Consider the following 72,089-nt stretch of genomic DNA (forward strand, 5'->3'; position numbering starts at 1 on the left):
TCGAACTAAATGAAAGTTTTTCTGATAAGCATAGCCAGAAGTCTGTAACCAGAATAGGACAAAACCAGGTCAGCAGGAGCGCCACACATAAAGCCACCTCCCAACACCTAAATTGCCAGTAACCTGAAGTGCTTTGTCTCACAAACTTCCCAGTTTCCAACTGAGAAAAAAAAAAAGCTGGAACTTTACAGGGGTGGGGTTTTAACTGGACATTCTGACTTCCCTACTGTTATCTAAAAACGTGACCTCATCAGAGAGCTCAAGGTCCAGGGAGAGAACTGGGTGGGATTCTATTTCTGGCTCAGCCTCTGTTTCACCATCCATGGTTTACTTTAACTTTTAACCTCGGTTTCTTTATTAGTAAAATGGGATAAAACCCATCTGTGTACCTTCAATTATTATAAAAATAAAGAAGGTAATGATACTTTTTAAAGTACACATAAAAGTGGCACCAGAATGTAAGGTAACACCAAATATCCTCTGTTGACATATGGAAATTGTCATACATAAGCACGGATGCAATTAAACCTCATATGCTAATATTTTCTTGAATAGTGATCTCCAGCACAGGCTTTTTAGCCATCAGTGCTCCATAAAACACAATACAATATATTGGGCTAGAAAAAAAAATTGTATTCTTCACTTTTTCAACTTGGCAACAACAACAAAAAGAAATTTATTCATCCTTCATTTCAAATACACAATTAGATATAATTTGTCAGCATCATCATCCTCAGCATCGATCACTGGAACAACGAATTGAAATAGCAAAAATTGCCATTGCCAATATCCCTGTCTTTTTTAAATGGATTGCTTACAAGTAAGAACTTCAAGACAAGACACTCTGGGTTTTCTTTGAAAAGACTTAACATTTGGTCAGAGATAGAAAAGTTGAACAGCAAAATATCCTTCAAGATTTTAACTTGGAAAAAAAATAAGGTGTATAAACTCATGGTGGACTGCATTTTTATAATATTGGAGAAATAGAAAAGGCTTTTCCACAAGGGTATTGTAGAGGGACTTTAGATAATCAGCCTAATAAATGGGTCAAGTGTTTCTTCTTGTTTTTCTTTCCTTAGAGATGCTTCGAAATCTCTCACTTTGAAATCCAAATTCTCTTTAAATTTAACCTTCTACACTCACATCTACTTGTTTTTTCTGAGAGATTTTAGAGATGAAGTCTTTTTGCAGAACACTAACTCTAAGGCGACTTCCAGTTCTGAAATGTATAATCATTGACTCTAGACTTGCTTTTAAAAATTCTGATCTGTTGAATTTTGAAATTTTAACCAATTTCACTAACCTTTCAAGTTTTTCTCATCTTTCTAACTTAATGTGAAATACAGGACATTTTGCCATGCCACTCCAACTACTCATATCATAGATGGAGGAAGAATTCTGTAAGGTGCTATGATTATTGTCACAGGGACCACATATTGATCACTTGCTATATGCCAGGCCTGATTGGAGGGCTTTTGCTTATGTCAAGCCAGTGAAGCCTCTTGGCATCCCTTGGAAGGAAATTTTGCAATTCTGGTTGTACCAAAGGAGCATCTGAGGATTATAAACATTAAAGAATCTGTCCGAGGTCGTATGCCTAACAGTAAATGACAAAGTTGCAGTGGAATTCGGGGCAGGCTGTCTGTCTCCAAAATAGTATGATATTCCTTTGGGTAGGAAGTGATCCAACTCCAGCTTCGTCCTTGTCACCTTATTTACTAAGTAGCCACTAAGGCCAGCAGATTTGGTCAGGGTGCAAGCATGAAGCTCAAGATCATTAACAGTTGTGCTGGATGGTTTAAAAGTTTGTGAAAACAAAACAAGTCCCTTGGTGGTATTATAGGTTTCTTCTTTCCTCTCTCCTTTCCCACTTCCCTTCCTTTAAACCTTTGGTACATCAATAAACATCTGTTCACATAAAAAAAAGGTCGAGTTTCTGTAACTGTTTAGCTGAAAACACCTGCAAATGCTCACAGGGACTTTAGTGACTACCAGAGTCTAGAGAAGCAGCTGAAAATAAGAAAAAACAAGTTCCGCGAGAACAGAGATGCCCTCGGATTTTATTCACCAAGGCACCCCACGCTCCTAGAAGAGAGCACAACGCAACCGACGCTCGGATTGGATCAAGCGCAAAGGTAACCCCGCTGGTTCGGCGTTGGGCGGTTCCTGGGTCTTCACCCTCCCTTTGGAAATGGAGGTAGGGCCGGCTCCCGACCTGTCCCAGAGACCCTCCCACTCCCCCCCACCTTCCCGCGGCTGGGACCTGCTGCTAGCCTTTGGCCACGCGCGCTTATCGGGTAGACCGGCAGCCCCGCAGAGAGGAAGGGCGCCAGGACAGCCAGCCTGCCGCGCGGGGAGGACGCGAGAGCACCCAGGTGACGTTCCGCGGGCCGCCGCGCGGGGGGCCGGGCTCGGGCGTGGGCGCGCCCCAGGACCTGCGGGCTGCGCGGCGGAGACGGTCGGGCGCCCGCTCCACCCGTCGCTCCTCCCCGGGGCGGGCTCGCCGGTACTGTCCGATTGTTGGGGGACCCCCCTCCATCCCGAGAAGGTACAAAGTTTGGCTCTGTGGAGGAGCCTAGGCGACGGGGCGGGTGGGTGGCCGGCTGGTTTCACACTCGGCAAGGAAAGCGGAAACACAGGTGGGAAAAGAGAGAGGGCGTGGCTTTCCGGGAAGCAGCGCCCCCGCGAGACTGCTGCAGCGCGCCGGGCTCTTGCATCCCAGCTCTCCATGGGGACTAAAGAGGCTGAAATAAAGTGGCGAGGGCGAGGCACTAATCACAGGCTTGTTTCCTAACAGCTCAGGAAATCTTTTCTGAGCTAGAAAAGACAAATTCCGTTCCTCCTCCAGGTAGATCCCCGTGTTCCCCGTACGCGCCTCCGGTCGGCCTTCTGTGAAGCCCGCCTTTCCCACTTAGGCAACTTATTAATATTATTCCTCTGTCCCATGACTCCTGCACGGTCAGGTCATCTGATCTCCTCAGTGGCCCTAGGGAAGTTAGAGAACTGGCTGTCAGAGATCTGCAGAGTGGGCAGGAGGTAGCTTAGGCCCTTTGCAACTCGGCCCAGGCTTCTGAGAGCATTTGAAACATTCTAAAAGTTTTTTTCTTTAGCAATGAACAGGAAATGTGCTTGTGTTTTTTAATGAGGCTTTGCCCCAAAGCCTAATATCTTTGTTTGAGGTAGAATCTTCTTATTAAAATGTCCCTGAAGCTACCACTGAAGAATCAGGCAAGAACATAAAATCGTCGGGATTTGAGGAATGCGCAGATGTTTCACAGAATTTAGCCCAGCGCAAATGTGGAGGCAGTCTGTTTTCAATAAATGTTTTCTAACTTTTTAATATTGCATTTTTCTACTTAAATTATAACCTGTTTGTTACTATGACTTAGTGAGTAGAGATGGTGGGGTGCTGACTGGCTGGAAATGACTGGATTGTGTTGGTAACCCATTATTTGGCTTTCATTTGGATCATGACATCTGTTTAATGTAACAATTGAATTGGCCTTTTGCAGAGCAAACATTTAAGGTCTTATGGCTATGACAAGATAATACAAGGGCAGTGGTGTTCGACTATTAGCCTAACTCTTAGCCTATTTTAGACTGCACAAAGCATTCCAATTCCAAGAAAAGAGATTTTCGAGCCTGGGGAATAAAGTATGATCAATGCACAGGCCAGCGAATGTTTCTGAAATATTAATGTCGATAGTTAAACAGAGATTGAATAGGGAAGGAAAAACCACCAGGCACTTTAAAGAGGAGCCAGGAACAATTCTACAGGTCTAACATGCTGTGAAAGAAGCAATTTCATTTTTAGTGTTAGCCTGGCTCTTTTCAAAAACTAGAAATAGATTTTGAGGGGAGGTCTGTTGTGTATACTACTAAGTCCAGTGTCTATTTTGAGAGGCGAGCCTGTTAATTTAACCCAAGTCATGAGCTACATGCGTAAGAGGCAGCAATTGTCCTAACTCCCCAGCATAGCACTTTAGTCCTGGAGTTGGCGGGGTGGGGAGTGGGGGAGCTCCCCCTTCACAAGCAAGACCTTTGGAAGTCCATTAGACCTATGGCCCAGGGCAGTGTCTATTTAGTCAGAGGTCCCAGGTGCTCTGCGAGGGACAGTCACAGCTCCCACTCTGCAAGAGATGGAAAATGCTTCTATTCCCTGAAGATGCCAAGATGCCTCTGCCTTCCACAATGACACCCCCTCACCCAACATAACTCCTCCTTCAACCCAGCTGGAAGAAACCTGAGCTATCACTTATTCAGTCTCCAGTTTACTCACCTCCAATCCCTTGTGCATTTATTTTTAACTTTCTGATTCTCAGAAGTGAAATGAAATAAATACAGGTGGGGAAAATCAAGCAAAGCTGGAAATGAGAAGAAAAACCTTCATGCCTCAGGGCTGAAGAAAAGAGAAACACTTTTGTCAAGAGCCTGCTCTGTTTTAGGCAATGTCCAGGTGCTTCATTTCATAAAATCCTCACAATAACTATGCAGAGAGTATTATTCCCACCTTAACTATAGGGAAACAGGCTCAGACAGATTGGTGACTACCTACAAGTCACACTGCTAAAAAATGACAGAGCTAAGATTAGGCCCAAATTTGTCAAATTCTTCTAGGAAGGCAAGTGTGCTTTGCTGGTGAGGGCTGTCAGGGAAAGCCCAAGCAGCTCTGACCTCCCGCTCCATCTGTCTCTCAGCTTACCTAAGAAGGATGAGCTGAGGCTATCTGCCAGAAGCTGTGCCTGGAGAGCATGTATTCACCACTAGGGCCTCCTACGGAGGTCCTGGGCCTCACAGGCTGCTCTGCTCCCCTCTTTTCCCACTCTTTATCTCCAAGCCCCCACCCTCTTACCTCTCTGACCCCAAACTGTCTGTCAAATGCTACAATTCCAGAACCATTGGCATATGCCCTTTCTCTCCCCAGGGTTACCACTCTTTCACCACATGCCTGGGTTTCTTCTTTCTGTCCCACCTCAACATTATTGCGAATGTCATAAAGACCCCTCCAAATAAAGCAGGAGATGCATATCTAAGGACATACTAGATGTGGCTCTGAGGCCTGAAGAACCCAGGGCCTGGAGCTTATAAATACCTGGATACCCTGATCAGGGTGGAAAGGAGGAGATGTGGATACTGAGGCTTTGGGCAGGGTCCAGGATTGGGGCTCCTTTATCTTGGGGAAGGGCAGGAAGAAAAGGAAAAACAAGAGCGAGACAGAGAGAAGACGAGACAGAATTACGTAAATGGCTTTTATCCAGGGGAAACTTTATGATTATAGAAAAGTTCTTAAAAATTAGATTGATTGTGTAAAATTAATGCTGATGAAATGACAGTCTTTTGTAAATTCCTTATGACTTACAGCTAATTGCCATGCAGCTCAGTAACAATTGTGTATTTCATTAAATATACACACATAGGCATACTTTTTTAATAACAGGTGAGCATGATGTCAAGGAAGTCAAGAGAAGAGAATATTTCAAGGAGAAATTTGCAAGGATATTAGGTGTTGCCAGGAAACCAACTAAAATAAGGACAAAGAAGAATTACTTGGATTTAGCCAATAAGATTGAGTAGCCTTGAAAACAATGGTTTCATTAGAGTGGTGAAGCAAAATCTTGAGTGTGATGATTTCAAATTTTTTCTTGGGCCATAATTAGGATCAGGCTTGCTTCAGAAAGTTAGAGCAGTGGGTAGGTCCATTTAATAAAATAGTATGTATACGGCATAGTAAAAGGAAAGATGAGTGACGTGCATATTCTGCTAGCTCAGATGACTTTTTGAGACCTAATTCTACTTGTGACATCCTCTATAGACAAACATCTAAGTATGAGGACTCAAGAGTGAAAGTGGTTCTTTTCCAAGAGATGTTACTAACCTTACGGCAGGGGCTGGGCATGGTGGATCACAGCTATAATCCCAGCTCTTGGGAAGGCCAAGGGTGGAGGATCACTTGAGCCCAAGCGTCTGAGACCAACCTGAGCAACATGTTAAAACCCTGTCTCTACAAAATTACAACAACAACAAAAAAAAATTAGCTAAGCATGGTGGTGCACTCCTGTAGTCCCAACTACTCAGGACTCTGAGGTGAGAGGATCACTTGAGCATGGGAAGTTGAGGCTGCAGTGAGCCATGATTTCAACACTGCACTCCAGTCAGGGCAGCAGAGCAAGACCCTGTCTCAAAAAATATTAATAATAAAAACAAAACAAAAAACCAAAAACATCATGGCTGACATCAGCCACATATATCTTAAGAAAGATCACTCTTACCCGGACAGTGCTTTGTATTGAATCCAAAAGGGAAAAAGGAAGCATCCAGTGTCACTTTCCATTTGTCTCAGCATCTAATAAGTAGGCTTCTTTCCCTAACATCTAATGTTTGAGTGCTCAATTTGATCAGCCGGCATCAGAGGTTTAGGAAGAAATAGAAAAAGCTGCTTTCCCACCAAGAATTCATCCATCCAACACATATGGAGCCAATAATAGCACCCCAATTAAAATTGGGTGTGGTTTTTTCTGGAGGGTAGGTTTCACTCAGTTGCCCAGGCTGGAGTGCAGTGGTGCAATCTCAGCTCACTGGAACCTCCGCCTCCTGGGCTCAAGCAATCCTCCTGTCTCAGCCTCCTGAGTAGCTGGGACTACGGATGTGTACCACCACACCTGGCTAATTTATTTGGAGACAGGGTTTTGCCATGTTGCCCTGGCTAGTCTCAAACTCCTGACCTCAAGTGATCTGCCCTACTCAGCCTCCCAAAGGGTTGAGATTACAGGCATGAACCACCACTCCCAGCCATAATTAAAAATGTTTTACACATCGATGTTAAATTTCTGAACAGCCATCCTGAGTGGAGTTGGGGAAGGTGGGTTGATGTGAGTCATTAACTGAGGCTTAATTTAGGAGGCAGCTTTGAAATGGACCACGAAAGACTGAGAAGGAATTTTGCTGAAGTGGGAGATAAGACTTCCTTAACGGCTCTAAGAAATACTGAAGGAAGCAATGAAGCTGTGAGGAGGAAAATCCAGAAGTTCCATCTGAATAGAAGAGACAGGTAGGAAGCAGGGGGTTTAGAGAGATGTGAAATCAGAATCTAGAATATGGAATTAGATGCAAGATATATGGGAAGTTGTCAGGAGGGATAAAGGGTTGGAGAGAAAAACCATCAACTCAGTCCACAAGCATTGTGTTGAGCTTACACCATGTGTTTACAGTAGCCTGCAGTTTTGGGGAAGTGCATGTAAACACACAACTTATAATTATGAGTCATGTATAAAGCCTGAGAGTATACAGAAAGGGGAGACTCACAGAGCTGGAATTAATCACGGACTGTTTCTTAAGTGTGAGACATTTCTGAAAAGAAGAGCTTTACACATCAACAAGGAGGGAAAGAGACTTTTATGCAGAGAGAACATGAGTGAAAGCACAGATGTGAAATTAATAGTAACAGCAGTGATAACCAACACTCATTTCCTAGTTGCCATGTGCCAGGCGCTTTACATCTCATTTCCTCACAACAGCCATATGCAGTGGGTTTTATTATTCCCACTAGACAGATAGGAAACTGAAGTTACAAAAGAGGTTAATGAATTTGACCCCATTCTCAATCCTTATAGGGTAGAACCTGGATTCAGCCCCAACATCTCCATGTTTAACCATACATACTACTGGCCAGATCCCCACAGAGAAAGAGGATTTTCCCAGAGGGCAGACTCCAGTTTTCAAGAAAACAGCTCCAGTCACAAGCCACTGCCCAGTAGTGAAAAATGTTTTTTCTTATGGCCACCCTCTTCTTTCCTCTTGAAACTCCTACCCCCACAGGGAAGCGTTAAGCAGAAAAGTACTGGTCAGTTTTATCTCATCTCTAATAAAGACATCTTTGTTTTTTGCCTTCAATCTAGAATGTTACATGATAGACATAGGATTGCTAAGTTAATGTTTGGACCACAGCATAGGAAAATCTGTACTTTTAAGTAAAAATAGTAACAACAATAATAGTTAATTAATAAGCTAAAAGGATTGAGAGCTAGAAAAACCTCTAGATGCTTATTTTTACTGTGGTAGATTTCTGATTGTCAAAGTAAAATGCCTTTTATTTTATAAGCATTTGACCTATTTGAAAGACATGAAGATTATCTAAGGATTTTTCCTTTGTTAAATTTGCAACCCTGCTTTGACATCCACTCAAATATGTAATAACTTTTTATCATAAAACCTGCAGCAGAAATGAATGCTAATATTTTCATGCAGTCCTTCTGGGACTGCACTGTCTGAATGGATATATCTTTTCTTTGATGTTTTTGGAGCTAGTGTCATGTAATCAGCACCTGTCAGTGGAGCACTGAATATTGGCAGAATAAAAAATTATTCCACATTTTCATTGCTATTAAATACCTCACTCCCAGTTTTAAGTCATCCATGATTTGATTCAGCAGTGAAAATCCCAATATAGAGGATATTTTATGTTGATGGTAGTATCTCGTCCTTGGAAAGGTTATATCTAGAAATTTTTTTTTTCTCTGTCTCCGTCACTCTCCTCTCTTTCACTCTCTAGAGCACGTGCGCGCACGCGCGCACACACACACGCACACACACACACACACATGCTTTCACATAAAGTTTTTCAAGTCCATCCCACTGACTGTTTGGAAAGCTCTTCCCTGCTTCTCAGAGGGCCAATGGATGAACTATAATAGAATTATCTCAACCTCCGATAGCTTCCCTCAGGCTCTCAGAACTGGATTCAACCAAGACATTAGCAGAAACAACTTCAGTCTCAGCCTACTCTGACCTGGCAACCAGATGCTCCCAGGTAAGATAATTTTTCCTTAAAGTGAGCTTAGTCCAGATTCAGTGGAGCACATTGCCTTCTTTTAAAACAGCTCACTCATCCCCATAGGTGAGACTGTGGTGCTGGGAAAATTTACACGTGCACCTGAGAACTAGCATTTTATAAGGGCCCATAGCAGGTCGCGTAAAGTGTGCTAGCGTGCTTTTAGAATGTTTACTTTCTCATTAATTTATAGATAAACTACAAAGCAGAACAATCATCATATAAGTTAAAATGATCAAATTAAACAAAGATCTTTAACAAATATGTGTCACCAAGTTCTTATGAGACTACTTTAATGCTAGCAAATCTCAACAACAAACTCTCTTCACCAAATAAAAGCTTGTAGATCTGTTGTATAAAGTGCCAAGCCATTTAAAAATTTTTGTTCTTCCCAATTTAACTGTCTCTACAAAGGAGCATACATTTTTCAAAAATTTTTTTCTTTAACCCTCTTAAAGATCCCTCCTCATGGAACTCTTAAAAGGGATATAAGGTAAATCAGAATTATATTAATTAAAGGGTATTAAATTAGCAACAACATAAATGATCACTGTATAAATTCCTGTCAAGGATATTCTCTATAGTCAGCCTTCCCAGGGAGCTTTGCCCAAGACAAATATGAGGCACAAATGCAAATCACATATGTAATCTTAAATTTTTTAGTAGCCACATTTAAAAGTAAAAAGAAACAGGTGAAATAAATTTTAATAATACATTTCATTTAACCTATTCTATTAACAATGTTATTTCCATATGTAATCAATATAAACTAATTATTAAGGATTTATTTTACATTTTTTATACTTGGTCTTCAAAATCAAGTATGTATTTTACACTTAGTGCAAATCTCAATTCAGACAAATCAACATGCAAGTACTTAATAGCCACATGTGGCTAGTGGCTACTGTGGTTGTAGGGTTGTAGGAAAGTTCAATGGAACATGCATACTGTGCTGCTATCTTAGGTGACAGGAAAAAAAAAAGATGAATAAAGCATGACTCCTGCCCTCAGTGAGAGTGAAGTACAGGGATTCTTTTAGGATGGGACAGATTATTTCCTTGGGTGAACAGTGCTGCTTCTATGGACCTTTCTGCCAATTAGAGACTCTCTGTGTTCCCAAGTCACCTGACTCCTATATGTCAGAAAATGGGCATAATGTGCTGATTTTATTAAAACGAGACACTCTACTAGTAGCAACTGGAAAACTGTTTTAATAAATACACCAACCTATGATGTCTGTGAAGTAAATGATATTCCCCCATGCAACCCACCTACCTCCGCCCACCTCCCACCACTTGGATGTGGCACCTTTGAGCAGTGGACAACCTGCACAGCCATATCAGAAGGCCTGTTCATTCCCTTGGCCTAGTACTGCCCATGGCATCTTTTCTCTCCAGTTCTTTCCCTGCCTGTACTCCAACCAACATCAGAACAGGACTGTCTAATTAAAAGCCCACTAACCATCTCACACTGACTGCTGCACAAACTGTGAAGCAGGATACATTTTTTGGTGTCCTAGCCTCCTTTAGCCACCCCCAACATGCTATCATCCTCTTTCAGGGAGGGCCAATGGATGAGCTGTACTTCTAAAGAACTGTCTTGACCTCCCATAGCCTCTTTCAGACTGTATAAGATGAGCAAGTCTAGGAAATGTCCTCTTAACACAACCTGCTTTCAGAGAAGAGTCAGGTGCCAGTCCTTAATTCTATGTCATTCATTGAATACAATACTTCATCTTTCTCAGGGGTTTTCTCATTATAAGCATGATTTGTACTATGGAGATGAAAGTCTACATTCTCAGTTAAATTAATGTCTGATAAGTAAGAGGAGGGACATCTTTCTGGAGCTGCTGAAATGCTGCTAACCAAGTGGGAATCTACCATGCCTCTGATTGTGGCCCTGCCAGAGAGGCCCATCGGTTTCACTTTCTTCATTCACATTTCTCTATACCTTTGCCACATCATGTCGGGATCCCTGCCTAGATTGATTCCTAAAGTGTTTTTCCCCTTGCCTGCTCAATTCATGGGTATAAATCTTGAGTTTACTACATATTTGAAGTATTTAGATTGTTTGTACTAGTTTCCAGAAAAGCAATGATATGGACCAAGAGTGACTATTAACATTATAAATTGTACTTTATCATCTAGCAAACTTTATTATGGTTGAATTAGCTAGCAGTCGCCTTGTTTTTAAGTAGGTGAGTCTTCTTAATTCTGAAGCTGAGGAAATAGCATGACATTTCAAGTTTTTAGTTTAAAACTATGCTATGTTTTTGAAAAAGGGTAAGAGTAAGTGGAACCGATTTATCTACTAGGCATAGTAGCCACTAAGCCCAGGACCCACAGGACCTCTAGGGGCCAATGGAAATGATTACATTTCCTTTAAATTCAGAAGAGAAAAAAATAAATGCACTCCAACCTGGAGTGCAATTTGCTTTTATGCCAATGCAGTGGTAAAATATGATTTCTAATTTTTTTGTAGAGGAAGGGGCTCAAAATGACAAAAGTGTCTAGAGCCTGTGAAAGTAATGATGCAGCCCTACTCTGGATGTTATCACAACTCCTATGAACAGTCTCAGGAGCAGGGTACATTTTCTTCTGTTCTTCCTAAGCAGAGTAAGTTTTCTTCAAAATTTCTCTACAACTATGTATAAAAACATCTCTAGCAAAATGATGAGCTGGAGTTTTCCTAAAAATCTAATAGATCTTAGAAAACATAAAGCTTGAGCCTGAACTCCCTTACTTGTTTTCAAAGAACATTCCCTTCCAGCTAATACAGTTCAAGGTCAAAGGAGATTTTGAACATGCTAACTAAAATGTTAGATATTACTTGAACAGAAGAAAATTAACTTTATCCATACATTTTGAGAGTGATTCATGAATGAGTAGGATAACATGTCAGACTGCATCTTAGACCCCAGTTGCTTATCAAAAGCTAAGTATTTACTTACATCAAACCAAATTCCCTAAAATATAACTTTGTTATAAAAATGAAGTCAAAAGAAAATCAGCAGGTCAGGTAAATATTGGCATTCTGGCTTCCATACGCCTAAGGTTGCTTTTGATGTTGTGGAATGTGTGAGTTGCTGACAAAGAATTCTCTGTGGCAAGGGGCCAGCAAGTGTGTGAGGCAAGAATGCCAGCAAAGGGCATCAATTTCTTAAAGGCAAAACTGGAATTTGAGCAGTTTTGGTTTAGTCCCTGGTTCCTAGCCAGCAGGCTTTACCTTAGCAAGGCTTAAGCAGTCCATATGCAGGGCTGGATGGGGATGCTGCAAAAGCCAGGTGCCAGAAGGTTAACTGAAGTAGGAAACAGGGTTTCGAAGATGCCTGGAGTTCAAGTAGGTACATTGGCAAACATGAGGTAGCTGGGGAGTGCTATAAAAAAGCCACAGGTGGTGCTCCATGAAAGTAGACAGATGTAGCTGGCTTGCAGCCACACCTGGAGTAGCTTGACCAAAAGGCATACATAGATGGTGGTTTGAGAGATGAGCTGTGGTACAACTGTGGCTACACAACTAGAGCCTACAGAAGTCCTGCTCCTTTATACCATCAATCACCATCCATGGCTTCATGTCCTAGGACACTAATGCCATCTGGAGATGCCCCAAAGCTGCACGTAATTGGTGCCCCCCAGATTATGGCTGGTTTTCATATAGGTTGAAAATACTCAGACATAAAAAAGTTGAGACTTGTGTAAAATCACAGTTTCCTAAGGCTATAGATTCTGAACTGTGAAATAGATGTTATATAATCATTGTCATTTGAACAGACAATTAAAGATTAGGGAACCCAAACATGTAGAAGAAAAATATAGGTTTGTTAGGCAGTTAATCAAAATACTATATTATTTTCCCAGATTTTATGTTTGGGATATTTTTAACTTTTTAAAATTTGTAATGTGCTGTCATATGTCTTTTGCCCTAAAATTTGTATTTGTAACTTTTTGTTTTTCCTAAAGACCTTCCCCTAGTTGTTTAAGCTGAAAATTCCACAAATCCTGCATTTGCTCCTGACTGTCTGAATACTCACCCTCAAACTGTGAGATTCAATTTCTGCATCATTCCAGCAGACAGAAATTTCTCTCTGGTCACTTATTAAAACATTCAAATGAAGGATGCTATGACTGTTTGTGATTGAAAAGTGAAGTGCCTTTCTGTCAGTCAAGAATGAGTATAAAATTCAGTTGTTTATGCTATACTGATTAAAGTGCTTAGCCACTACTTATCCTAAGGAGGTAGATAACAGGCAGAAATGAAGTGGTGAGTATGTTTAAAATACACTCCCTGCCAATATGACTGTATTTTTACAACATGATCACCAACTCATGGTGTACTCCTCATTAAGATAAACCTCATTTGTCTTTTCTGTCTAGCTTCTTCTTGTCATTTAGAGATATGTAGGCAACTGAGAAGTGAGAGGTGGAATGACCCCCAGAAAGCTTGCTTTCTGACTATGAGAGGTGACCAAGCCTAATTTTCCCACATCTAGATCTAGTCATTCTAGCTACTATCTAAACAATCTCTATATAGATAGATGGGATCATGGGAGTGATCCACTTTCCTCTGGTTCTCTTCAGTGTCTGAAGTGTTTTGAACTAAAAGCTGGTGCTATGTTTCTAAACCCATTCCCTGTAGATTAAGGACTAAAAACTAAGAGCCTTAACCTCAGCCCTGTCTTGGTTCACAACTTATTCCTACAGTTCTCACCAACTCCTTTTCATCCCAGGGTTCCATACCCCCAGTAAACAAACTCTAGTTCATAACGATGATCGTGATGATTATTATAATAACTGATATTAATTGAATACTAACTAGAACACATTATTCTCAATGCTTCTTTTGGATTATCACATTAATCATCACAACTTCACTATGAGATAGATACTATAATTATTACTTTCACCAATGGGGAACCTGAGACTAAGAGAGATTACTAGACAGTATGATGTGTGCTGAATGAATGAATGACATAAAATAGAGTATGCCTGGAGATCATTGAAATAAAGACTTCCCAAATAGAATGTAAGGAGATGGGTGAATCAGATGAAAAATGGGATCCTCCAGTTAGTTGGGACATAACTTGGAGAGCAAGTGCATAAAACTTGATCCATAGGTGTGTATGGAGGGGGTGGTTGTTGACAGGTTAATGTGATTGCTCTATTTTGTACATTGTAGCTATTGAAATACCCTCAGTGGTTCTCCTAATTATTAGCAGTAGGGTTTTTCACCCTGATATTTAACTTGAAAATAGGAACAAAACAAGCAGCCAAAAGCTGTCTTACCAGTTCACTTAATCTCATCATCATGACTGTTTACTGAAATAAGTTGAAGATAATTATTTTAGGGTTTATGTCAAAAAATAAAGCTATGAAATTATCACTTCAGTGCAAGTAAGCTCATCATCTGTTAGTGCTTTTGATTTCATCTCTGCATCATCTTCCTCTTTGCTATATATGTTTTATTATCACTTTTCGGACTTCATAACACTGTCTTTTTGCTTTAAAAAGCCTAATGTTCTTTAAATGCATTTCTCCTGTTGCTTGTCCTAGTCATCATGAATAAATTGCGTATGTATGAAGATGTCAGTGTGTAAAGATGAATGATGTGAATCAGAATACATTAAACTGACACTGCCAGTCTTCTTTCAACACCAACTTCACAAGCATAAATTTCTGTGTTTGTTTTTTTTTTTTAAGAAAAACAATCTTGCTACAAAAAGACATTCTTAACTGTTTAAGACATGTTTCCTGGGGTCATATTTCAAATAAGTGTCAAAACTTGCAATTGAAGGAATGAGAAAAAGGTTTATACTTAGAAAAGTATCAAGAAAAAAAGTACTTTTTTGTCTAATATACAGGGTGGATGGGTTCAACGTAAAGGTACCACATAAGCACAGATGGAGAGACAGTGCAAGGGGGTTTTTGCAAAGGAGTTTTTATGCAGCTAATCTTATTTAGCATTGGTTTTCATTATAAAATTAGGGGGAGTTTCCCTGGATGAAAATGGCTCCTCCATATAATGAAATCACACTGAAGAATTGAGAGATTCTTTATACAAAAGATTCTTTAAAACAACCTTCTGATTAAATATTAATAATTAAAATTATGAACATAATTTAAATACTAATGCTTAACCTTTTTCGACAGCTAATATTAGCCATCAGTGAATTAATATTTTGTTTCTGTATATTTAGCTAATGAAACAGTCTATTAAAAACCCAAAGATAAGAATATATTACTTGCTGAGCCTTGTGAAGTACCAAATATTGTTGGGTATTCACTTTTAAAGTTTGGAAGCCATATACCTGGAGCCATATACCTTATACAGAGTTCACAAAACAAGATGAAAGACAAGCAGGTTATTTTTATTAACATAGATTTATAATTTGATTTGATGAGTTTCCCAATTTGAAATTGTATTAAGTTAATTGGTAAAGCAAAGAATTTCTTACAAATATGACAAGGATTCACAAAATTCTATTTATGTCTAATTTTCACTGATACACCAATTTGCCTTTGCTTCATATTCGAACATTTACAGGAGATCCTAAACATGAGGTTTTAATTGATACCGAAGAAAAACAGTGACAGCTAAGGTAAAAGAGCTCTTACTTTTTCAGGTATTACGGATATAAAGGTTATAGTTTACTTTCAAAGTTCATTCCATACACAGTATTATTTAACACATTTCTTTCTTTTCTACTCTTTGAAGCTTCCATCTTCCTCAAAGGACTTGAGAGGTAGGAAATAAATAAAGCAAGATGTATAGGGAGGTGGAAGGGTGAGGCTACAAAGCTTTAGGCTGAGATTTCATTAGCCTACGAGTTGTCAATAACAAGTAAGTCTTCTGACTGCAATTCTTCTTGGTAAAGCATTAAAATAAATTAATATGTAGCCAAATAGATTATACTCTCAAATCTTATGACATGAAGCCATTAGTCTTAAAAACACGTGTAGGGAGCCATATTCCTGTAGATTGTATTTGGAGAAGAGATATTGAAATTCATAAATGATTTGTGAGATCATAAAAATTGCTATACATAATTCTTTGGAAAAAGTTTGCCTATGGCTTAAACTTAAATCATCATTTTAAAATATGCGTATGCCTCCCGAACCTATTCGTTTGCATATATGATCCATATTTTCTTTTTTAAACTTACAGAAGTGGTTAAAAACAAGTCTCATAAAAGTTAACTCACTAAACCAGGAAGAAGTCGAATCCCTGAATAGATCAATAACAAGGTCTGAAATTGAGGCAGCAATTAATAGCCTACCAACCAAAAAAAGTCCAGGCCCAGATGGGTTCACAGCCAAGTTCTACCAAACACACAAAGAGGACATGTTACCATTTCTTCTGAAACTATTCCAAACAATAGAAAAAGAGGGAATCCTCCCTAACTCATTTTATGAGACCAACACCATCCTGATACCAAAACCTGGCAGAGATACAACTAAAAAAGAAAATTTCAGGCCAATATCCATGATGAACATCACTGCGAAATTCCTCAGTAAAATACTGGCAAACCGAATCCAACAGCACATCAAAAAGCTTATCCAACACAATTAAGTTGGCTTCATCCCTGGTATGCAAAGCTTGTGCAACATATGCAAATCTATGAACATAATCCATCACGTAAATAGAACCAAAGACAAAAACCACGATTATCTCAATAGATGCAGAGAAGGCCTTTGACAAAATTCAACAGCCCTTAATGCCAAAAGTCTCAATAAATTAGGTATTGATGTAATGTATCTCAAAATAATGAGAGCTATTTATGACAAACCCACAGCCAGTATCATACTGAATGGGCAAAAACTGGAAGCATTCCATTGAAAACTGGCACAAGACAAGGATGCCCTCTCTCACCACTTCTATACAACGTAGTATTGGAAGTTCTGGCCAGGGCAATCAGGCAAGAAAAAGAAATAAAAAGTATTCAAATAGGAAAAGAGGAAGTCAAACAGTCTCTATTTGTGGACACATGATTGTATATTTAGAAGGCCCTATCATATCAGAGCAAAATCTCCTTAAGCTGATAAGCAACTTAAGCAAAGTCTCAGGACACAAAATCAATGTGCAAAAATCACAAGCATTCCTATACACCTATCACAGACAGAGAGCCAAATCATGAGTGAACTCCATTTACAATTGCTACAAAGAGAACTAAATTACTAGGAATACAACTAATAAGGGATGTGAAGGACCTCTTCAAGGAGAACTACAAACCAGATGGAAAAACCTTCAATGCTCATGGATAAGAAGAATCAATATCGTGAAAATGGCCATACTGCCCAAAGTAATCTAAAGATTTAATGCTGTCCCCATCTAGCTACCATTGACTTTCTTCACAGAATTGGAAAAAACCATCTTAAATTTCATGTGTAACCAAAAAAAGGGTCCCCATAGCCAAGACAATCCTAAGCAAAAAAAAAGCTAGAGGCATCATGCTACCTGACTTCGAACTATACTACAAGGCTACAGTAATCAAAACAGCATGGTACTGTTACCAAAACAGGGATGTAGACCGATGGAACAGAGCAAAGGCCTCAGAAGTAATGCCACACATCTACAACCATCGGATCTTTGACAAACCTGACAAAAACAAGCAATGGGGAAAGAATTCCCTATTTAATAAATGGTGTTGGAAAAACTGGCTAGCCATATGCAGAAAGCTAAAACCGGATCCCTTCCTTAAACCTTATACAAAAATTAACTCAAGATGGGTTAAAGATTTAAACATAACACCTAACATCATAAAAACCCTAGAAGATAACCTAGGCAATACCATTCAGGACATAGGCAAGGGCAAGGACTTCATGATTAAAACACCAACGACAATGGCAACAAAGGCCAAAACAGACAAATGGGATATAATTAAACTAAGGAGCTCTGCACAGCAAAAGAAACTATCATTAGAGTGAGCAGGCAAGCAACAGAAAGGGGAAAAATTTTTGCAGTCTACTCATCTGACAAAGGGCTAACATCCAGAATCTAAGAAGAACTTAAACAAATGTACAAGAAAAAAACCAGACAACCCCAACGAAAAGTGAGCCAAGGAATACGAACAGACACTTCTCAAAAGAAGATATTTATACAGTCAAGAAACATGAAAAAAAGCTCATCGTCACTGGTCATTAGAGAAATGCAAATCAAAGCCACATTGAGATACCATCTCACTCCGGTTAGAATGGTGATCATTAAAAAATCTGGAGACGACAGATGCTGGAGAGGATGTGGAGGAATAGGAACACTTTTACACTGTTGGTGGGAGTGTAAATTAGTTCAACCATTGTGGAAGACAGTGTGGTGCTTCCTCAAGGATCTAGAACTAGAAATACCATTTGGTCCAGCAATCCTATTACTGGGTATATACCCAAAGGATTATAAATCATTCTATTATAAAGACACATGCACACATATGTTTATTGCAGCACTGTTCTCAATAGCAAAGACTTGGAACCAACCCAAATGCCCATCAGTGTTAGACTGGATAAAGCAAATGTGGCACATATACACCATGGAATACTATGCAGCCATAAAAAGGATGAGTTCATGACCTTTGCAGGGACATGTATGAAGCTGGAAACCATCATTCTCAGCAAATGACACAAGAACAGAAAACTAAACACCGCATGTTCTCACTCATAAGCGGGTGTTGAACAATGAGAACACATGGACACAGGAAGGGGAACATCACACACTGGGGACTGTTGGGATCTAGGGGTATAGGGGAGGAATAGCAGGCGGGTAGGGAGCTAGAGGAGGGATCACATTAGGAGAAATACCTAATGTAGATGACAGGGTAATGGATGCAGCAAATCACCATGGCACGTGTATGTAACAAACCTGTACATTCCACACATGTACCCCAGAACTTAAAGTATAATTTTTTAAAAGTTAACTTTCTCTGGTTATCTTAAATTTTATAATTACAGAACACTAGATTTTTGTGTATTCTGAATCTCTCTTAAACACTAGTATTTCATTATCTAAACAATAAAATGAAAATTAAAATAATCATTTTGACTTCTAAGAAAAGCCACATTAGTTGTTTTTAAAACAACATGAGGTGACTGAATATGTTTCTCCAAACCAAATTTCTTCACTGAGTTCAGCCAGTCAGTCATATATAGTTGTGTTGCCTGGAAATTGCTCTTTTGCTACATTTTTGTAAACCTTTTGGCATTAAATTTTCATATAACAGAACCACAAAGTTAACATCATATTATGCTTAAACTTTGAAATAATCAAACTGGAAAGTAAAAGAGAGCAGTAGCAGAAAATTAAGTCTAAGATAAACGTTAATAAAGAAGATAACAGATATTTCGATTATTGCCTCAAAACTATATGAGGATCAGATATTAGACTGGTTTTTAACAACACTATTACTGTTATTATGACCTGCAGAGCCATACATAAAACACTAGATTTCAAGGACAAGAAAAGTAGAACATTGTTGGCTCATCATGGTCCCTCTGAATCACTTACCAGTCACAATTTACTTTGTCTTCATATTTTCTGATTCTTTCTTTTGCCTAAGTCTGCTGTTGAAACTTTATAGTGAATTTTTCATTTTAATTGTTGCATTTCTCAGCTCCAAATCTATTTGGTTTTTTAAAATATTTTCTATCCCTTTGCTGAAGGTTTCATTTTGTTCCTGTATTGTTTTAATGAGCTTATTAATCGCCTTTATGGTGGTTAGTTTGAATTATTTGTCAGGTAATTAGTATCTAATTGTTTCTTTAGTATCAGTTTCTGAAAATTTGCTTGGCTCATTTGATTGGACCAATTTTTCTCTGCTTCTTTGTGTTCCTTGTAACTTTGCATTGGTATCTACATATTTTAACAATATAGCTACTTCTCCCAGTCTTTGTAGGCTGGCTCCAGACAGGGAAACATCTTCACCAAGCAGCATAGCTATAGATTCAGGAGACATCTCAAACATTTTCTGTAGATGTGTCTCCTCTGAACGTGTGTGTCTAGGTTCCTAATTAGAGAGATTTACCAATTTCTTTTTTCCTGGAACTCATAATCTCTTTCTCCCTTGGTATCCATCTCTTGTACCACAGGTTCTCCAAAATAGCAGCATGCCACCTCTTTTTTGTTCCCAGTGGCCTTCCAGGCAACCAGAGTACATGAGGTCTCCTCAGTGCCCCAATTTGGGCTATATAGAAACCAGTCCCTCTAGAAATCCCCAAAAGCCAGAACATCACATATGTGTTCCACTTTTCTCTCCTCCTAAGGAAGGGACTGCCAAGCACCATTGACCACTGTTGGCTATACCACAGTTCCTCTGGAGCAGCAGCACACTGCCCAGCTCTTTTGTTCTCTAAGGAGCCCCCAGGTATCCAGAATATGCCATTTCCTTCCAATACACTGAGATACATGAGACAAAAGCCTGTCCCCAAAGAAGCCCCTTGAAAGTCAGAACAATGGACACATGCTCCAGTTTTCTCTTTCCCCAGGGAGAAGCCAGGAGCTAGAAGTGTCCCCCTGATCACATGGTACTGTGCCACAGAGAGAGACTATGGCAGGACAGTGCCACAGATTCTTCCACTGGCTTTGATGTAGCTGTTTACCCATTTGCCCTGGATGCAAAAGTTTCTTAACTGGTTTCTGGATTTCTCACAAAGGGAATTGGTCCATGCATGGCTATTCAGTGCTGCCATGGAAAAAAGAGGGTCTGAGATTTCCTATTTTATCATCTTAATGGTGTCTTTTAATGAACAGATTTTTTTCATTGTAATCAAATTTTTCAGGTTTTTATTAAACAGCTGTTTTCTTTGTCTTGCTTATAAAATGTTTTACTCCAAGGACATAAAGATATTCTTCTATATGCACTTCTACAATCCATTTGCGTTTGCTTTTAAGCCACATGCAGTTGATTTTTATGTATGTATAGATTTTAAATCTGTATGCATATTAATGTATGTAACCATATATTAATTCATGTATATGTATATGTATAATATATATTTATATAGGTGAGATTGTTTTATTTTTTCCATTTAGATAGGCAGTTGTCCCAGAACCATTTATGGAAGAGTCTGTTCTTTCCTCACTTCATCAAGTGGCATCTTTTCATATGTCAAGTGTAATATACATGTGTGGGTCTGTTTGAGGGCTCTCTTTAATGTTCCCTTGATTTATTTGTCTATCCCCATTCAAATATCACACAGTGTAGATTACTATATCTTTCTAATTTGTCTTAGTATCAAATAAATTAAGTCCTTTATCTGGTTCTCTTTTTTTCAAGAGTTTATTTGCTATTTGTGTTTATTAGCCTTTTGTGTTTAAACTAAATTTCAGAATTAGCTTGTTATCATCTTTCAAAGACAATAAAACTTGGAATTTCATTGGAATTGCATTGAACCTATAAGTCAATCTGGGGAAAATTGACATATATAGAATAATGAGTCTTCAAACTCATTAACTTGGTATTTTTCTCCATTTACAAGTTTTCTTTAACATCAGTAAAATATTATAATTTTTCTAGTAGAGTTATTACATATTTTTGTTGGGTTTAGCATTAGGTATATATATATATTTTTAATCGTTAAAAATGTTAAATCTCTTAAAGTTTCTTTTTCTAATGGTTTGTAGCAAATATATGGAAATATAATTAATTTTTTGCTTGTTTTTATATCCAGAAAACTGACTAAATTCTCTTATAGCTACATAATAATAATAACCCTGAGACTTTCTTTCTATCCAAGTCTCATACATCCTATCTTTTTTTTCTTCCCCCACTGTACTAGAGAAGCCCAATATCGAAGACAAGTGCTGATAGTTTCAAAACTTTCATATTTTGAAAGTGCAATGGTTCAGCATTCCACGATTAAAGTTTTCTTCAGGGGAGATGCAGTTATCAAAGTAACATGACAGACATGAAAAAGAACCAAATGAAAATGAAGAACATTTTTTAAAAATCACATCACTCTCTCAATTGATGGAAAAAGCATCTTTAATATTAAATTAAAAATCCACTGATGACAAAAAAAAATGCTTGATGAACTAGGAACAGAAGGGAACTTCCTTCATCTGATTAGATACAATATACTTAATCATGAAGCTTTTGAGGCTTCAGCTCAGAAGAAGGGATATCCTGTAAAATTCCCCAGCCTCAGTAAGCCCTGGACCCTGATTTTTCTCTGGACTTCTTCCTGACATGGAACCAGACTTCAAATGTTATGTCATCAATAAGTGCCTTCTGGATCAAGATAGCATTGGTGCTACAGTATTCCGCTCACTTCCGAAGATCTCATTCAAAACCCAGCCAGGGAAGGCCCACTGATTTTCGACATCTTGAATATTTTTTAGTTGCTGTACATATACAGACACACATAAATATAAATACAAACACACACACAACACACATTTTGTACAACATATTTTATTTTCAGTGGGAAGATTAATCTGAGTAATCTAATTTATCATTGCTAAAAACCAGACTTAGACGACATTTTAAAAATGTCTTTTATCAAAACAGTTGATTGAGCAGATAATTTTCCAGTTCTATTTGGCTTTATTTACTTTTTTATTTTTTGGCAGTGAGTATTCCTCCTCGAATACTTCTTTGCACATTGTGCCTCTGCTAGCTACAGCGCTTTTCCCACACCTACATTTTGCTGAGCTAACTCTTCCTCATACTTCAAGATAGTCCAATAATCACATCAGGAAGGCTTACCCATTTCATTTCTAAACCATCCAAGTTCAGTAGACCCCATGCACTTTATAGCAGACGGAGAGGATATATTTAACAACCTAAGTGTTACAGGAGTGCTAGTCAGTATGAACAGATCTACAAAACAATAAGAATAGATGTGATCTATAAACAACCAGGACCAGTATAAACTAAGTAAATGTCAGCTATGTGCAAAACATGTAGTACAGTAAGATGTGGTAAGATACAAAGACTATCATGGGGCTTCTTATGCTGTTCTGTAACTTGCTGTTTATTTATCTTTTACGGTAATCTGTGAGATTGTTATGAACAAGGACCAATCATACTCACTCTGGAATCCTGAGTTCCATGGAATCTTGGTTAAAAAAAAAAAAAAAAAAGAGGTCCCAGTAAATATTATTTGAATTAGGTAAAGGAAATTCTACTGAGGGAATGTTCACTAAATAAATCACTTCCTATTACTTCACAGCTTTAATTCCTGGAAGTCCATGAACAATGAATCCATTTCACTCATCTTATTGGAACACCTCTACTGAACTTTTAAACAAATCCTGGAATAAAGAGTTTGCTTATCAAACTGCCAGTGTTGTAGATACAGTCATCCTCCCTTCCATGATTGGGATTATCTGTTCAACAGGGCTGGTTGGCAACATCCTCATTGTATTCACTATAATAAGGTAAGGGCTCCTTTTTATTTCCTTCCATACTTTAGAAAACTACATTCAAATCTCCCAAAATAAATCCTTTCCCCTGTAGTATTTTGCTTAATGAAATGCAATTTTGGAAATATTTGCTTAAGATAATTAAGATAAATAAAGAAGATTCTACAAGTACTTTCATCATGTGTTAGGTAACATCTCAGTTTCAGATCTCAACATGCTAAGACCTAGGCCAGTGCTTACTGCTGGGTCAGTGAGATTTTAGAGCAATGATTCTCAGTCTTAGCTGCATATTAGAATTGCCTGGGGAGCTTTAAAAACTCCTGATATGCAGTTTCACCCCAGATCCATTAACTCAGAATCTCTAAGACTAGGGACTGGGTAGGATTTGAAATTGCAATGCAGCGATTTATTTACCAGCAGTAAGAATTATCCTAAAAAGCTGATCTGTTTAGGCAGGTGAAAGAGATTCTTTTACTCACTGGGGCAAAAGAGAGACTTTATCCGATCGCCAGAGGATGCAGGGAGTCATGGGCTGTTCCCTTTCATGTAGACCAGCCTATATAACTCAAACTGAGAGACATCTGCCCCCGAGTACTTACTGCCTGGGTACCACATCTCCCACCTAATTCAGGTAATTTCCTCATCTCAAGCAGAGCATAAGATTTCACCTGGAGAATAAGAACTGATTATTTGTTTTCTAGGGACTTGACCAAATGGTCTCAGAATTAATGCATATACACCCTATAACTAGTTGATATATATTTGCTATCCTGATTATTTTCACATGTAAGTTTTGCTGGTTTTAATAAATATAGGATGTTAACTTTTTGATCCTGGTTTCTGATTATACTTAAAATTGCCATATTTAAAATGTTTGTCCATATTTATATGTTACAAAAGATATTTTAGACTGCAAGTTTAATATCCCTTATCCAAAATGCTTGGGACCAGAAGTGGTTCAAATTTCAGTTTTTTTTTTTTATTTTGTACTATTTGTATATGCATAATGGGATATCCTTGAGATGGGACCAAGTCTAAACATAAAATTTGTTATGTCTCATTTACAGCTTATAAACATAGCCCGTAAGTAGTTTTATGTAATATTTTAAATAATTTTATGCATGAGACAAAGTTTCTGTGCCTCGAACCATCAGAAAGCAAAGGCATCACTCTCTCAGCCACCCATGTGGACATCGGTGGTGGTTTGGCATCACTGTCATTTCTGACTCCATATTTACATCCAACTGATAAACAATCACTTTCTTACACTTATTCATACAAAAGTACTTGGCAGTAAGAACTATGACCATTAATACCACTAATACAGTGAAAAAATAATGTGTTCAGAGTAACTAGGCAGCCCAATAACATCGCCAGAATACCTGCATTGGCTGTGAAATAACAGCAGCTCTGGGGGCTCGGAGGGCCATTTTTCCCTTGGAGACGCTGTCTATTGTGCAGCAGCATTTTGACTGCAACCCATCGGATGAGGTCAGATGTGGAATGTGCCACTTGTAGGGTCATGCTATTCCTCAGGAAGTTTCATATTTTGGAGGATTTCAGGTTTAGATTTTCAAGTTAGGGATGCCCAAGCTGTGCTACCTAATAGGTGTTTTCAGCATCATATTAATACATGCAACAAAGTTTTGTGGTGCATATTACACTTAAAAAGCACAGTTGTAAATTCATTTAGTCTCCAAACATCAGTACTATTATTACAGCTATTTTGGACAAGAGGCTCAGATGAGTAAATAACTGGTCCAGCATCATAGAGCTAGTGAGTAGCAATCCTGGCAATTGAACTCAAATCTTATTCCAAATTCTAGGCTATTTTCTCCAAAACTAATGAAAACAAAGAGGTCATCAAAATTAGAGAGACAATTGTTGGATTTGCCATAAAGATAAAAGAATACTCACAGGCTTAATTGAGAGCAAGAAGAGTCCTCAGGATGGTCATGCAGATGGCGCTCATCACCCCTGAGAAGACTCAGAACTCGTCACTTCCCCAGGCGGCATCTCATCAGCCAGCCCTCTCTCAAACTTTCATGTTCACCATCTCTGCAATTAGAAATAGAGAACAATGGTATTTTTTACACCAGCCATAGCTGAAGATTTATTTAGTACATTGGGATTCTACTCTTAATAAATTCAGGCATTCCTTATTGTGTCCTATAAAGACATTTATGAATATCAAGCATTTTAAACACTTTTTGAGTGCTGGATGGAATTCAACTCAATATATATTACTAAATACCTATTGCCTGCCCCGCATTGCCCTAGGGTTTATGAAAATACCAAAAAAACTGACAGCATCTATCCAACAAGTTGATATTCTAGTGGAGGAGATCTAAACTCATAGAATAATTTGAAAAATAATACAAGAAAGACATTAAAAACAATCATTTGAGGGAAAAAAACATCGCTCAGATATGTTCCAAAAAAGAAAATGGAAGTAATCAAATATTCTAAGGGAGCCTCAAAGAGGCAATAGTGCCGAGTAGAGAGTGAATAGCCAGAGACTTGAGAATGTTTCTAGCTCACCCCCATTGGCCTGTCGGACCTGCGTAGTTCTCCTTCCATCTCTCCCTCATGCCTCTCAGTATTTCTGCCCCGCTCTTCTACAGATACATATAAGGTGTCCTGCACCCAAAGGCCTTGGTACCGTCATTGAAAAACCAAGTCCTTATTAGTTGCTAGCCCTTCTGAAATGTTTGCATCTTTACAGGCAATATTTATATGCAAAAACTCTTCAGTGTGGGATTCCAGGTCTTGTGACCTGCTGTTGAAGAGATATTTGGAGCTAGAGAAATTTCTTGGACTCCTCAATTTACACCAGTAGATAACAGCTTAATCCCATCTACTTATACAGAGAAAAAGTTGAAAAAAAGGAAGACATGTGCAATGTGAACTCTCTAAAAGTTAATTCTGAGCTATAATTTATGAAAACATATTTTCAACATAAAGTCAATAATAGTCAAAAAGTGGGGGAAAAAACACCTGAACCATTATACTGACCAAGTTGTTTGCATTATTGTGAACAATATATCATGTCTTCATATTATCATTTTATACATAATGTGAGAATATACATTAGATAAAGGAATGCTAATGGAGCTTTTAAAGTAAACATTTTAATTTCAAAAAGTACTGGGAACAAATTTTAATTAAAACAAGTTTTAATTTTTTTGCTAAGACTTTAATACTTTTCTTTGCAAATTGCTCTCTAAAAATTTATTAATCTTCAAAAGTCATTTGAAAGCAACTTACCTTTATTTCTTTATTTATTTGGCTAGGAATTTATCAACTTTTTTGCAAATTGCTCTCTAAACATTTTAAGGCAATTTATATTAATGTTTTCATCATGCTTTGCCATGATCTTTTATTTGTTACTTTCTGAACAGACAGGTGAATTAAATAAAATATTAAGACTATAATAAAAATAAGGAGAAATAAATAACATTTAAACAATATTTAATGACTTCCCCTTTTATGGTAATAATTGTATCAAAACCAGTGTTCATCGATAGAACTAAAAGTTAGTAAAATCATTAATGATGCTGGAAAGCAAGCAATGAACTAATTTCTGACTTTGCCAAATGAAGACTAGAAGCATATATAAAATAAATATGTTTAAGGAAGATGGAGCTTCAAGAATAAGATGTTCTATGTACCTTTTTTAAAAAGCAAGAAGCGATTTGTGCATTAGGAGGATGACTGTAAAATAATGAGGCCAGATCATCGTAGTCTGTTGTACATTAAATTTATAGCAGGTCAAAGGAAGCCAGTTTAGAAAATGTATGCAGAAAATTGAGCCAATTATAATATTTTGTTCTTGCACTCCCAGGAGACAGATTAAGGAACTCAACCCCATTACTCAACTATTCTCCACAAGCACAGCAGGCCCTGGGAATCACCTGTACTTCAATAAAGGGACTGACTTTTTTTTGTCAGACCCGCACATCCACCTTCTGAACTCATCTTTCTTCTGTTTACTAACAGACTCCCTTGGGCAGAGTCTCTATAAAAGGTGCCCTATCCTCCAAAAATAAAGAGTTCCCATTTTGTCACTTCCTGCCCTCATCTCCCTGTCAAGTCAACTAATTCACATTAAGTTATGAATTCATTAAACAGAGGTTACAAGATGGACAATGTGTTAACCTAGAGGAGTACTACCTAATGGTGGAATTCCAGTTGCCAACAGGATGGGAAACTTTTTAGAACAGAGGTCTCTTCAGGTCTCTTCCTTTTTACCCCACCCAGATTAAACAATAACTAACAGTTCCTTCTACCCAGCCCTCTACCATTCTAAGTGTCAGCCATACACAGACTCTTTTTGGAATTGACCCCCATCCTTGGCTGCACAGATATGTTTTAGATGCCAGAGTACCATGCAACCACATCTGTTCATATGTGCTGTGATCTAGTTGGCCAATATCTTCAGCTGACGGGGGAATCCAAAGGAGTTAAATGGCTTGCCTAAGGGCACAATGAGTGATGCCATAGAAATGAACATAAAATTCCCAGTTAGGTTCTCTTTCCACTATATTACTCTATGTATCTAGAGCAGAGCTGGCAAATAGGTAACTCTGCTGTAAACTCTCACCCTTAACAGTCATTAATCACACAGGTCTGTCCTGTATAGCATCTGTGTAAGGACTCAGAATTCTTCTCAATACAGTGTTTCAGGAAATGACTATTGATCCATTGGCATTGGCTCACGACAGCAATTTAATTCAACTAAATGCCAAACAGGATGGTAAGGCAACCCAGAGATTAACAAGAGCAGGAAGTCAGTTCTACATCCCTCACCCCAACGCCACTTTCCTCTCCCTGCCCCAAGCTGGAGGGAGAGAGAGAAGGAAATTTTACAGACCTCAGGAGTCTAGGCTGCCTGGTGGGAGCTGGAGCCACAGTGGTATCTTGGATCATGGAGTGAGGGCTACAGGAGAAGCTGGAACCATGAGAAAGATGCAGCCACTGCCCAAGATGCCGACAGCAGAGAGGGGAAAGAAATATTCTGGCTTCTCCTTTCCTCCATATTCTCCAGTTCCCACTGGTGCTTCTGATTGGCCAAACCTAATCAGAAGCCAGTTGGCAAGGGGGCCTGAGTACAGGCTGACAAATGACAAGCATAGCAGCCCACATATGTATTGTTATGTTTTGTTAGTTTTACTTAATCCATATCATATATTGTTATTTCTGATTGTAAAAGGTTTGCATGGTTTTAATAGAAATTTTGAAAAAATGTCAGAAAATACAAACAATAAAATAAAACATCAGTCACCAAATAGGTGATCACTGTCATCACCTGACATATTGTTCCTGCAAAATTTTTAACAAATAAATTTAGAGTCATGCTATATACATAATTTTAAATAAAGAATTATATAAAATTTCTTAAAAAGGAAAGAATACTGATTATGTATATTTAAGAATTTCTTGAGAGGGAGGGACAGAAAAAAAGAATTTCTTAAAAAGAAAGAATACTGATTATGTATATAGCATGACTCTAAATTTATTTACTTTTTTTAGCTTAATAGTATAAGTATTTCCCCATCTGATTAAATATTCTTTCAAACTATGACTTATAACAGCTACATCCTATTGAATGTGGTAGTGTGGAGTACTATAATTTATTTTATCATTCCTCAAATTAATAAGCATTAGATATGACCACATTAACCACATGGAACAAATGTCAGCCAAATTATCACAAGTCTTTGTATTTTATTTTAAATGTATATATAATAAGAAACATAAATCTCATGAAGTCTGACAACAGGAAATCTGAAGATAAATGAGACTTAAAAAGGAACATAATTTATGTAGTTAGAGATTCTACAATTTCTATTTAGTTGTTTTTAATTTTGATGTTGTGGCTTTCAGTAAAGAAGACAACAATAAATATAATGGGTTATTTATATTGCCCTAGTAATTTATGTCCAGATAAATTTATACATTTATCAATTGCTTCAAATTCTCTTTGTATCATACAGAATATCATCTAGAAACACTTTATTTCATTCTTTTTAATTGCCAGTTAATGGCCTGCACTGTCCCCACAATAGAATTACCATAATTCATTATCAGTAAACGATGTGTACCCCTCCAGAGAAAAGCAAGAGCCATGGATCTAATTGCTGCAATTGAGACCTAAGCAACTGCTTATGGTTTATACCCCAATTCACATGCAAATAACATCTATTTATAGACTAAGATTTATGATTTTTTTTTTTACTTTGGAGCTCTTTCTGACTGCTAATATCTCTCCCTCTTCCCTGCCCCTTCTCCATTTCCCACTCTCAATGACCCAGAGAGGACAGGGGATGAGAGTACAAGGACAGCCAGCTGGCTGCTCTTTTGTTTGACATGATCTTTTCTTTGTGTCTCTTCTCCCTCTTGGTCATTCTGGTGTGAGCCATCAAGCTCCTGAGGGCAACAGACCAACCTGCTTTTTTAGTGGCAACAACAATGTGTTGTTGAATGGTATGGTTGCTGAATGAGGACTCCATGGCAGTAACTTCTCCACACAGTGAATGCTGCCAAGGCCTGGAGAAGAGATGGGCTCACCCTGTCTGATGTTTCACATGAGAATCTGACAGCTGAGAAATGAAGTTCATGGGCTATAGAAGTTGTAGCCAATGAATAATGAAGACACACAATAGCTGCCAAACAGCAGAGCACTAGCCCTGAAATAGGAGTAAACTAGCAACTGTGGCATAATCTTAGGACTGTTTCTTATATGCTGTTTAAATTCATATGTGTCCACATCTGCCAAGAAACCTGTCTTGACACTTCCCAGGAAAGAGGAGAGGGTCCCCTTCTTTGTGCTTCTTGTACTTGTCTCTAGCTTTCACCTATCAAATTGTAATGTGATTGTTTATTTATGCATGTCTACACAATAAGCTCCTTGATGACAAGGTTTATACATAATTTAGCTTTACAGCTTTAGAGCACAATGTTATGCCTGCCATATAATTGATGTTCAATAAAGTGTTTGTTGAATTAATGAACAGCATCTCCCAAAGATGATACCTGTTTACTATTGAATGTGCCAGCTCCTTAAAATAAGAACCAATTAAATTTTAAATTTCTGCTCTCAGAAGTGTATTTCACCTGGTGATGAGAATGCCACATCTAGATAGCACTGAATTCACTTCTCCCACCTCCTGCTCCCCACAGGAGACATGAGATCATTCTCAGTGCCATCTATCAGCTCCCTCTTTTCAGATGACTCTCCTCCCTGTCTGGATCTCAGGGTCTTTATCAACAGTATTTGCTAATCGTTAGATTTTACTGGAATATTTCTAAGTCATTGTTGAAATCTTAACAATGGCCTCAGCTACAACAGGAAGAAAATGCATTAGACAACAGAAATCATTTATTTTCAGTCTTCAGCTGTTTTAAATACTAGGGGTGAGTAAAGACTAAATCTTTTGCCTGAGTGTATTTAAAGTTGGTATAACTTGTTACTGCATAAAAAATTACCCCAAACGTCTCAAAAAAATGTACCCCAAACATAGTGGCCTGAAACAATAAACATTTACTGTCTCACATGTTTCCAATGGTCAGGGATACAGGAGCAGCTTAGCTAGTTGGTTCTCACTCATGATCTGTCAGAAAGTTGCCATCAAGCTGTCTTCCAGGGTTACAGTCATCTGAAGGCTTGGCTGTAGCTGGAGGATCTACCTCCAAGGTAGCTCACTCCCATACCTGACTGGTTGTTGACTGGAGCTTCAGTTCCTCTCCACATGGACCTCTCCACACTGTTACTTGAGTATCCTCACAAGATAGCAGCAGGCTTCCACCAGGGAGAGCAATCCAACAGAGAGCAAAGAGAAACCCCCACAATAACTTTGTGACCTAATTTCAAAGTCACACACTGTCACTTCTGCCATATTCTCATTGTTAGAAGCAAATTAATAAGATCAGCAGTCAAAGAGAGGGAATTAGTCTCCAACTATTGAAAGGAATATCAAAGAATTTGTGGACATTTTTTTTTTTTTTTTTTTTAGAGATGGTGTTTTGCTCTTGTTGACCAGGCTGGAGCGCAATGGTGTGATCACTGCAACCTCTGCCTCTTGAGTTCAAGTGATTCTCTTGCCTTGGCCTCCCTAGTAGCTGGGATTACAGGTGCCCGCCACCATACCCAGCTAATTTTTTGTATTTTTAGTAGAGATGGGGTTTCTCTATGTTGGCCAGGCTGGTCTCCAATGCCTGACCTCAGATGATCCACCCACCTCAGCCTCCCAAAGTGCTGGGATTACAGGCGCGAGCCACTGAACCTGACTTGTGGACATATTTTTAAACCACCAAGGTAAGTTACCAAATAAATAGTTAAAAATGCTTAAATATACACAAGTCTAGGCGTTTCCTCTATGCGTTTGTGTAGGTTTTCCTTTAACATTTAAAATGCGTTATGGCAATTAAAAATTTGTATCAGGTATTGATAAAATTTTGTATTGAAGAGTCTGCATACATTCAATGTCAATCTTCAGTTTCCTCCATCTCTTTCAGATCCAGGAAAAAAACAGTCCCTGACATCTATATTTGCAACCTGGCTGTGGCTGATTTGGTCCACATCGTTGGAATGCCCTTTCTTATTCACCAGTGGGTCCGAGGGGGAGAGTGGGTGTTTGGGGACCCTCTCTGCACCATCATCACATCCCTAGATACTTGCAACCAATTTGCTTGTAGTGCCATCATGACTGTAATGAGTGTGGACAGGTAAGTGAAGGACTTTGAAATATCTTAATATAATTCAGAGGTGCCTGTGCTTCCCCAAGCTCATTCCAATTTAAGCAACATCAGTTTTGGTTTATAACAGCACAGCTCTTCTTTGTTTGTTTCATTGCAGGACTGATTACTTAAGAATATTTTGTTTAATTTTCACAGAGGTCTATTTTTAATGGAAAATAAAACACAACAATCTCCTTTTTTCTAATCATTCTTTTTGACTCCACTTTATTTGCAATTCACTGTAAGAAGAATATCACAAAACCATGAAATATTAGAAACCGGAATGAATTTCCCCCATTATTTTTACAGTAAGAAAACTGAGACCCAGAGAAGTGAGGAGATTTGCTAGCAGGACACAGATAATTAGTGGCAGAGCCAAGAATTAAAGTAGATTTCCTTAGTCCCTGTCCAGGGCTATTTCTGATACGTTTACTGTCTCATATACTTGCTATTGCTTCATAGCTCTAAGGAATCGGTAGAGTAGAGGTTCCTATATGACCATGAAGCAATTTCCCAGTGCCAGGAAGACCATCTTTTACAAACATTATTGTGATTGGTTAATACAAATGCTGTCATTTTACATCATTAGAAATATATTCCACTATGTCCTGGAATGTGCGATAGCCCTTTTCACCGTCCATGTAAGCTAATGTTGTTTGAGGAGATGATGATGGTGGTCAGTACTTATGGAGTCAGTGAGTGGGCGAGCTCAGTTCAGATCCAAGCCATCTGACTGTAGAAATGGCAGGTGGTTGTAACTGCCTCACTGTCTGGCCTGTCTAGAAAACTTGCAATCTAGGATGAGACCTGCATTATCCAGATGCAGAATGTCCACACCAGGTCCTAGCAGCTCACCCCAAACAGAAACAGGGCCTAAAGACAACCTTAGTATTTCCAACAGTGCTACTCTGTCTTCCAGAGCAACCCACTTAAAATCCCCATCTGCCTTCTTCCCAACCCAACCTTAACCCAACATATTCAATCCTCCTTGCTCTGATCTACTGTCTTTTTCCTTGGATTCAAATATATTACATAAATCACTGTGTGTGTGTGTGTGTGTGTGTGTGTGTGTGTGTGTCTGTGAGTGTGTGATTTATTGTCTAGTTACCCTGCACCTCTAATGTAAATTCTACAAAGACAGGGTCTTTGTCCACCAATATATCCTAAATGTGTGTGTGTAACAGTGCCTGGCACTCAGGTGCTCAAAAAATATTGATGGATGAATGAATGAATGAATGAATGTCTTGAAGGATATGTTAAATTTCCCTGGGTTCATCCAAAAATCTTCTTTAACCCTGCCTCTTTCACTCTTCCAAATGGGACTTTTGGTGGGGAAGTAATGAGCCATTCTTTAGATGAACAAACAAAAATAATAATAATAATGGCAAGGTTCATATAAATCAGTCACTCTAAAAAAATGAATAAGCATGGTAAGTTTTAAAAATCCTTTTGTTTTTCTGCAAGAGAATTTTCAAAATATAGAATGTGCTTCTCAACTTATAATTAACACATTTTTAAATCAATATATGGCATAGGTCTAGTTAGCTCAGCTGATGCCAGCCAATGTGACTGTGTTGTGAGAAATGCCCCAGAAGCTTGTCAGGGTTCCAGCACCAGGAAGAAGGCCTTGAACAGACCAGATTCACTATAGAAAAGCAATTTAAAGTACAGGCCATACCAATAGTAATCGCATCTTGGGGATAATATGAGCTTCTTTATACCCTGTGCCTTGGATGCAAGAGAATATTGGCTTTTTTGGGGAAAAAAAAAAAAAGATTTATACTCCTGTAAATTTCTTACTATAAATGAAGTAAATGGGCATTTTCTGTCTTGCAGCAGACCAACTGTGTGTATTTCCTAATATTGACAGGTTTTTCTGTGTATGTGTGCACACATGCATGCATGTGTGTCTTACATCCAGCCTTTTGTTTTGTTTTATTTTGTTTTGTTTTAATCCAATGGACATAGTATGCTAAAATTTCGTTTCACATTTAAGACATTCTGCCCTTTCCTTCCCCTGGCCTTCACTCTGGAAGATCAGGTGGTAAGAAACAAATGAAGAAGATATAAAGTGGAACCATTTCCTTCCCCATATTTCTCTTAATTCTAACTCTACTAAATTAATAAAAGTTTAACAAAATCTGCAATTTTGTAAAAGAGAAATGAGGCTTGCTTTGTAAGAGCATAACTAAATGTCAGTGCCATCAATATGCCTTAGTGTTTACATATTTAAATCATTTTAATTGCCAGTTTAATGGCTCATACATTTCAAGTGTTTCCAATAACTCATTTTTCTTTCCCTAATTAGTAATAACTGCAAGTGTGTAGAATATTTAGTAGTGGACTCCTACCTCTATAGCCATACAAAAACAATATAGAAACATTCAAAATGTTTGCCTTCAAATGAAAGCTACCTAGACTTTCATTAGTGGCTACTTTTATAAATAAATTCTCTAAAACATCAAGAGTCAATAAGTAGGGCCAAATTTTGCAATTTATTCATTAATTTATTCAAAAAACATTTATTGAGCATGAACCATATGCCAGAGATTGTTGGACACAGGGGATACAGTGGCCTTAAACTAATAATCAAGGCTCCTGCCCTCATGGGGCTTTCATTCTAGTGGTATAGACAGACATTAAGTGAGGAGCCCCACAAATAAATGTGTATTTCCACATAGTGATAACACACTAGGAGGGAAAAGCAGAGTCTACCTATAATCTTTTATAGTTATGTTCTCTAGTATAGAATGGGTGGTCAGAGAAGGCTTCTCTAAGAGGGAGACAGTTAAATAGGAACTTGAAGGAAGAGCAGGAAGAAGCAGAGACAGATCGTATCAGGCAGGTAGAACATCATATGCCTGACCTTGAAATGGGAAGAGCTTTAAGGAAGTCAAGGGAGAGACTAGCACAGGCTCCAGCTTGAGCACCAGGCAGGACCAGGTGGAAAAAAAGACCTGTGGATCATGGGAAGAATTCTGAAAATCGATGGAAAACCACTGAAAGGTTTTCAGCTGGGGAGAGATGCTATCAGAGAAGATTCCTTAATTGCTTGATGCCATGACTTCATCATCATATAATTCCAGTAAAAATGATGACTGGGCTGCTATGTAGTCACTACATCATCCACTTCCCCAGCAGGGAGAAAAGAGGCTCTTCTCTCCTTAGCCATGGGGAATGCTTGTGCAGTGTGTAAAGGATGGGTAGCTGTGGAGCCCTGACCAGAAACCACTCTCTGCATGCCTAAGGTCCCTTAACTGAATGCAAAATATCCTGCTTCTGGTGCAAAATTGAAAGAACAAGAGGACAAGAAATTTTTCATTTTTATGAGTCTTCATTAAATAGCTTTACAAAAACTTGGAGAAAATTAAGTGACCATAGAAACCATTTTTACATTTGTTGAATTTCTACTAATACTATCTTCCACCACCCCCAGAACCCAGCAAAGCTGTGCTTTTTCAAATAGCCTTCCTTCTGAATCTGAGCTCTCTTTTTCGTTCTTCAGCTTTCATTTTGCTCTGAAAAATTCTTGGATTTGCTGGAGGACCAAATGTATTTGATATGTCAGAATTTCAAGTTTGATTAATGATTACCCCTTTTTTCCCCCTGGCTCTAAAATGAAAAGAGAAAACATAAAGAAAAATGCTTCCCCATGAAATGAGCCCATTTCTTCCCTCTGGCTTTTAGCCTAACTTCCTTAAGGAATTTGCATTGTGTATACTAGTCACACTTGTTCATCCTCACTGTGACTTCTGTGACCTGAAACTCCATGGGCCTGGTGACTTTAGTGTAAAACCATCTGGGCAAAATGTTTGTTCTGTGTGCCTGAACCCCCTTCTGCTGAGGGATTCTCTTAGCCCCACACATTCCCCTCCTTCCTGCCTCTGTGTCAGTAAATCCTGCTGGGAAAAGGGTCATTTCCTCCTGGAGGAAATCCCTGTTCAGAGACAAAGTTTTCCAGAGTCTCATTTACAGGAAAAGCCCCTTTGTAAAGAAAGAGTTTGCGCTGTAGAATTTTACCATTATCAGTGTGTTCATAGAAGGAACAGCTATTTCAGTGAGTGGTTTATTCAGACTTGCAGGGTCAAGAATTGTTTTCTCTACAGATACTAGGCAGCTCTTAAAAAATAATAACTTTCTTTTGCTCTGATAGAGGTGTGCTTCACAATAATGCTAATAATTTACTCTCATCATGAACCTTTCATCCTTAGAGCTCAGTGCTTTTATTGATTGTTCTAAAACTCTTCCTAACTGGCTTTGCAGGTACTTTGCCCTCGTCCAACCCTTTCGACTAACAAGTTGGAGAACAAGGTACAAGACCATCCGCATCAATTTGGGCCTTTGGGCAGCTTCCTTTATCCTGGCATTGCCTGTCTGGGTCTACTCGAAGGTCATCAAATTTAAAGATGGTGTCGAGAGTTGTGCTTTTGATTTGACATCCCCTGACGATGTACTCTGGTAAGTTGTTAAAACTTAAGAAGAATGAGTTGAATTAAGTTATGAAGTACTTCATTCTCCTTGTCAACATGTGAGCAGCCTTGAAGAGCATCCTTGTGGATTCTCTTCTTACCAGGCTCTCTGCTTATGTTTCTCCACACATACAATCAAGGTGATAGTTTGATTTTTAAGAGGAGGGTAACCTTTAGAAAAAGATTTTTAATTCAATCATGTAAACTAAGTGAACAAACATATATTTAAATGTGGATTTTAAAGATTCAGAGCAGCCAGATGCAGTAGGAAAGCAGCAATCAAGGGAGGTAAGGAATTTCCAGAGTCACTCAGAGTCAAACCTCATCAGTATGCAATTATAGTTTGCTTGAATTGTGTCCCCTGTAAAGATATGTTCACAGGTATGGGGGGCACTGACTACACTGGCTACACCAGTGCCCCCCATACCTGTGAATATGACCTCATTTTGAAATAGGGTTCTTTCAGATGTAATCAAGCTAAATTAAGGTCATGTTGGATTAGGGTAGGCCCAATGACTGTGTCCTGATAAGGAGAAGCAGATTTTAAGAAACACAGAGGCACACCAAAAAGAGAACATATGTGAAGACAGAGGCAGAGATTGGAGTGATATGTGTGTAAGTCAATGAACAACAAAGATTGCCAGAAACCAGCAGAGGGGGGTAGGAGGGAGCATAGAGCAGATTCTCCTTCAGAGCCTATAAAGGACCAAACTTGCCAGCACCTTGGTTTCATATGTCTAGCTTTCAGAACTGTGAGAGAATAAATTTCTATAGTCTTAAGCTATCCAGTTTGTGCTAATTTCTTACAGCTTTCCTAGGAAACTAATAGAACTATCATAGCCATTTTATACAATTTAATTTGAAAAGAAATTAAAAGTCTTTAATTTGATATGTGAACATAGAATTGGAATTCATGATTAAATTCTTTGAGCAACTACCAATGGTCAATAACCGCTAGATATTTTTCCATGTGCTGCCTCATATCAGCCTGGAAGATTCCTTTCTCCTACTCCATCACTTGTCAAATAGATGAGTCATTTCTGCATTATGTGGACATAGCCAAAGAAGAATGGAGGTAAAGGACCTGCAAATGCACAAATCTAGTAAAAAAAAAATTCATATGTGTGCATGTCTTGTTCAGTTTAATATAACAAAGCATTATAGACTAGATGGCTTGTAAACAATAGAAATTTATTTTTCATAGTTCTGGAAGCTGGAAGTCCAAGATGAAAGTACCAGAATGGTCAAGTTCTGATGATAGCCCTCTTCCAGGTTGCAGTCTGCCAACTTCTCATTCTAGCCTTATGTGGCAAAAAAAAGAGAGACAGGAGGGAAGCTGTCTTGTGTCTCTTCTTATAAGGACACTACTCCAATTCATGAAGGCTCTACTCTCATGACGTAATTACTTCCCAAAAACCCCACTTCCTCATACCATTATATTGGGGGTTAGTTTTTCAACATAGGAACTTTGAGGGAACACAAACATTTAGAACATAACAGTATAACATAGATAGGATTGGACATCCAGTTCCAAAATGGCAGCATAGAAGCAAGCTAACTGCACCCCCTACAAGCCCTCAGAAAATAAAAAACAAATACACAGCACCAAGGTTATCATTAGCAATATCCCAGAGTTCCAGAACTCAAATATGAGGATGAGACGGTTCCTTGGGCTTCAGAGAAGTGAAAAAAACAAAATGAAAAAACCTCCAAGCAGACTGTAACAGAATCAGACTTCCACATCTGTGACATCCTCTCCCCCATTCTGCCTGACACCAAACACATGAAAAACTTCCTCCCAACTCATAGTTTCTACTCTGAAAAAAATGAGATCAAGGTAGACAACCAGCTTTCCTACCACCTTGGGTTCCCTAACAAAATACCTGTCTCTGCCTTAACCTATGGGAAGTATCACAATGCTGGAAGGGAGAAATATCCCTTACAACAGACAGAGACAAAGTGGATAGGTGGGACATTTGCTCTGTAACTCAGCCAAAGAAGACACTAAATCCGAATGGCTATTCAACAGCACCACACTGCAGGAGGTACATTCAGCAGGTGTTCTGGGCACAAACCCCTAGCCAGGCTTCCCACACCTCCAGGATATATCCTTTGGGACCTCTCCCATTAAGGACAGGCTGTGACTGATGGGTTACCAGCATCTCATCCTCATATTTGAGTTCTGGAGTTGTGGAATATTGCTAATGATAACCTCTGTGCTGTATATTTGTTTTTTATTTTCTGAGGGCCAAATTAGGTGGTTAAGGCATCACTAGTGCCTAATAATCTCTAAGCAAATATATGCAATAAAAAACAAAACAAGTCAGACAGAGAAGACTGAAATAAATAGCAAATCCTCAGTGCAAAGACATAGATGTGCATCCGCAAGAAGCAACAGCAAACAGTGAATCATGATCTCCCCAAATGGACAAAGCAGGGAACTAGTAACTGACCTTAATGAGACAGCAGTATGTGACCTCTCTGGCCAATAATTCAAAATAGTAATTTTAAGGAAACTCAGTGATCTCCAAGATAACACAGAAAAGCAATTCAGAAATATATCAGAGAAACTTAACAAAGAGATTGAAATAATTTAAAACATTAAAAAGAAAGCTTGGAACTGAGAAATATATTTGTTGAACTGAAAAAGTTACTAAAAATTCTCAACAGCAGAATGGGTTAAGCAAAGAAAAGAATTGGTGAGCTTGAAGGCAGGCTATTTGAAAATAATCAGAAAGAAAAAAGAATGAAAAGAAATGAAGATACAGAAAAAATTACTTCAAAAGACCAAATCTAAGACTTATCCATGTTCAAGAGGAAGTTGAGCAAGAGCAAGGAGTAGAAAGCTTATTTATAGCAAGGGGAGAGATGCCAGATGTAGGTGATGGGGAGGAAGGCAGCAAATCACACTGCCACGTGTGTACCTATGCAACAATCTTGCATGTTCTTCACATGTACCCCAAAACCTAAAAAGCAATAAAATAAATAAATGGGAAAAAAAAAGAAATAATAACAGAAAATTTCCCAAAACTTGAGAAAGATGTAAATATCCAGATGTAGGAAAATCAGAGAACACCAAACGAAATCAACCCAAATGAGACTCTCCCCAAAGCAGATAATAAATTCTCAAAAGTCAAAGAAAAACATAGAACTCTAAAATCAGGAAGAGAAAAGAAGCAAATAACATATAAAGGAGCTCTAATTCATCTGGAAATGGACTTCTTACCAGAAACCATACAGGCCAAGAGGAAGTAAAATGACACTTTCAAACTGGAAAAAAAAAAAAAAACAAGATGCTGCAGTCAGCAAAATTATCCTTCAACTATGAAGAAGAGATAAAGTGTTTCCCAGAAAATAAGAAGCTGAAGGAATTCCCCACGAACAGATCTGGAATTCAAGAGGGGGTTGAGCAAGAGCAAGGAGTAGAAAGCTTATTCATAGCAAGGGGAGAGATGCCAGATGTAGGTGATGGGGAGGAAGGCAGCAAATCACACTGCTACATGTGTACAAGGAATGCTTACAAGGAATGCTAAAGGGAGTTCTTCTCTTGGAAAGAAAAAAAAAAACAAACATTAATGTGCAAAAAGAAAACATTTGAAGGTATGAAACCCCTGGATAAAACTAAACACATTAAAAAGCAATAAGCAACAAGTATTAAAATACTCTAATATTGTAATTGTGGTATACAATCCATTTATAATTCTAACATGAAACCCAAAAGACGAATCTATCAAAAACAATAACAGCTATAGAGACCTGTTATGAGACAGATAATATGAAAATATGTAAATTGAGACAACTAACAGTTAAAATATGGGGGAATGGAATTAAAGTGTAAAATTTTTTCCATTTTTTCTTTGCTTCTATTCTTTGTGATGTAAGATAAATTGTCATCTCTTTAAAATAATTTCTTATATGTGTAAGAGTTTTTGGTAGCATCATTGTACCCACATTGCAAAAATCCATAATAGATTTTAAAAATAAAAAGTAATGAATTAAGACATTCCACTAGAGAAAATCACTTTTCCACAAAGGTAGATGGTAAGAAAAGAAGAAAGGAAGAGAAAAGTTACAAAACCAGAAAACAAGCAACAAGATGGGAGTAGTTAAGTCCTTACTTATCAATAATAATACTGAATGTAAATGGTCTTGATTTTCCAGTTAAAAGGCAGAGAGTGGCTTAATAAAGAAACAAGTCTCAACTATATGCAGCCAACAAGAAACCCACTTCCCCTATAAAGACACACATAGACTGAGAGTGAAGAGATGGGAAAAGACCTTCCATACAACTGGAGATCAAAAAAGAGCAAGAGTAGCTATATTTAGATAAAATAGATAGACTACAAATCAATGTCTGTAAAAGAAGACAAAGAAGGTCACTCTATAACGATAAAGGAGTCAATTCAACAAAAGGATATAACAATTACAAGTATCTCTGCACCCAACATTGGAGTTCCCAAATATATAGAGCAAACACTAATAGATCTGAAGGAAAAGAGAGGCTGCCAAGTAATAATAGACAGAGACTTTAACATACCATTCTCTGTAATCGACAGATCATCCAGTCAAAAAATCAACAAAGAAACAGCAGAGTTAAACTACACACTAGACCTAATAGACTTGACATTTACAGAACATTTCACCCAACTGTTGCTGAATGCAAATTCTTTTCATCAGCATATAAAATATTCCCCAGAATAACCCTATCAAGCCACAAGACACATCTATCTGATTAAATTCAAAAAAGTAGAAGTTATAGCAAGTATCTTCGACCACAGTGGACTAAAACTAGAAATTAATAACAAGACGAACCTTGGAAACCACACAGACACATATAAATTAAACAGCATGCTCCTGAATATCAGTGGGTTAATAAAGATATTAAGAAAGAAATTTAAAAATTGTTTTGAAACAAATGAAAATTGAAATACAGCATAACAAAATCTATCGGATATAGCAGAAGCAGTACTGATAAGGAATTTTATAGTAATAAATGCTTATATCAAAAAAGCAGAAATATTTAAAATAAACAACCCACAAATGTACCTTAAAGAATTAGAAAGGTAAGGTCAAACCAAACCCAAAATTAGTAGCTGGAAAGAAATAATGAAGATTAGAGAATAAATAAATAAAATTGAGACTAAAAAAAATACAGACGATCAACAAAATGAAAAGTTGATTTTTCAAAAAGATAAAACCAACAAACCTTTAGCTAGACTAAGAAAAACAGAGAAAATATCCAAATAAACAAAATCAGAAACAAAAAATGGAAACATAATGACTGAGACTTCAGAAATACAAAGAATCATGGGAAACTGTAATGAATAACTAAATGCCAACAAACGGGGAAATCTAGGGAAAATAAATAAATTCCTGGAAACATACAGCCTGCCAAGATTGAACCATGAAGAAATAAACAACCTCAACAAACCAACAGTGAGTAAGGAGACTGAAGCTGTAACAAAAAGTCTTTCATCAAAGAAAAGTCCAGGACCTGATGGCTTCACTGCTGAATTCTACCAAACATTTAAATAATTAATATCAATTCTCTTCAAACTTAAAAAAAAAAATTAAAAGAAAGGAATATTTGCAAACTCATTCTACAAAGCCAACATTACTCTGATACAAAAACCAACCAATGATACACAAAAAAAGAAAACTACAGACCAATATTACTGATGAACATAGATGCAAAACTCCTCAACAAAATACTAGCAAACAGAATTCAACAACACATTAAAAAGATCATATATCACAAGCAAGTAAAATTCACCATACAGAAATCAATAAATGTGAGGACAGTTCACCACACACAAATCAATAAATTTGATACATCACATTAACAGCACCAAGAACAAAAACCATATGATTTCAATAAATGCCAAAAAAGCATTCAATAAAATTCAGCATCCCTTTCTGATAAAACCTTCATCAAACTGGTTATAAAAGAAACATACCTCAAAATAACAAAGGCCATACATGACATACCAACATTTAATTTTGCACTGAATGGGGAAAAATTGAAGGCCTTTTCTGTAAGATCCAAAACAAGACAATGATACCCACTTTCACCACTTTTATTCAACATAATGCCAGAGCAATTAGGAAAGAGAAAGAAATAAAGGGCATTCATATTGGAAAGGAAAAAGTCAAATAGGCTTGTTCACAGATGGAATGATATTATGTTTAGAAAAACCTGAAGACTCCACCAAAAAACTATTAAAACTCATAAATGAATTCAGTAAAGTTGCAGGATACAAAATGAACATATAAAAATCAATAGTATTTATATATGCAGTAATGAAAAATCTGACAAAATAATCAAAAATGCAATTGTCTTCAAAATAGCTACAAAGGATATAAAATACCTAGTATTCAATTCAACCAAAGAAGTGATATATCTATACAATAAAAACTGTAAAACTCTGATTAAAAATACACACATACATAGATACCTGATGAAAGAAACAGAATGCAAAAAAGATATTCCATGCTCATTAATTGGAAGAATTAATATTGTTAAAATGACATACTACCCAAAGCAATCTACAGATTCAGTGCAATCGCTCTCAAAATACCAATAACAGTTTTTACAGAAACAGAAAAAGAAATCTAAAATTTATATGGAACCACAAAAGATCCTGAATATCCAAAGCAATCCTGAGGAAAAAGAACAAAGTGGAGGCATCATGCAACCTGACTTCGAAATTCACTAGAAAGCTATAGTAACTAAAGAAGCATGGTACTGGCATAAAAACACACAGTTATCAATGGAACAGAATAGAGATCCCAGATATAAATCCACACATTTATAGCCAACTCATCTTCAACAAACTTGCCAAGAACATACAATGGGGAAAGGACAGTCTCTTCAATAAACGGTGCTGGGAAAACTGGAAAACTATATGCAGAAGAATGAAACTAGACCCTTACCTCTCACCATACACAAAAATCAAATTGAAATTAATTCAAAACTTATATCTAAGACTTTAACCTGTGAAACTACAAGAAGAAAACAGGGAAATGCTCCAGGACATTGGTCTGGGCAAAGACTTTCTGTGTAAGACCTCAAAAGCACAGGCAACCTAAGCAAAAGTGGATAAATAGGATTACCTCAAACTAAAACACTTTTGCACAGCAAAGAAAACAATCAACAAGGTGAAGAGACAACCCGCAGAATGGAAGAAAATATTTGCAAACCACCCATCTGACAAGCGATTAATAACCAGAATATACAAAAAGCTCAAACAACTCAATTGCAAAAAACCTTAAAAATATGAGTTTGGGTCCTTTGTGGGGACATGGATGAACCTGGAAACCATCATTCTCAGCAAACTGACAGAAGAGCAGAAGATTAAACACCGCATGTTCTCACTCATAGGCGGGTGTTGAACGATGAGAGCACATGGACACAGGGAGGGGAGCACTACACACTGGGGTCAGTTGGGGGGAAATAGGGGAGGGAGGGTGGGGGGTGGGGAGCTGGGGAGGGATAGCAGGGGGAGAAATGCCAGATGTAGGTGATGGGGAGGAAGGCAGCAAATCACACTGCCACGTGTGTTCCTATGCAACAATTTTGCATGTTCTTCACATGTACACCAAAACCTAAAATGCAATAAAATAAATAAATGGGAAAAAAAAAAGACATAGAAAAAAAAATCCAATGTAAAAAATGGACAAAAATCTGAACAGATATTTCTCAAAATAAGACAAACAAATGGCCAACGGGTAAATAAAAAGTGCTTAGTATCACTAATCAGAGAAATGCAAATCAAAACCACAAGGAGATATCATCACGCCCCAATTAAAGTGGCTTTTACCAAAAAGACAGGCAATAACGGATGCTGGCAAGGATGTGGACAAAGGGGAACCTTCATACATTGTTGGTGAGAATGTATATTATTTACAGCCACTATAAAGTCTCCTTGAAAAACTAAAAATAGAACTACCATATGATCCAACAATTCCACTACTGGGTTTATATCCAAAAGAAACAATATTAATATTAATATATCAAAAAGATGTCTGTACTACCATGTTTATCGCTGTACTATTTAAGATAACCAAACTATGTAATTACTTTAAGTACCTATCAATATGTGAATAAAGAAAATGTAGTATATATACACAATAGAATATCATTCATCCATAAAAAACAAAATCCTGTTATTTATAGCAACATGAATAGAACTGAAGGTTATGTTAAGTGAAATGAGCCAAGTACAGAAAGACAAATATCACATGTTCTCACTTCTATGTGGGAGCTAAAATAGTTAATCTCATAAAGGTAGTATATTGTTGGTTACCAGATACTGGGAAAGGTAGAGGAAGTGGATAAAGAAGAAAAGTTGATTAAGGGATACAAAGATACACTTTGATAGAAGAAATAAGACCTAGTTTTTTATGAATCAGGATGATTATAGTTTAAAATATCCTATTGTACCTTTCAAAATAGCTAGAAGAGAATAATTTGAATGTCTCTAGCATATAAAAAAGACAAATATTTAAGATGATATTCCAAAAATGATTTGGTTTTTACAAATTATATGAATGTATTAAACTATCACCTATACTCTGAAACAATGTATATCTATTATGCATCAGTGAAAATTATTTAAAAGAAACATAGGTAAGATTGTTTATTCATATTTCTCCCACCAGCATTGGCTATCCTCACAGGCAAAAGCCATCAGCCAATTGAAAAGTGAAGAGGTTCTTAATCACTGGTATTAATACATAAATATGGGTCCCAACCTATCTAAAAGGAGAGAACAACCTGAGGCTGACTATATGATTATATGAGTTTGGCCTGTGTCAAAGGAACAAACAATAACAACAAAAAAGATGTGCTATTTTGCACTAACATCTGCTTTTGCTTCTCCTATTTTTGGTTGGTCATTGTAAAAGACATTCAGAGGTTGCAGCCTCTCTTATCCCTCCCAGAGTTAAGTCTTTAAGTTGAACTGAAGTTGGAACAACTGTGTTGCATTCAGGTTCCCTCTGGTCCCAGGTGCTCTCTCTGCCATTCTTGCCACACCCACACAAATTCGGCCTACCTCCTTTCACTGAGACTAGGATTCTGTCAGGAAAGAGGACACTTCACATCTGTGCAGAAATGGAGTGGACTCATCTGACAATCCAACCTCCTGCTGCTTGCCTGGGTTCAAATTTTACCCCTGCCAGTTATTGCTGGGTAATCTTGGGCAAGCCACATAACCCCTCTGTGCCTCAGTTTTTTCTTCTGTAATGTAAGGGTATTAATGACATCATACTCATGGGGTTTCACAGATTCAATGGGTAAAGATATACAAAATGCTTAGAGCAGTGCCTACCATACAATAAAAGTTACATACTGTTGCCTGTCATTGTTAAACACTGAAGATTAATAATAGGTAGCCTCACCTGTTCTGCACTCAGTACAGTTGGGTTTGGCTAGAGAAGAGACAAGCATTGTTAGTGAACAATGAAGATCAGGGCCTCTCTACAATAAAGCAACCAAAGATCTTGAGCTTTTCCACAAGGACTTTTATCCTGGACTCTGAAAAATGAAAGAATCATACCTTGGAAACTGCAAAAGCCAATTTCTAATTCAATTAATGTAATGGTGGTGTTTCTCTCTCTCTCTCTCTCTCTCTCTCTCTCTCTCTCTCTCTCCCATTTTACAGGTATACACTTTATTTGACAATAACAACTTTTTTTTTCCCTCTACCCTTGATTTTGGTGTGCTATATTTTAATTTTATGCTATACTTGGGAGATGTATCAACAGAATAAGGATGCCAGATGGTAAGTGCTTGCCTTATTTTGCTTTATTTGTTAAAAGAACAATTTCGATAGCCTAAGATATCTACAACAAAAACTTAGGCAACAGTGATTTGAAACATACCACATTTAGACATGTGGATGTTGATATATGTCTATACAAAGAATTTTTGGAAAATAAGGCATGTAATAAATAAACTGCTTAAGAATCTCTCAGTGACAAATGTTGAAATCACTGATGTAATGGTTTCATTAAAATGCATACAGAACTCAAGATTCTATTTCAAGAATAATTTTATATTTGTTATTAACAGTTATTTAACTGTTTTTGTTGTTCATTCTGCAGATTTGCATGCATATGTAAATATCTTACATGTTATGTGCAACCTTTTAATTTTTGTGTCTTACATTAATAAAGCATGGTCCATTTGGGAAGAAAAAGGAAGTAGCCACAGTTACAGAAAAAAATTAGCTTATAAATGTATCCCAGGGAGCTGAGTTGGTGAGAAGGTTAAAATAAAATCATATGGAAGAGCAGACACCAATAGCTGGAGAGAATGCCTGAGCCTTCTTAAAACAGTTCTCCAAATCAGATCATTTTGCTTTTGACACTTTTCTCAGAAATGCTAAGAGGATCTTATGAAACAAATCTCATACACATGCAAGAAATAAGAGGAATGACAGTGCCTACTCTGATAAACTGCAGGGGAATCACTGTCTTCAAATGATTTTTAGTTCCCATGCTTTTAAAATTATTCCCAAGTTTTGTTCATCTGTTTCCCCCATGTCCCAGAAACATTTCCATTAAATGCCTAAATATGAAATAACATGATTAAATATGGGAATCTTAAAATATGTTTTATTTTAGAATAATTTGCATTTCTGAAAAGTAGATAGTAGCAATATAGTACAGATAGTACAGCAGATGTATACAGGGTTTCCAAAAACCCCTCACTCAGTTTTCCCATTGTTAACATCTTACATCATCCAGGACATTTGTCAAAACAAAGAAAATTGCATTACATTACTGTTAACTAAATTCTATTCTTTTTTTTTTTTTTTTTTGAGACGGAGTTTCGCTTTTGTTACCCAGGCTGGAGTGCAATGGCACCATCTCAGCTCACCATTACCTCCACCTCCCGGGTTCAAGCAATTCTGCCTCAGCCTCCCGAGTAGCTGGGACTACAGGTGTGCACCACCATGCCCAGCTAATTTTTGTATTTTTAGTAGAGACAGGGTTTCACCATGTTCACCAGGATGGTCTTGATCTCTTGAGCTCATGATCCACCCACCCAAAGTAGCCTCCCAAAGTGCTGGGATTATAGGAGTGAGCCACCATGTCCGGCCAACTAAATTCTATTTCTTTATTGGATTTTACTAGTTTTTTCGTTAAAGTCCTCAATCTGTTCCAGATTCAATCCAGAATAGCACATTGCATTTAGTTATCAAGTCTTCCCAGTGTCCTCTAATCTGTGAATTTCTCACTCTTTCCTTATTTTTCATGACCTTCATAGTCTTAAGGAGTACTATCCAGGTATCCTGTAGAATGTTCCCAATCTGGGTTGTTTGATATTGTATCATGATTAGACTGTACTTACATGTTTTTGGAAAAGAATTAACTCTTCTCATCACAGTATATCAGGGGTCACATGACAGCTACATTATCTCACTGTTTAGCCTTGATTACATGGTTAAGGTGGTGTTTGCTAGGTTTCTCCACCACGAAACTACTGTTTATCCCTTTCTCTATTCTATTCTTTGGAAATGAGTCACTAAACATAGCTTACCTTCAAGGGGGAAGCAAAAAGATGGGAATTAAGCTCCATCTCCTGAAAGAGGAGTATCTATATTAGAATCCCTATATTATTTGTAATTCTTCTGTAAAGAAGGTCTGGCTCTTCTCTCCTCATTTTATTCAATATTCATATTAGTATAGACTGATATATTTATTTCATACATTGAGTTATAATTTAATGCTTTGTTATTTATTTGGTCTCTCAAAATGTTCCACCTTGGAACCTTACATGCCAGGAGAGAGTGGTATAACATATTTAAACACTGAAGGAAAAAACTTATACCCTAAAATAGTATATCCCACAAAAATACCCTTCAAACATGAAGGAGAAATAAAGATTTTCCCAGATGAACAAAACCTGAGGAATTTCATCAACACTAGACCTGCCTTACAAAAAATGCCAAAGAGAGTACTTCAATCAGAAAGAAAAGGACATTAATGAGCAATAAGTAATCACTTGAAGTTACAAAACTCACTGGTAATAGTAAATATCAAGAAAAATGTAGAATATTATAACACTGTAACTGTGGTGTGTAAACTACTTTTACCATAAGTTGAAAGATTAAACAATGAACCAATCAAAAATAATAACTACAACAACTTTTTGAGACACAGATAATACAATAAGATATAAAACTAGTAGTTTTTACTAGTTTTCTTTTTGCTTGTTTATGCGAACAGTGGTAAGTTGTTATAAGGTTAAAATAATGGCTTATAAGATAGTATTTGTAAGCCTTATGGCAAGCTCAAGTCACAAAACATATGATGGATAAACTAAAAAATAAAAATCAATAAATTAAATCCTATCACCAAAGAAAATCACCTTCACTAAAGGAAGACAGGAAGGAAAGAAAGATTAAGGAAAAGAACACCACAAAACAACCAGAAAACAAATTTTCAGCTACGAAGACACAGATAGACTAAAAAAAAAAAGGAATGGAAAAGATATTTAATACCAAAGGAAACCAAAGAAGAGCATGAGTAGTTTCATCAGACAAAATAGATTTAAAGATGAAAACTTTAACAAGAGACAAGGTTAATATATAATGATAAATGTATCAGTTTAGCAAGGGCATATAACAATTTAAAATATATATGCACCCAACACTGGAGCACTCAGATATATAGGCCCCAATACAACAGTAGCTGGAGATTTTAATAACCCACTTTTAGCATTGGACAAATCTTCCAGACAGAAAATCAACAAAGAAACACTGAACTTAATGTGCAATGTAGACCAGATAGATCTAATATATATTTACAGAACATCTCATCCAACGGCAGCAGAATATACATTATTTTCCTTAGCACATGGATCATTCTCAAGGATAGAACATATGTTAGTTCACAAAACAAGTCTTTAAAAATTCAAATAATTGAAATAATACCAAACATCTTCTCTGACCATAATGGAATAAAACTGTAAATCAATAACAAGAGAAATTTTGGAAACTATAAAAACACATGTAAATTAGAAAGTATGCTTCTGAATGACAAGTAGGTCAATGAAAAAATTAAGAAGAAAGTTAAAAAATTTCTTGAAACAAATGATATTGGAAACACAACATACCAAAACCTATGGGATACAGCAAAAGCAGTACTAAATGGGAGGTTTATAGCTCTAAGTGCCTACATCAAAAAAGGTGAAAAAATGTCAAATAAACAGTCTAATAATGTACCTTCATGAACTAGAAAAGCAACAGCAAACCAAAACGAAAATTGGTAGAATAAAAGAAACAATAAAGATCAAAGCAGAAATGAATGAAATTGGAATGAAAAAAAAAAACAAAAACAATACAAGAGATCAATGAAACAAAAATCTGGTTTTTTGGAAAGTTAAACAAAATTGACAAACCTTTAGCAGATTAACTGAGAAAACAGAGAGAAGATCTAAATAAATAAATTCAGAAATAAAAAAGTAGGCATTACAACTGATACTACAGAAATTCAAAGGACCATTAGTGGTTATCATGAGCAACTATATGCCATTGAATTGGAAAATCTAGAATAAATGGATCATTAGTGGCTATCATGAGCAACTATATGCCATTGAATTGGAAAATCTAGAAGAAATGGACAAATTCCTATATATATATAACCTACCAAGATTTAACCAGGAAGAAATCCGAAACCTGAACAGACCAATAACAAGTAACGAGATCAAAGCCAAAATAAAAAGTCTCCCAAGAAACAAAAGCCCAGGACCAAATGGCTTCACTGAATCCTACCAAACATTTAACTAATACAAATCCTATTCAAATTATTCTGAAATATGAAGGAGCAGGGAATAATTCCAAACTCATTCTACAAGATTGGTATTACCATGATAGCAAAATTAGACAAAGACATGTCAAAACAAGAAAACTACAGGCCAATCTCTCTGATGAATATTCATGTAAATATTCACAATGAAATATCAGCAAACCAAATTCAACAATATATTAGAAATCTCATTCATCCTAAGTGGGATTTATCCCAGGGATGCCAGGATGATTCAACATATGTAACTCAATAAATGTAATACATCATATCAACAGAATGAAAGATAAAAATCATATGATCATTTAAATTCAATATATCAAGTTGAAATATCAAATGCTGAAAAAACATTTGATAAAATTCAACACCCTCTATGACAAAAACCTTCAAAAAACTTGGTATAGGAGGAACATACTTCAACATCAACATAATAAAAGCCATATATGACAGACACCAGCTAGTATACTGAATGAGGGAAAAACTGAAAGACTTTCCTCTAAGATTTGGAACATGACAAGGATGCCCACTTTCACCACTGTTATTCAATATAATACTGATGTCCTAGCTAGAGCAATTAAACAAGAGAAAGAAATAAAGGACATCCAAATTAGAAAGGAAGAAGCCAAATTATCCTTGTTTACAGATGGCATGATTTTATATTTGGAAAATCCTAAAGACTACACACACACACACACACACACACACACGCACACACACAAAACAACTATTAGAACTGATAAACAAATTCAGTAAAGTTTCAGCATACAAAATCAACACACAAAAATCAGTAGCATTTCTATATGCCAAGAGTCAACAATCTTAAAAAGAAATAAAAAACTAACACATTTATAATAGCCACAAATAAAATTAAATACCTAAAATCTTAACCAAAGAAGTGAAAGCTCTGTATAATGAAAACTATAAAACATTGATGAAATAAATTGAAGAAAACACCAAAAAATGGAAAGATATCCCACGTTCGTTGATTGGAAGAATCAACATTGTTAAAATGTTCATACTACCCAAAGCAATCTACAGATTCAAAGCAACCTCTATCAAAATACCAATGATGTTCTTCACAGAAATAGAAAAAACAATCTTGACATCTATGTGGAACCACAAGAGACCCAGAATAGTCAAATATATCCTAAGCAAAAAGAATAAAACTAGAGGAATCACATTACCTAACTTCATATAATAGTATAAAACTATGGTAACAAAAACAGCATGGTACTAGAATAAAAACAGGGACATAGAACAATGGAAAAGAATAGAAAACCCAGAAACCAATTTACACAACTACAGTGAACTCATTTTCAACAAAACTGCCAAGAATATACACTGGGGAAAAGACAGTCTCTTCAATAAATGGTGTTGGTAAAATTGGATATCCACATGTAAAGGAATGAAACTAGAACCCTATTTCTCATGGGTTCAAATCAAATCAAAATGTATTAAAGACTTCAATCTAAGACCTCAAACTATGAAACTACAAGAAAATATTGGGGAAAATCTCCAGGGCATTGGTCTGGACAAAAATTTCTTACTCTACAGGCAAAGGCAACCAAAGCAAAAATGGACAAATAGGATCACATAAGTTGAAAAGCTTGGCTATCTAAATTGCCAAGATTTAGAAGCAGCCTAAGTATTCATCAGCAGATCAATATATAAAGATAATGTGGTATGTATACACAATGGAGTACTATTCAGTCATAAAAAAGAATGAGATACTGTCATTTGCAAAAACATGGACGGAACTGAAAGTCATTATGTTAAGCAAAATAAACCAGGCACAGAAAGACAAATGTCACATGTTATTGCTTATTTGTAGGATCTAAAAATCAAAACAATTGAACTCATGGACACAGAGAGCAGAAAGATGGTTACCAGAGGCTGGGGAGGGTAGTGGGGGCCTAGGGATGAGGTGAGGATAGTTAATAGGCATTAAAAAATAGTTCAAAAAAACAAATAAAGCCTAGTATTTGATAGCATAACAAGGTGACTATAGACAGTAATAATTGTACATTTTTAAATAACTAAAAGAGTGTAATTGGATTGTTTGTAATACAAAGTATAAATGCTTGAAGGGATGGATACCCAATTCTTCATGATATGATTATTACACATTGCATGCCTGTATCAAAACATCTCATTTATCCCATAAATATATACACCTATACTAAGTACCCACAAAAAATAAAAATAAAAATTTAATAAAAAAAAAAATTTCCAGCTTTGGAAACTTTGGAAAGTTTTCAACAAGAATAAGAAGAATGTATTACAATGCTCTGAGTAAGCATGAATATAATAATGAACTTCCTATTTCACTGCAAAGCTATTATGAACTATCCAAAAGGTTCTAGGAACATATTGCCCTGTAATTTCTATGGTTGTTTATACTCTGTCTATCTGATTGTTTCCTTTGCAGCTGCAATCCCAGCATACCAAAACAGAGAGTGATGAAGTTGACAAAGATGGTGCTGGTGCTAGTGGCAGTCTTTATCCTAAGTGCTGCCCCTTATCATGTGATACAACTGGTGAACTTACAGATGGAACAGCCCACACTGGCCTTCTATGTGGGTTATTACCTCTCCATCTGTCTCAGCTATGCCAGCAGCAGCATTAACCCTTTTCTCTACATCCTGCTGAGTGGAAATTTCCAGAAACGTCTGCCTCAAATCCAAAGGAAAATGACTGAGAAGGAAATCAACAATATGGAAAATACTCTGAAATCACACTTTTAGGAAAGATCACCATGAGTCTAAACGTGATTGTCTATGTTACTGGTATTATTAGAAAGGATAGGTGTACCGATATGTTTATGCCCATCATTCTTGTGTACTGGTGACTTTTAGCAGCATGGAACAGAAGTGTGAGCATGCAAATGCAACGAGTTTAATATGCTAACTTTAGCAGGATGCAAAATGTTGATCAATGTTATGGGTAAGGAATGGGATAGTCTAAGATACCTAAGCTTCATGATTGTGTATATTATTTCAGCATGTTATAAACTAGTCACAAATGAAAATGGCCATCCATGACCATTGACTCAAAACTCACCAAGGAACATGACCATGCCCTCCACACTGTGGCCTCACTGTAACAGTGTCCTCAAGGTTTCTAGGAGGGTATCCCCTTACAGTGAAGTCTGAAATTTGGCTATTTTTTATCTACAAAAATGTCAGTTTTATATGGTTCAATCTAATGCCTTCAATAACTAAGCCCCACCTTTTAGAGTAACAGTTATCATTTATTGCATACATGCAATGTGTAAAATTACATGTAATCTGTGAAATAAGCATTATTACCTTTGTTTTCTAAGGCCCAGAGAAGATAAATGATAGGCCTAATGTTGCAACAGCTATCTAGGAGCTGGGCTAACATTCAACTCTACCTGTTTCTTTTCTACTGCACCACCTTGACAACCTGTACTCATCATACTGGAGAACTCAGTAACTTGGAGTTTCCTTTGCTTTCTCCTGTAGCCCTACAAGAGGAGAACTAAAATCTGATAGAAATGAGTTGATGTTTTAAGCATTCTTTTAGATTTACCTTTGTCCTCACAACTGCAAACTGTAGAAACTGGCATCTGCAATTTAATAATAATAATACTTTAATAATAATACTTTACTTCTGGACTTGTAGCACCATTAAGAAACAGTCCCTTTAAGTTACAATTTTTTAAAAATTCCCTTTAGGTTACAGTATACATGTTTGTTCCAAGGTACAAAAAGTAATTAGCCCTTAAATTTTCACAGTATTCATTACATCTATCTTTTCCTCTTTAGACTTACATATAGTTAAAAAAGGAAACAATGCATTTAAAGCTTGGATCCTACATTAAGATAAATATTGTTATTTTGTTTGTGGGCAAAATCTATAAACCCACCTTCTTCATCTAAATACATAAAATTGCTTGCTCCGTAAACATCTGAAACCAATTTTCAATCAGTCCTTTCTAGAAAAAGAGTTAACCACCTGATCTCCATTATTTTTATATCTCACTTGTGTTTGGATAAACTTGTATTTGAACCAACTCAGATGTGAATTTTAACCCAATTTATTTTACTCTAGAATTTTTAGACAGCATTTCAGAACTGGATAATATATTTAAGTGCATATCTGGTTGAATGGTTCTGTAAACAACATGAGAACTACAAACTGCGACAGGTAGCATCTGAGACATTTTATTTCCATAGCTGAGGTCTAGAGACCTACATACACAGCCAGATGCTCCTGTAAAACGTCAATCAGAAGGTATGTCATGGTCACAATTTCAGGGGTCTTCATTCTCACTTTTCTAAGGTGCAACAGTCAGGACTCAGTGCATAATACAGACTTCTGAAGACCCAGCACAATGGGTCAGAAACATCTTATTATGTAATAATTAAAGAGCAATTGTTTACTTTCATTGTCTTTTTTCATACAGAAAATATTATGATTTTAAAGACTTAAATAGTTTTAAACCACAGACCTTTCTCTAGTGGCATTCCCAATAGCCCTCAAATAATTTGTCAGTGAATTATTTTAAATTATATTTACTAAGAGTCGTAAGAAGCTTTAGCATTTAATCAAAGTAGAAAATAAAAAGTGACTAATAAATTTATTTTTGTCCCTTTATGTATCTTTTCTATGCATAAGCATATTTATATGCAGATTTACAGAGGTGGTTTGATAAAGATTCTTTATGTGTTTTATATATTTGGCCATGATATGTATATATGTTTACTTTCAAGTGAAGTTAATAATGATACTTGGATATTTGTCACTTGATCAAATAATAATTGTATCCTTATTCTATGTTTATTCAATTCTAGGTTCCTCATTTAAACTTTGATCATCAATTAATAAAATGAATGAGTAAAAATTGCTTATATATTAATTTACTTATGGCTTGCAGCTTCTACTTTTAAGATTTTCTATAAATAATTTTATATTCTCATAATAGAAATAGCTTCTCTTGAATAAAGACCAAATGTTTCAGAATTAGTAAAATGTATCTTAAATATGGCCAGTAGTTTGAAGGCACTTATTATCATACCGAATTGTCAGAAACCTAGACTCTTGTATTATATATTGGAAATTACTGCTTTTTGCGGGTTATAATGTCACAGGGTCATGGAACCTTGAATCTGAACGATACTTTAGAGATTATCAAATGTTCAAGATGAGAAAAGTGAGCCACAAATAAAACAAATTATTTTTAGCACAATTCATTGTGTGTCTAGAGACCCACACCTAAAAAGCAGCGAGAAGCCAGCCCTGAGTTCTTTCTACCAAGCCACAGTCCTTCCCTTGTAGAACAGTGTGAAAAAGCTAGTGAGAAAATTACAGTTGGTAATAGCTATAACAAATACTTAAAACTTTAGTGAGTAAATCAAGATTGTATAATTATGCTTTAAAAATTGTCAAATTTTAAAGAAATACTTGACTCACAATTTACTTAGATTTCCTGTCAGAATGGCAGACAGTAATTACCCGTTCACGTCACAGAGTTCTATGGAATCAGCCCAAAGCAAAATAGACAAATTAACAATATTTTCTTTTACTGCCCCCAATTTTTGGTTGACAGCTCTCTACATCAATAATTTAGTTCATTCTACAGAATGCTTCCTCTCTTACCTAGTTAGGAACAGCACTACAGTTCCTACCCTTACAATTCCTTTATGACTTCACCCTAGCAGGGGTAGCATCAGATTTTTCCATTTGCCATTTTAGCAATTAGTTTAGATACAGCTGTAGTCCACTCAAAAGACTATACTTAATTGGTGTTTTGGTTTCTGGTGTTTGTAAATTCATCATTTAACCCATATTTACATAACACTCTATCTCCAAGGCACTATGCTGAGCTCCACTGAGAATAACTTTTTTAAATGCCTAAGACACTACCTCATCTCAAGAACTGAAAATCCAGTGTCTCCCATGCTTCCTGTAGATCAACTGTGCCCAGTAGGTGTCCCAAAGAAGAATCTACAGTGGCTTCTTTATTCTAAAATACAATTCACAAAACAGGCCACTAATTTAATAACTGCTTTGGGAAGTAAAAACACAACATTCACATTAATAGATATAACCTAATTTCAGAAACACACATGGAACACACATCACAGAACTGAAGGAAGAAAAGAAACAGTATTGACAAAACTGTCGCTACATTTTCTCCTAAGATTAACTGTACTTATCTCATCAGTCTATAAAAGGATTCTTCATTAAGTGATTTCATTGCTACTAATGTCTGAATTTAAAGACAAAAGTGAATCATATCAAAGGGTTAAAATTGATTAAATATCTCACAAAAAAATGTTTACCTTTTTTTATGTAAGAATTGAGAAAAAATGGGAATAATGTTGAATTAAATGTATTGCAATAAAAGCAAAACCAAAAGAATTTGCTACCTTAACAACAGAAAAACTTAACATTGCGTTATGAAAATAAAACTTTGAGTTTCTTGAGGAAGAAAAGCTACCTCTGTCTCATCACACCATCATTGGGAGTTTAATTCTGGGATACTATTTCGAATGTATTCTCTTCTGTCAGAAACCTATTTAAAAGTATAAATAGACCTTTAATCAAAAGTGGGGAATAAAACATTCCTAAAACACTGCATGATTTTTACTGAGACAACAGGTCGTTCCTATAGCTTATTAAAATGTGTTGTTCTTCCTAGTTTATAAAACTGAATACATTTGCTATTTCTCTGGAAAACATTCAAGGTAAATATCTATCTTTTGTTAATAGACATAAATATTACTAGAGACTTTTTTAATAACAGCTATCTAAAATGTCATATGCAGGTCTATTCCCAAGCAATTGACAAAATTATTTCCAGGAATAAGAAATAATGAATAAGGTTTCACTCCTCAATTTTCAATGTTGTGTTGAAAGCTTTGGAATTCCTGGTGTCAGTAGACTTGGTTTAAGTTTCACTCTGGTCAATTACTAGACGTAAAATCCTTGCAAAGAATATGAAAAGACACTTCTCAAAAGAAGACATTCATGCAAGACAAACATATGAAAAAAAGCTCAACATCACTGATCATTAAAGAAATGCAAATCAAAACCACAATGAGATACCATCTCACACCAATCAGAATGGCAATTATTAAAAAGTCAAGAGACAACAGATGCTGGTGAAGTTGCAGAAAAAAAGGAATGCTTTTACACCATTGGTGGGAATGTAAATTAGCTCAAGCATTGTGGGAGATAGGATGGTGACTCCTCACAGATCTAGAAGCAGAAATACCATTTGACCCAGCAATCCCATTACTGAGTATATATCCAAAGGAATATAAATTATTCTATTATAAAGATACATGCACATGTATGTTCATTGCAGCACTATTCACAATAGCAGAGACATGGAATCAATCCAAATGCCTACCAATGATAAACTGGATAAAGAAAATGTGGTACATATACACCATGGAATACTATGCAGCCATGAAAAATAATGTGACCAAGTTCTTTGCAGGTACATGAATAGAGCTAGAAACTGTTATCCTCAGCAAACTAACACAGGAACAGAAAACCAAACACAGCATGTTCTTGCTTATAAGTGAGAGTTTAACAATTAGAACACATAGACACTTCCTGATGCCCTCACTCCCCTCAACTCTCCAACAGGCCCCAGTGTGTGTTGGGAAGAACAACACACACTGAGGCCTGTTGGGAGATTGAGGGGAGTGAGGGCATCAGGAAGAATAGCTAATGGATGCTGGGCTTAATACCTAGCTGATGGGTTGATCTGCACAGCAAACCACCATGGCACACATTTACCAATGTAACAAACCTGTACATCCTGCACAGAAGAAAATATATATGTGTATATTTTTAAATGTTAACTAAACTACTCAACTTTATAGATTTGGAAACTGGAGCCCAAAGAGGGTAAAGTGATAACTCAAAATCACAAAGCTTTTTGTTCTCAAAACAAGGGCAAAATTTTGAAGCTCTGACTCTTAACCCCTCCCCAGTTTCCACCAAATTCTTCTCTGGCTACTGTCAGAAAGTAGGGGGCTGTGGATTCCATGCCAAGAAGTTTGTTTATAAATGTAGTGAGATGCCTTGAAACTTTATGAGGAGGCAGGATCACAATCAGATCTGTGCTCTTAGAAATAGCCGGCACTAGAGTGTGTGATGAAAAAATGGGAAGAGCCTGAGGCTGAAAAACATAGGAAGTTATCACAATGGTCCAGGAAATAATGTCTCAACCAGCACAATGACAATACAGGTGTATTCATATAGCTACCATTTGTTGAGTGCATACAGTATACCAGGCATTGTGCATAACCTCATGTAATCCTCTCACCAGCCCTCAAAGCTACATACCATTATTGTCCCCATCTTATACATGAAGAATCCAGGGCTTGAAAAGGTTAAGTAACCTGCCTATTGTTACTCAACTAGCAACCCCACTATGCTTCTCAAGCTTCACAATGGATGCACGTCACTTGGAGATATTCTTAAAGTGCAGATTCTGATTTGGTAGATCTGGGGTGCAATCTGAGATTATGCATTTCTAACAATCTCCCAAGTAATGCTGATGCTGCTGTTTCACAAAACACACCTTAAGCTGCAAGGAGTTGTGTCCAATAGAAATTCAAGAGAGGAAAGAGATAAGAGAAACCATCAAAAATAAAGTTGGTTATGTGGAATGAGGAAGCGAGAAGATGATGAAATGATTTTGAGATTTCTACCCAATGGGAAAGCTACTGATTAGCATAAAAACCCTGGAGAAGGATCAGCTGCAATCTGTATTCATTAAATGGAGTTTCTATCCATGTGTTTCTAGATCAATCTTGAAAAAGAATTTAACATACTTTTTTGGCAATTATCAACATCGGGCTACTAGTAGAAGTTAACAGTGTATACATATCTACATGCTTATTCAGCTTTATTGTTCATTAGCAACCCAGCCACACAACAATTTCTCTAGTTTCATAATATCACTATTAACCCTTTATAGTTTTATATCATTCCTTAAAATCAAGATTGATGTTGAGATGGAAAAGCATAATACAGACACCGGGGATTAATTACTGCATAAAGAATATAGAGAAGTGCGGGAAGAGAGGAAAACCCCAGGCTATAAAGCCAGTAAACCTGAGTTTGCATCCCTAAATTGCCACTTAGTGCCTGCAAGACATTGAACAAGTTCAGTATCTACTCTAACTCTCAGTTCCTTTTCTGTAAATTGAAGATGATAACATCACCCATTTCAAACTGTTGTTGTGCGACAGGTATGCTTAAGGCACTTCAAACACTGCTTAGATAGTACAAAAATCAGTACTTTTAGTGTTCTTATTCACCCCGTCATCTTCATTATCATGATTATCAACATTGTCACTTAAAAATACTTGATTGAGGGCCAGGTAGGGTGGCTCATGCCTGTAATTCCAGCACTTTGGAAGGCCAAGCAGAAGATCAAGACCATCCTGGCCAACACGGTGAAACCCCAACTTCCATCTCTACTAAAAATACAAAAGCTAGCTGGGCATGGTGGTGCATACCTGTAATTCCAGCTACTTGGGGGGCTGAGGCAGGAGAATCCCTTGAACCCAGGAGGCTGAGGTTGCAGTGAGCTAAGATCATGCCATTGTACTCCAGCCCAGTGACAGAGAAAGACTCCATCTAAACAAACAAACAAAAAAAACTTGATTGAAAAGACAGCCACAGTACTTTGCAATTTCTCCCATTGACAAGTAGTCTACTTTGAATCTAGACTGCCTTGAAACTTCCTTTTACCAATAGAATGTGGCAGAAATGACACTATGTAAATTCCAAAGCCTAGGTAGGCCTCAAGGAGCCTTGGACCTGCTCGAGACCTACATAATAAAGTCAGTCTAGCCTACTTGAGGTTGAGAACCCACATGAAGGAGAACCCAGGTACCTGACATGGCAGACAGTACCAACTGCCAGACCTGTGGGTGACACCCTCTGGCCCAGCTGACCCTCCAGCATTTGTAGCCATGAGAGTGGCTCAGGCATAACCAACAAAGGAACCATCCACCCAATCCAAATTGTTCCTGTTTTTTAAGCCATAAGTTTTGCAGTGATTTGTACTGTAGTATAGGTTACCAAAATAGGATCCTTGAAAGTAAAAATCAGTAAAATAGTCCTTGTCATTTAAAAAATTGTGAGCCTCTAAAGCATGCAAATATTATGAATCTTGATTCATTCATTCATTTATTCCATTTGAATATGCTAGCTATTCCATAAATACTTATAGAGTGAATATAAAATACGTTTCAGATATAGCTTGGCAAAAAAACATTTTCCTACCCTTACAGTTTATAGTCCAGTTAGTATTAAAAGTGCTAATACACAAATAAGTCTATAAACTGTAGTAGGTACCTATAGGAGAGAATAACAAAGAGAAACCCAAGCTTCACTGGGCAGTTTTTCATGAGTACTTAGAGAGCAGCTGTGAAACAAATTCACTTCCAGCAATTTTATTCTAAAATGAAATAGCTATAGCATCGAACAGAAAATGCTTAAAGTATGAGGAAGCTGTTGTTCTATTTTTTTTCTATTTAAAAGGGTAGATATAAATAAACTGCCTACAGAGATGGGGAAAACAGATGGATTTGAAAATTCAAACTCACACTGAATGTAATTAACTTGAAAAAGGAGAGAAACCGATGAGGTCTGACATCATAAGTGCCCGGGAGACAGGCAAAGGGCTAACTTATTTTTAACATCACAGTAGTCTCAGCAGTAACGAAAACGCAAACTCCATTACAGTCTCTGAAGAGGTGAAAGAGCAAATGAATAGAGAAAAAAGAAATGTGGCTATTGGAGAGTAATTAACATTTTGACCCAGTTGCCAGCCTGAGTAGGTATTTGCTGCTTTTCAACAGAGTTTGGGATTCCCAGATCATTGCAAATGAGAAGGTCTCCTGAAAGCACTGTGAGTACTGTTTACTATTAGATTCTGCAAAAGGTACACCTGAAGAGAAAAATGGACTTGCTCCAACACTTCTTCAGCAACCCAGAAGGATTGCCTTCTGCACAGAGGGGGCCTGATTATACATTTACAAGGATCACACTGTGATAATTGGAACGAAGAAACAACAAGACGACCCTTGGCCTTGAGATAAAGGACACTTTGGCACTTGACGACAGTCATGATCCAGGCCAGTGGAATTGAGACTTCAATGTAGCCTGATGTACAAAGCCTTTCACAGTTGAGCCACGGTGACCATTCTCCTTTACTCACCCTAAAGTTTGGTCAGTCCTACACGTGGGTATCCATTCACAAATCCAGGGGTTTTTTTCCTCCACCTAACAAACCCCTACTCATTACACCACATTTAAATGTTATTTTCTTCCATTCCTACTCCCAAAGCAAGCCAAGTTAGTCATCCCCTTATTAGTACTTTCATAATACTTTGTGACTCCCTCTACTGTAGTATAATCAGTGATATTACTTGCACAATTGTTTAATCCACTACATTGTAAGCTTCTCAAATCTAGAATGCATCTGACTCATCTCAGTATCTGTGGTACCTAAGTTTCTATTACATAATAAGTATTCAGGAAACACTTAGTTGATGAAATGAATAAATGAATGAATTAATGAGAAAAGAAGAGAGACAAAGAATACTCTCAGGGATATTGAAGTGTACCTGTGTGCATGTCTTGTGCATATATTTATATCCATATTTATATGCATTTTCATACTTACACACGGGTGTGGAAAGATATCCATCTAGATGTTAACAAATAGATTTGTCATATAAACTGATAAAACATGTTTATCATTCAGGTGCCTTACAAATCTCTTTAAACCTCCTCTTATTATTTCTTTATTCTAAATATAGTGATAAAGCACTGACATATCACTTATGTATTAAAATTCTTGCAGACATTTTGCCTTTATTTGAGTTTAGCTACGATTTTCTGAAAGGCAACTAATTTGCATTCCTTAAGATTTCATGTGAAAAAATAAAAATAAATGAGATAAAAAGATTTAATGTGGCTTTAAATGCCTTACTGTGAATCAATGAAAAAGGTATTTAATAAATGATACAAGTGCTTAACTTAAGGCCCGCAGCTCTGTAAACCAATTTCTAACTTCAAAAATGTCTAGCACATTTTAAGAATGTTTGAAAGTTCAAAGAATAACCTTTTCAAATTTATAAAACTAGATTAGGTATCAAGTGGAAAATACTCAGTTCTGTCTTCTTTTTCAATGAGTCAAATTCCCGTAAATGTTATCAAGCTAAATATCTACAGGTTCTAAAGACAGCTGGTTCTATAATACCAGGTGTCTTCTCTACATGAATACTTTCTATCTTGCTTCCATAAAATTATTATAATTTGATGGAATTATTTGAAAAACAATTTAAATATATTCTTGTAGTCCAGATGTGGGTTTTAAAGATAACATTTATATTTTATCTCTGAATTTATAAAAGGTGTAAGAATACACTCACTTTAGAGAATTTGGAAAACAAGTAATACGGCCACTGTGGAGAACAGTTTGGAGGTCCCTCAAAGACTAAACATAGAACCACATATGATCCAGCAATCCCACTATTGGGCCAAGGATAAAGAAATCAGTATATCAAAGACATCTGCACTCTCATATTTATTGCAGCACTATTCACAATAGCCAACATGTGGAACCAACCTGCATATCCAACCGCAGACAAATGGACAAAGAAAATGTGGCCTAAATACACAATGGAATACTATTCAGCCATAAAAAAAGAGTGAAATCCTGTCATTTTCAGCAACAAGGATGAAACTGGAAGACATTATGTTAGGTGAAATAATCCGGCAACAGAAAATTAAACACTGCATGTTCTCACTCATATGTGTAAACTAAAAGAAATTGATCTCATGGAACCAAAAAGTAGAACAGAGGATACTAGAGGTTGGACAGGGCATGGGGAAGGGAGAGACAGGGAGAGATTTGTAAAAAGATACAAAATTACATCTAGATAGGAGAAATAAGTTCTAGTGTTCTAGATTACTATAAGATGGCTATAGTTAACAATACTATATTGCATAGTTTTAAACAGCTAGAAGGTGTATATTGGATGTTTCTAACACAAAGAAATAATAGGTGCTTAAGATGATGGATATGCCAATTACCCTCATGATCATTATTATATGTATCAAAAAATCACTATGTACCCCATTTATATGTGCAATTACTATGTGTCAATTTTGTAAAAAGACAACTCAAAAAAAGAAAAGAAAAAAATCCCTAATTCAGAAACCAATCATTGCTGACATTTTATTATAACAACACTACAAAAGCAATAAAAAATAGAAAATTTAGAAATACAAAAAGAAAAAGTAAAACGAAAATCACAATGGTTTATATTTTTTTTCTAAGCCTATAGGTTATCTTAACACAATTTGCAATGGTATACATTTTTAAACAGAACTTAGGTTACTTTTAATTTTTTGAGGTTATAACCAATATGCAATGGAAATTTTTGATACATAAGTATTGTCTGAGGTTTTGACAGTTTTTTGGAACAGATTCATAGAAAAGAAAAAAGAAATAAAAGAATACCCAGTTCTTAAATTCTTAATACCTATTGCCACACACCATGAAACCACCTACCTAGGCAGATAACAGCATCTGTTCCCCATCTTCTCAACACCGTTCAATATTATTATTTTTCTTCTCTACTAATATAACAGGTCATAATTGTTTCCCAACAATTTTATGCATTTCTTTGATTTCTAAGTAAAAGTAGGCATTTTTCATATGTTAATTGACCATTTTCATTCTGTGAATTAAGCTCCTTGCAAACAGGATGTTTGTCTATCGCAAGACCTTTTGTGTCTGCCACATGATAATCAGTCAATATCTGCTGTAGGAAAAATGGTATTTTCTTTTTTTCTTTTTTTTATGCCTTGAAATTCTCCTTCATCTTTATTTGACATTAGAAGGAACATAGCACAGTAACTTGTAGGATATTAAGGGGTCTTTAGTATTTAATTTTAATTTTTTTGTTTTTTTTCAAGACAGGGTCTCACTCTGACACCCAGGCTGGAGTGCAGTGGCGTGGTCTCGGCTCACTGCAACCCCCTCCAGGATTCCAGAAATTCTCCTGCCTCAGCCTCCTGAGTAGCTGGGACCACAGGTGCCTGGCACCATGCCCAGCTAATTTTTTTTTTTTTTTTGTAGAAAAATGGTATTTTCATGTGCTTTAGCCTTTTTTTAAAAATATTTTTAATGTTTTCTTATTTATTTTAAAAGGCTATTCATATACCAAATGTTGGCTGTAATTATTTTCTCCAATTTCTCATTTTCCTTTTAATCATCTTTACAGCATCTTTTAGTGAACCATCTTCCTTTTTTTTTTTTTTTTGTTTGAAAGATGGAGTCTTGCTCTGTTACCCAGGTTGGTGTACGGTGGTGCATGGTATAATCTCGGATCACTGCAACCTCTGCCTCTGAGATTCAAGCAATTCTCCTGTATCAGCCTCTTGAGTAACTGAGATTAGAGGCAAGTGCTACTACGCTCAGCTAATTTTTGTATTTTTGGTAGAGATAGGGTTTCACCATGTTGACCAGGTGGATCTCAAACTCCTGACCTCAAGTGATCTGCGCACCTTGGCCTCCTAACATGCTGGGATTACAGTGAGCCACAATGCCTGGGCCCATTTTTAATTTTTACATTTTTACATCATATTTATCAGCTTTTTTCCTTTGTGGGTTTTTCATTTTTTATGCTTTTATGTTTTATGAACTCCTTTTCCATTCTCGGATTGTTTTTAATGTAAATATAATTTGGTTATTGGTTATTACTTCCATTAATGGGTTTCATTTACAAAGAAATTTAATGCCTTTTGAGAATAACTTGGCATGTCCTGGCATGTCCTGGACAATCCCTAAAAAGTAAGAATATTAGACACTGGAGAGGATACATTTTTCTTTGCAAGGATTATTTTTTTTAATTGATGCATAATAGATGCACATAGTTTGGGGATATATAATAATTTAATACATTAATATAATTTGTAAAGATCAAATTAGTGTAGTTGGAATATTCATCTCCTTAAATGCTTGTGTCTTTTTATGCAAAAACCATTCAGATTCTTTTCTAGCTATTTTGAAGTATATAATAAATTATCATAAACTATAGTTACCCTATTGACCTCTCTAACACAGTCTTATTTCTTCTATCAAACTGTATATCTGTACTTATTAATCAACTTTTCTTCTTTATCCCCTTCCTCTACCTTCTACAGCCTTTGGTAACCACCAATCTATTCTCTATCTTCAAGAAATTCACCTTTTTAGCACCCATATATAAGAAAGAACATATAATCTTTGTCGTTCTGTTGTTGGCTTACTTCACTTAACAAGACCTCTAGTTTTATCCATGCAGCAAATGACAGGATTTCATTTTTTATAGCTGAATAATATTCTGTTGTGTATATATGCCACATTTTCTTTATTCATTCATTTATTGATGGGCACTTAGGTTGATTCCACATTTTGGTTATTGTGAATAGTGCTGCAATAAACTTGGGAGTGCAAATATCTCTTTGATACATTAATTTGCTTTTGTTTGGATACATATGCAATAGTGAATTGCTGGATCATATGGGAGTTAAATTTTTAGTTTTTTGAAGGAACCTACATACTGTTCTCCACAGTGGCTATACCAATTTACATTCCCACTACAATGTATGAGGTTTCACCATTCTCTACATCCTTACCAGCATTCATTATTGCCTGTCTTTTTTATTAAAGCCATTTTAACTGGGATGAGATAATATTTCATTGTGCTTCTGATTTGCATTTCTCTGATGGCTAATGATGTTGGAGTTTGTTTATACACCTTTTGGCTATTTGCATGTCTTCTTTTGAGAAATATCATGCAGATCTTTTGTCCATTTTTTAAATCAGATTTTTTTGCTACTGAGTTATTTGAGCTCCTTATATATTCTGATTATTAATCCCTTGTCAAGTGAATAGTTTATAATTTTTTTATCTTGGCTCATATTTTATTTATTAACTTTGTGGGTACATTGTATATATATATATATATATATATATACACACACACAAAGGGTACATGAGATGTTTTCATACAGGCAACAATGTGAAATAAGCACATCGTGAAGAATGGGGTATCCATCATTCCCTCAAGTAGTTGGCACATATTTTCTCCCCCATTCTGTGGGTTGTCTCTTCACTTTGTTGATTGTTTCCTTTGCTGTGCAGAAGCTTTTTCATTTGAAATAATCCCATTTTTCTATTTTTGCTTAGGTGGCCTGTGCTTTTGAGGTTTTATTTTTAAAAGTATTTGCCCAAACCAATGTCCTGAAGCATTTCCCCGGTATTTTATTCTAGTAGTTTTATGGTTTCGGGTCTTAGATACTTTCAGGGATAATTTCTATAGCTCATTACAAGGATTCTTTATCTGGGGTAAATCCTCTAAGCCTATAAAATTCAATGTGCACTGTTCTGGGCAGGGTCCAAAAGGATCTATGATTCCAAAATGATTAAGAACCATTAGAGATTCTTCAAAGAACGTTCATGCCTGATGTTATCTGGATTCTCTAATATTTAAACATTAACAATTTTTCTACAACCGTAGAGCCTGACCCCCAGGAAAAGGAAGAAGAATGGGGTGGAAGAATAATGACTGGAGTTTTTAAGCTGAAGAAAAAATTCAATACAAGCTTTCCTAAAGTTGCTACCATATTGAACCCAGTCTTTGCAAATGATAACTTAGAATATTGGGTGCCAGCCCATGTTCCTGTCACTAAAAATTCAATAGATCTGAAAGCTACATATGTCAATCTTTTCACATAATTTAAACTCATAGAATTTCTCAATTGGCTGAGAACTTACAAGTTATCTAATTCTACATCACTGTCCTTCCCAAAGTGTTTCAAACAAGTAGTCAGCAAGCCTATGATTAAATATATCTAGAGATGGGGAACTCTTTCCCTTTTAAGACAATTCATTGCAGAATTTCTCCCTTAAGCCCCTATTTCATGAAGATCTAAGTTTTCCATTTATCTTACTGAATCAGTGGAGCCCAGGTAATCAGATACACCTGCAGGAAATCTGCTGAAACAACTTTTCAGGCCTTTTAAATAAATGAGCTGAGACATAATCAAAACAGCATGTCACTGCCCTGTACAGATTTGTGCTGAAAGGTTTATGAAACAGTGTGAGATTCTGAATACAGAATACTCTTTAAAAATGAAACCAGAATTCAAGTTATAAAAATCATGTAGTGCGGTATAAGCTATACTGATTTTTATTTTATTTTTTTTATTTAATTTAATTTATATATGTATATGTATATATATATATATATATATATATATAGAGAGAGAGAGAGAGAGAGAGAGAGAGAGAGAGAGAGGGTCTTCCTCTGTCACCCAGGCCAAAGTGCAGTGGCATGATCTTGCCTCACTGTAACCTCCACTTCCCAGATTCAAGTGATTCTCGTGCCTCAGCCTCTGGAGTAGCTGGGACTACAGGCATGTGTCACCATGCCCCGCTAATTTTTTGTTTTCTTTGTTCGTTTTGTTTTTGTTTTTGTTTTTGTTTTTGAGATGGAGTTTTGCCCTGTTGTCCAGGCTGGAGTGCAACGGCATGATCTCGGCTCACTGCAACCTCTGCCTCCCAGGTTCAAATGATTCTCCTGCCTCAGCTTCCTGAGTAGCTGAGATTACAGGATCCTGCCACCATGCTCAGCCATTTTTTGTATTTTCAGTAGAGATGGGAGGTTGCCATGTTGGCCAGACTAGTCTTGAACTCCTGATCTCAAGTGATCCTCCCACCTTGGCCTCCCAAAGTGCTGGGACTATAGGCGTGAGCCACCACCATCCAGCCTATACTGATTTTTAGACCTCCTAACTTGGGGAAACAAGGACAGTAGTTAATTTCTGTGTAGGTGATCATTAAGGTATAAGATCAGGCTATTTCCACAAAACTGGCCAGTTATTTTGAAAAAGTGAAAGCAAATGGGCAGAAATATTCTCCATTTTGACTTGAGGAGATGTCCCAATGCCAACACGAACAAATGTCTGAATGGTCTCGGGGTTTCCAAATGCTGGATGATGACAGAAAGCAGACTATCATCTAGATTTCTGCAGAACAATGGAAGAAGGTCTAGAACTAAGTGTGTAGTTATCTTCAAGCACAAATATGCATGTGACTGCAAAAACTCATATGAAATAATGTTAGTCTCTTTAAACACTCATTTAAATAGTAATCTTATCATTTGTCAAAAGATACAATATGGACCAGGTATGGGGATTAGCCTATTAATTTGTATATTGCTCACAGCAACAAAGAGCACAAGTTCAATCAGAAACCTCATGGGGGAGTCAGTGTTCAATTAGGGCGAACTCAGAGGCAGCTTGTAATAGATTTTTACCGCCCCCACCAGGTCTCTAAAGAAAACAACCCTGACCTAGTTAAACAATGATCTGAGTCTTGTTCTTTGAGTTCCTGTTTTGAATAATTTCTATATAGAGTTTTGGCATACATATTTCTAAATGCTTATCTGTTTATTTAGGATATGTACTAGTAGTGTTTTCTAAGCTACAAGTTGTATCCAGAAAGCCATGAAACCAATTTAGTGGCTCAACCAAGCTGTTTTACCTCCTTTCCTCCTTTAATCAATAGAACAGAGCAGAGTTGTGCATATAATATATGTTCCCAGGTTTGGTGTGCATACACACACACTAGTATGTGATATAAAATATATTTCTTACTCCAGGTTAAAAATCAAATACATGTGAAAGACATTCCTCTAGGGCAGAGATACTAGAGAGATAGAGAGATAAATAGATGGACAGACAGATTCTAATTTATTTAGGGAAAGATCACATCCTTATCACCAAAATCCAGATATAATAATATTTTTCTAAAAAGAATTTTCTACAATATGCTGTCAAAAAATATTTTTAAATGGCTTCATTAATCTTCACAACTCTCCTGTGTGGGAAAATTGGGCTTATATTAAATGATTCTGTCAACTTTACCTCAAGAGAATGGATTTCTACAGATAGTAGCTGCCAATTTTTATTTGCCAAACCAAGGATTTTTCAAGAACATAGAATAAGATTTTAGAGTTGTGACTAAAAATGAAATGTCAGTCGTGATTTATTTCTGATGAAAACAACTTAGACCAGGTCAAAGCACAGACTCAGAAAGAGTAAAACACCCTCCTGGTAGCATGCCTTTTCAACTTGTTTCTCTCTACTGCTAAGTATCAGTCATCTAGAAATAAACTATCTGCATTATAAATTACTTATGTAAAACTCACACACACTAAGCATATACACATATCTCTCATTGCCATAGTTCTTTTGCCTCCTGCCTCTTTGGCTCAGATATAAGGTGCCAAATGCTTGCCTGAACCACATGTGGGAATCCAAGCTTCTTGATCACTATGGCTTATTTGCCTAATTGAACCTCTGATACTAGCCAAGCCCACTATTGACCCTACAGTGTACCTATTCACCCTTAGTAAATGGCTATTGCCAAGCCCTGCATAAACCGTGTTTCCTGACTGTCCTCTCAGCTTATATCACACTGTCTCACCAATAAATCCCAATGCATCAGTGCCGTGCATTTGGCTGTGGAGCCACATGGTAAATTACAAACTTCATGGAATGACTGTGAGACTAAAGTACAGTAAACTGCATTTTATGTCTTGATCCAAATACGGTTGAAATTTTCCTTGAGAACATGTAGATCCTCTGAAAATTCTTAAGAGACTTAGTGGGGGAAAAAAGTGCTATGAGCATTTGGTGGTATGTTGGTATGCTTACGGAACAGAATTAAACATATTTGGCTCTTTTCTAAGATTTCCTCAATTGCAATAGACCCTCAAGGCCACAGTTAGCCCCAGTGACTGCACAAAAGAAAGGGCCTCCTAATTAGGGGCATAAGAATGTGATCGCTCCTATTTTCTATAATGGTTGACCAAAAGTCTCATTCCCTCACCACCAAAGTGATACCGAACAGATCTAGATATTGATAGATAGGCACTGCAATCACCCAGTACAACTTTGGAGCTGGATAAGAGCAGGAGGAAGACACAGGCAGGACCAAATACTGGCATAAGATATGGCTGAACTTTAAAGAGTTGATAAGTGGTGATTGATAAATAAAGAACATAAAGAAAATGGAGGTGCTAATGACCTGCATTTCAAGCCAGTTTCAAGATATTGGACAAATCTCTAGAAAAATATTAAGCTCTTCAAAACAATAGTTTACAAACTGATTTTCAGTAATTTCCTGATTATAATTTAAAAATAACTTTTTAAGTAACAAACGTGTAGGATAAAGTTAAGTGCTGAAATGTCCATTTTATTTAATTAACCACTCGGCTCTGTCAATCACTTGGTCAATGTGGTAAAGAGAAAAATAGACAAATAGTTCTTTGATTTAACTGACTAGTCAACCCAGTTTAAATGGCTGATTCCTTTATTATACATAGAGCCACCTCTCAACCACTTTCAAAATATAAGAAAGCTAATATTCAAATTACTAGCATTTGTTTCTGTTGTCATTGTATTAGGTCCAGATCTACTGCAGCCTGAGCAGGGATATGTGGTGTCCACCCCAGGCTTTAGTACTAATATGTTAGATATAAAAGAGAATGGAATAGCACAGGAAAGAGATATTTTCATAGAAAAGGGTAGTGGAGGCAGAAAGAACAAGCAGAGAGGACAAATCAGGGTCAGCTATGTGGAGGTCAGTCTCTAAGGAAGTGTTGTGCTTTCTTCTCTCCTGAACAGTTGCAGCAGATGAAAAACAAAAATGAAATCACAGACCAGAAATTAAGCTTTTGATTATGTGACAAGAGAGACTCAAAGAAAAGAGTAGACTTCAGACATGTGAGGGGGCTTGCATTTTGTATCTAAAGGAAATATAACTACCCTATGCTGGTGAACTGGAACACATTCTGATTATATTTTCAAAATCAATTAATTTCCTAAACTCTTGAGGTGAGCTACAACATCCTTGATTCAACAATTTCCTGTAAAAATGTCTCAGTCATTACTGTCTCTATCTCCTTCAATAATCCTAGTCTGCAGCAAATACAGAGCCTCCAGTCCATCTTGAGATTACTCTTCCAACCCTCTCCCTATGCATCTCACCTAAGGATCTTTGGCAAATCAGCTAAAATACCTTACCTCCTTTCACCTCCTGGTGGTACCTCTGGCAGTAGCAGAAGCAGGAGTTCAGCAGCACGATTCCAACGGCAGTTGCTGCAGTGGCCGTAGGAGAGGTAGCCGCTCATCACTGGGTAACATGCCCTTTTCTGAGTTGCTCCTCCATCCTTCCAACAAGTGTTCAACCAATTCCCTGCATTAATTCTTCTCTGCTTGAGATACCTGAAGTGATTTCTATTTTCCATATTGGACCCTGACAAACACAGAAAGTACTTATTGTCACTGCTCATCTTCTCCCATTTTGTTCCTTATATTTTATTAACAGTTAAGTGTTTCATTCAAAATTATAGACTCCTATGAGATGTATAGTATCAGAGACAGGCATATTTCCTTTCACCCTGTCTGTATTATATTGTTTTCCAAACTTTTCTCCAAGAAAGGTTTGACATCTGAGTACAAAAGTATTCCTATTTTTTTGTTACATGTGTATTATTATGATTAGAAAAACTTGTTGGAGGCAAGTTAATGAATTATTATTAATTCTGAGTTTTTTTCCTCTAAAAGGGAGATAACTTGAGTCACTTCAAAGGGGCCACTTAAAACACAATTAAATCTTAAGCATTTTTTTCACATGACATATCATGCTAGTTCTGACAAAAAGAGAAAAGAAGAATGCCTACACTGAATGCTTATTGCTAAGTATCTTCTGCTCATGATGACTTGGGTGGATTCTTTTGCCAGCAGAGCAAAACTTCAGCTTTACA

At 36.8% G+C, this 72,089-nt stretch overlaps 1 protein-coding gene across 1 annotated transcript; it reads left to right on the forward strand.

Moving 5' to 3' along the window:
- Window positions 1-2,071: 2,071 nt before the first annotated feature.
- Window positions 2,072-53,105, forward strand: MCHR2 (melanin concentrating hormone receptor 2). Its single transcript, XM_017515931.2, has 6 exons — window positions 2,072-2,197; window positions 22,981-23,188; window positions 31,691-31,900; window positions 36,176-36,370; window positions 46,047-46,166; window positions 52,625-53,105. Exons 2-6 carry the CDS (start codon window positions 23,007-23,009, stop codon window positions 52,938-52,940), a joined length of 1,023 nt encoding a protein of 340 aa, XP_017371420.1. The 5' UTR covers window positions 2,072-2,197; window positions 22,981-23,006; the 3' UTR covers window positions 52,941-53,105.
- Window positions 53,106-72,089: the final 18,984 nt, after the last annotated feature.

The sequence above is a fragment of the Cebus imitator genome, unplaced genomic scaffold (genome assembly GCF_001604975.1).
Source record: "Cebus imitator isolate Cc_AM_T3 unplaced genomic scaffold, Cebus_imitator-1.0 Scaffold566, whole genome shotgun sequence".
Lineage (NCBI taxonomy): Eukaryota > Metazoa > Chordata > Mammalia > Primates > Cebidae > Cebus > Cebus imitator.

What these genes read in the sequence shown, in the direction of transcription:
- MCHR2 (XM_017515931.2), top strand. Translation starts at nt 23,007, where the DNA reads ATGAATCCATTTCACTCATCTTATTGGAACACCTCTACTGAACTTTTA. An exon ending in ATTGTATTCACTATAATAAG is followed by an intron (nt 23,189 to 31,690) that starts GTAAGGGCTCCT and finishes CATCTCTTTCAG; the next exon opens with ATCCAGGAAAAAAACAGTCC. An exon ending in ACTGTAATGAGTGTGGACAG is followed by an intron (nt 31,901 to 36,175) that starts GTAAGTGAAGGA and finishes CTGGCTTTGCAG; the next exon opens with GTACTTTGCCCTCGTCCAAC.